The 72,089-nt window shown below is 33.9% G+C and overlaps 2 protein-coding genes across 2 annotated transcripts; both read left to right on the forward strand.

Moving 5' to 3' along the window:
• The first annotated feature begins 23,505 nt into the window (after positions 1 to 23,505).
• Positions 23,506 to 37,740, forward strand: LOC127722283 (zinc finger protein 233-like). The gene is made up of 4 exons (XM_052229175.1): positions 23,506 to 23,737; positions 28,164 to 28,217; positions 28,403 to 28,552; positions 37,733 to 37,740. Exons 1-4 carry the CDS (start codon positions 23,506 to 23,508, stop codon positions 37,738 to 37,740), a joined length of 444 nt encoding a protein of 147 aa, XP_052085135.1.
• A 2,807-nt stretch (positions 37,741 to 40,547) lies between these two features.
• LOC127721384 (zinc finger protein 239-like) lies at positions 40,548 to 45,747 on the forward strand. Its single transcript, XM_052228120.1, has 2 exons — positions 40,548 to 40,630; positions 44,597 to 45,747. The coding sequence occupies exon 2, from the start codon at positions 44,639 to 44,641 to the stop codon at positions 45,455 to 45,457; it is 819 nt and encodes a 272-aa protein (XP_052084080.1). The 5' UTR covers positions 40,548 to 40,630; positions 44,597 to 44,638; the 3' UTR covers positions 45,458 to 45,747.
• The last annotated feature ends 26,342 nt before the right edge of the window (positions 45,748 to 72,089 follow it).

The following is a 72,089-nucleotide window of genomic DNA, read 5'->3' on the forward strand; positions in this document are numbered from 1 at the left end:
TTTTGCCTATTTTTTTCTGTATTTTCTATTTTTAGTGTCCTTTATTCTGCACGTTTTGCCCATTATTCTCTGTTTTGAAAACACCATTCTAAGATATCTTAGAAGATGAAACCCATGTTATCTTATCGTGTCCACTATATCACGATTTCAGCAAACATTTATTTTTGAAACAAAACATTATAATTATAATGATGTTATGATTGTCTTTTGATTCTAAACAGAAATTTTGTGTTTTATTCACACATATAAGTATGATTTGTAGCTTTGGCAAAGCCTGTTATCTTATTTAAGATAGATCAAGATTTTGTATTGTTTTACATTGGTTTTATACTGTAAATAATGTACAAATAAATATGTTTGATGATACTAGTATACGAATTTTCTACTATCTATGTTTTAATATTTATAGTTTCTTATAATTATGTACAGAATGGCTCTCTGTTTTTATCAGTGGCGGATCCAGAAATTTTCATAAAGGGGAGGGGGGCATTGACTGCCTAAGAGGGGGCCCGCTCTCGTCATAATAATCAACCAATTTTTTTTTCCACAAAGGGAAATCCGCCTCTGTTTATATCTATAACACTTAATGTAATGTTGTATTCTATATTATTGAGAGATGTTTGACCCCTTTATAAAATAATAATTATCATTATGTGAAATAAAATATTGAATTAAATTGAGTAATTATCTTTTATAATAATTAATGTGAAAGCTGTCATGGCTTCAGGTTATGACTGAATGTCATTTTAATTGGAGTCTTGTGGCAAATTTCTCATTTTATCAGATTATTATTACAAATCTGTCATGTTATTGAGTATTGTCTGTTTGTGTATGTTTTATTGGTTGTGAATATAAAACATACTGACACATACAGATAGATATATACACAGTAGGCAGACCTGTAGGAGTCATAATTGTATCTGTAAAACGAATCTTCCTCCAGTGAAGGAGTACCTCATAATTAGAGTGTCATGTCATATTGAGTATTGTCTGTTTTTTTCTTCAATATACAGAACACAGAATATACAGACACATAGAGATAGATACGCAGTAGGCAGGTAGGAGTCATAATTATATCTGTGATACGAATCTTCCTCAAATGAAGGAGTACCTCATAATAAGCGTCATGTTATTGGGTAAGGCGGGTAGGAGTAATAATTGTATCTGTAAAACGAATCTTCCTCCAATGAAGGAGTACCTCATAATTAGAGTGTCATGTTATTGAGTATTGTCTGTTTTTCAATATACAGTACAAATATTGGTTAATTGTGAATATACAGACAAATAGAGATAGATACACAGTAGGCAGGTATGTGTCATAATTGTATCTGTAATACGAGTCTTCCTCCAATGAAGGAGTACATGTACCTCATAATTCAGAGAGTGTCATGTTATTTAGTATTGTCTGTTTTTCAGTATACAGTACAAATATTGGTTGTGAATACAGACAAATACAGATAGATATACAGTAGGCAGATGGGAGTCATAATTGTAACTGTAAAACAATACTACCAATGAGGAAGTGTCCCATAATATAATGCTGACATTGTCCATTGTCATTATTTCGCTGAAAATTTAATGACAAAACGTAAATGGGTTGGATCTTTTTTTCATTCTTCGTTGACTGCAACAACTAGTTCCTAGAAAAGAAATATGGTGTCTGTGGTTAGTCAAGGGTAGTGAAGCTCCGATGTTTTTGTGCTAGTTTGAAATTTTGTAGTTCTGTATATGATGTTTTCTTGGATTTTGCAAACTCTGGCAATAATGTGTGAGTCTTTCTGAATAATAATTTTGGTGAGTTTATCAAAGAAAGATTCTTTGATAGCCCCTTTGAAGTTGGGACAATAGAAAAAAACATTCTAAATATAGACATTGGTAGTGACTTATAGTTGAGTAAACAAAACTCACTGTAGAATAGTTCGAAAAATAGATCGTAATTTTTTTAAACAAAGCGAGATTTCTATATTTTATTAAATTTTTAAACATTGATATTTCACATAGTCCTAGAATGGCGCAATAACAGCAAATTACAAGCTTTGTATCGACAGCTAATGTTGGCAAACTCTCTGCTACACGGGAAAATGATAAATCTGTTTTTAGTTACTCAACACTTGCAAAACCAAAATCTGCAAAACGCCCGCATACATGTTTATCTAGCGATGGCGATCACGGTCTATGCATTGAAACCGAATTAAATGAGATAAGAAAATCCATGAAAAGCATATAAAAAAGAAGATGTTAAAATGATTGTCACTGAAACACTTAAAAATTTACTGCCCAAATGAAAAAAAAAAGAGATGAAAAAAGAAATGATGGTAGAAATCCAAACTTATCAAGAGAAGGTAGAACAACTGTGTTACACTTTAAATTAGAGATATCTGGGCTAAGTGCAAGAATAGATAGCGTAGAATTTGACAATGCGAATATTTTAGGAAAAAAAAGCAAATCGGCTTCATAAAGGAAACAGCTAGACTACTGAAAGAAGAGATTGAAAATATGGCTAGGCGTGCAACTGAAGCAATGCAATTGCCAAACTGGAATGAACAATAATTATTAATATTCAAGGAAAAAAATGTTAAAACATTTGACTTTCCAGAAAAAAAGGGGGAAAGATTGCCTCATAATTTTTTTAACGAGATAAGTCATGAAATTGGACGTAAAAATTGACCCATCAGATATTATAGCAGCACACAGGATACCTGGAAAACATGGCAGACCTAGGCCAATTCTTGTCAAATTTCTGCTCATGGAATCAAAAATTACTTTATATTGCATTATAGAACACTAATCAATGAGAAGTTAGAAGTTCGCATCTCTGACAATGTCACAAAATTGAACCAAGGGCTGATAACTGTAGGTTATACCTGCATGAGGATGTCACCAGTGCGTGGTATTTCAACGGACACACATATGGTACTGACAATGTTTGGGAACGACATCGTTTTGACATTTATGTTAACATTAGGCAGAAACTCAACTCATATTAAAGAATAAATTCGTTATGACCGTTTGACATTTGATGTACATTTATGATTTCAAGCTGTTTGTTGTTGTTTAATTTTTTGCTGTTATTCGTGTAGTATTTTCGTTCTTTTTGGTATTTTTTAACACCAAAGTTGAAATTATGAATATTGGTATTGTAGCCAGTATTATCTGGGCGTGACAAACCTTATTTATTTTTTACGGAATATAAGGTCTATTTCCGTTATAGCGTATACTTTTTCTGGGTTACACTAAAGACCTGAACATGGACCTGAAAAGACCAAAAAAGACTTGAAGATATACTATTCGATCTATTCAAATTACAATAACTTCTTTATTTTCCAATGGATTTTCTTCAAGCTATAATTTTATTAAAGGTAAATTTCCACATTTTATTAGATATAAAATGTTTCGAATAACAAACAAATTTTTGATTCCAAAACCTGGACCTGAACTAAGACATGAAAAGACCTGAACGGACCTGAAAATCTATGGTCGGACTTATTCAACTCCAATAACTTTTTAAATATTCAATGGATTTCCTTCAACTTTAGATTTTGTAAAATGAAAATTCAGCATTTTGTTAAAATGAAAAATTAGATAATGAAAAATATGTTTTGGGTGCCAAATCTCGGACCCGAACGGAGAATTAAAAACCTGAATTGACCTACAATTCCACTTATATATATTTTTTCAAACTTCATTTTCTTTTTTATCAAAGAATTTCTTTGAAATAAAGATTTTATTATAGTACAAATTGAATATTTTATCAAAACGAAAAAAAAAATTAATGACAAATATTATTTTGGTGACAAGACTCGGACCTGAACGGATAATTGAAAGACATGAATAAACCTGAAAATATATTCTTGAAGGCCGTACGGTGACCTATATTTGTTAACGTCTATGTCGTTTGGTCTCTTGTGAGAGTTGTCTCATTGGCAATCATACCACATCTTCTTTTTTATATTTATATTGTCTGTTTGTGACAAAACTCAGACCTGAAAGGAAAATTAAAAGACCTGAATGACCCTGGATATATATTTAAATTCAACATAGCTTATAAAACATTTGCATTTTCATTCAAGAAGAGCCAAAAGAAACTTGCGATAAAAATATTTAATTATAGTGAATTAGCTAAAAATGGGCAGTTGTAAAAGTTTATAGTAAAATGAGCAATGTTTAGGTCTAGCCTGGGATCCTGGCCAACTGCTTGACAGTAGAGCCAGGCGGAATACAACAACATGGTTCCGTCAATTGGATGTTAGAATGATGCATCTTTTATTTATATTGCCACAAATTTATTGAAGACTATTTTTATTTTCATATGCAATGTAAATTTCGAAAACTTTAACAAATACAATCCAAGCGTTGTTGATTAACATCGTGAATCAACAGTTAATTAACAATCCGATCGATATATTCCTTGATTACAAAAATGTATAAAATACGCACATGCGCAGTAATTCAGTCCTGTTCAGCGCTGATAGTTGGTCACGTGGATTGTATTACGCCTGGCCCTATCGACGAAGTATTAGATTGGGTCAGGATGCCAGACTATGTTTAGGTCGTGTAACAAGATCAAATGATAATCCAATTAAAAGTTTAAAATGAAAAGTTTATTTGGACAATGATCCAATTATCGCATAATACAAGGTGTGAATTACAGCCGGCACACGTTCATGTAATTAATACATTCCAATCGACGAACACACGTCTTTAGATTACATGGTTTATGTGCAAATGATACTTTTATTTTCAATATATAAATATAACAGTTTAAGACCTGTTTTTATAGAATTTTATATAAATACAATTTAAGAAAGTTAATTAGTTTGAAAAATTTTCCACGGACATTCCTGTTTTCCCTTCAGGTCCAGGTTTCAACTGAACATGAACATGGTTTTTATCATTTAAAAAAAATCCTGTATATCTATAAAATCAGTCTTTCTCTTTAATATAATTTAGTTTAGAATAAAATCAATTGAAAAATTAAAAAAAGTTCTGTCAGTTCAAATACATCTACCCGTATTTTTCAGGCCCATTCAGGTCTTTTTATTTCCCCGCTAAGGTCCTATTTTTGGAACTAAACAAATATTTTTTATAAAATTCTCTATCATTTCAATAAAATATCATACATTTCTATTACAAAATTCAAATTTCAAGGAGATTGATTGAAAACGAAACAGTTATAGAACTTGAATGAATCTGACCTGAGATTTTCAGGTAATCTAATTTCCCGTTCAGGTCCGAGTTTTGACACCTCAAAAATATTTTTCAAAATTTCATTATAAATATTATTAATATATTGAATTTTTCGTTTCACAAAATTTAAAATTGAAGGAAATCCATTGAAAAATAAAACCGTTATTGAAGTTTGAATTAGTCTGATCGCAGAATTTCAGGTCCGTTCAGATCTTTTCATTTCTCCGTTCAGGTCCGAGTTTTGGCATGAACATTTTTTTTATTTAAAACATTTTAATTTTAATATCATGTGGATCAGTACCTTTAATAAAATTCTAACTTGAAGAAAATCCTTTGAAAAATAAAAAAGTAATTGTAATTTGAATAAATCTAGAAGTATTTCTTCAGGTCTTTTCAGGTCCCATTCAGGTCCAAATTCATGACCTATCCGTTTCAAAACTTCCGGTATAGAATTTTAACAAAAACAACACATTTGAAATACACATTTTAAGATTATTGGTAAGAAGCAATCGGTTTTTACTCTGATCGTTAATTTAAAAGCTTATATGACACTACACTGATATGTAAAAATGAGCCAAACATTCCTTTCTCTTGAAAACATAAGTAAAATCTTATTTGTTCTACACGGCAAATAATTTATACTAATACATTTCTTCATACTGTTATTCTTACAACTTATTTATTCTTGTATTCTGCAATTTCATATTAATAGATTCAATGAATGAACATTCTGTCTTATGTTTCCTTTCATAGTACTATATAAGAAGCCATCGATTTTTACTCTGATCGTTAATTTAAAAGCTTATATGAAACTACACTGATATATAAAAATGCGCCCAACATTCCTTTCTCTTGAAAATATAAGTAAAATCTTATTTGTTCTACGCGGCAAATTATAGTCAAGCCCTCAAGGATTTGTATAGTGTATATATACAAATCCTTATTATAGTGAACCGTATAAAAATGTACTATTGCCATGGTACATACTTCAGAGTAATCCAATGCGCAACACCGTGAGATTAAATAAACAAATACATGTAAAACGAAGCATTTGATAAAACATTTCTTCATACTGTTATTCTTACAACTTATTTATTCTTGTATTCTGCAAGTTCATATTAATAGATTCAATGAATGAACATTCTGTCTTATGTTTCCTTTCATAGTACTATAGACATAAAATGGAATTATAATCCAGTTAGAGAGAGACCTTAAGTTTAAGCATACACATGCTCGCATGTATTTTACTTGAAATTGTCATGCGTTTTCCAATAGACTTTTTGAAATAATGAGCCAAACAAACCAGTATATAAACACGATTATTTTAATTGATTACAAAAAGAAGTAAAACAGTTCTGACTTAAATTATAAGTGTAAAGGCAAAGCATGTTTTTAACCTTATAATCAAAATTTGGACTATAAACATGATACATAGCTTTAACATTTACATGCTCACAGGTCACTGGTTTATATGGAATCCGGGTCCGTTCGCCCAAAATCACGTTCGCTCCCATTTTCATTCGCCCCCTTTCACGTTCGCACCCTTTTATAATGTTTTGTTGAATGAGTTTTTAATCCTGCTTTAGTTAGTGTATTGCTATAAAAATAAATAAAATAAGTGTTTTTTTATTGTTTTAAAATAAATTGACATTCTTAAATCATAAACAGGTTGTGAATTATTATAAATTTGACGAAATGAATAATGAATATTGTCATAAAGATCAAAGACTAAGTCATTCGTCTCTAAGACATGTAAAAGAGAAAAAGTTCAAAACGGCTATCAAACTCTAAACAAGCTGTAAAAATAATTAATTGGAGTGATCTTAGGTTCTCCGGAAGGGTAAGGAATCTTGATAGAAAGCCCTTTTGTAGGTTTTCAGCCGTTTGATTAACCGGTGTCTTAAATCGAACTTACATGGAATCTAGGCAGCATATTGTTTAAGCTGGATTTAAATGAAGTCCGTACACGTCAAATTTATGGCTGTGAAAGACGGATTTAACTGATATAGAACTGATTGACGAAATCTTCTTTCTTGTAACTTAAATTGAAGTGATTCATGTGGTTTTTTTTTGGGAACAGTTTCGTATTATCTGTCAAGAACTGAACAGTAATTAATATAATAAAACAAAACATATTTTGTAATTTTACGAAAATTAAGGTTTTTTGTGTTGTTTTTTTTATTGATCTCCAAATGTTTCTCGTGCATAAAGAAAACAATTTTTTTTATTCCAATTATAAGGCACATGATGGGCAAAGTAATTTATTACAATGATTTTTGTCTCGCCTTGACGGAGTCAAAAAGCGAGACATAGGTATGCTGTTTCCGGCGTCGGCGACGGCGTCAACAATGTATTAGTTTGTGATTAGGTCTAGTTCATGGTGATCCACTAGTGGTAGGTCAATGATATTTGGTATGCAGTTGTATTAGCATTGGCACATCTCATTACCATGGAGATTATTTGGCCCCGCCCCCTCAGTCAAGGTCTATTGACTTTGAAACTTTTCATAGTTTACATGTATTAGTTTGTGATTATGTCAATTTATGGGGAGCCACTAGTGGTAGGTCAATGATATTTGGTACGCATTTGTATAAGCATTGGCACATCTCATTTCCATGGAGATTATTTGGCTCCGCCCCCTTAGTCATGGTCTATAGACTTTGAAAATTTTGCTAAGTTAACATGTATTAGTGTGATTAGGTCAGTTCAAGGGGAACCATTAGTGGTAGGCCAATGTTAATTTGTGTTCAGTTGTATAAGCATTAGCACATCTCATTTCCATGGAGAATATTTGGCCCCGCCCCCTCAGTCATGGTCTATTGACTTTGAAACTTTTGCTTAGTTTACATGTATTAGTTTCTGATTAGATCAGTTTAAGATGAACTCCTAATGTTAAGTCAATGATATTTGGTATGCAAATGTATTGGCATTTGCAAATATCGTTTCCATGGAGATTATATAGCCCAACCCCTGATCATGATTCATTGACTTTCAACTTTTACATAGTTTACAAGTTAATGTTTGTGTTTAGGTTTGTTTAAAGGGAACAACTTATAATAAGTCAGTGGTATTTGGTATGGAGTTGTATTAGCATAGGCACATCTCATTCCATGGAGATTGTTTAGCCATGTACCTTCAGTCATGGTTCATCGACTTTGAATATTTGCATAACTTACATGATAAAGTATTGCTATTTTACTTTCAACATTTGCATTATCAAAATTACAAAAAGGCGAGACATATCTCTGTGATAACAGTTTATTATCATTGTGAGACACAAGTTATTTTGACAAACATATATAGATATGAATATAATCATTGACAACTTAAATGTATGATCTTAAGCCACGGCCTGACCAGTGCCATATCATATGTGTAAAACAGCAGTACTATAGTACAGATGATTTAAAATATAAACAGGCAGTTATTCTTAATGGGTTACATGTAAACATATCTGTACTATATTTATAGTCTTCCTTCTGCGTACAAAACATTTATTAACATAAGTTCCCATAAGTTTCAATACCTCTAGGTTTTCTTGTGCATATTTGGATCTTAGTAGTCTGAACGAAATTTTTCAATCATCTTCATCTTTTGAATTAATGACTAGATTTATGCTTTAGGTGTCAGACCACAAGGTCAACCACTTCAATTTAGAACATATGGCTCATATAACTCTCACCCTATACCTCTAGCCAATGTAGAATAAAGAAACACATAGCAATATGCACAGTTAAACTCGGTTTAAAAGAAGTCCGAGTCCGATGTTAGAAAATGTAACAGAAGAATCTAAGCAAAATGATAACGATACATAAATTAACAAAGGTCTACTAGCAGTTACTGACATGCCAGCTCCAGACCTCCATTAAAGTGATTGAAAGATTATGTCTTCATCATTTTCAAAGTCTACCAATCTTTGCTTTTGCTCCTGCACGCATTCAATACAGAAAGGTTGCCAAAGCAGCTACTTCAGTTAAGCTTAGTCTTTGATGGCATTATGCTTTTTTCTGCTCTTTAGTCGAGTTGTTGTCTCTCTGGCGCATTACCCTTTTCCATTCTTAATGTTATTTGATTTCATCCAACCGATGACAGAACGAGTTTTTTACTGTTCTATATTAAGAGATCCTTTTGCACCGTTTACATCTTTATATTTTTAAAGATTAAATAATTAATAATTAAATATTTTATATTATCGCACCTCGGATAAATTATGCCGTTATGATTGGTTTAATGCCGTCACGTGGTGACCCTATGGATTCATACTTTTATCAGTGTAACACATTGGAAAAAAGGACGAATTAAGTTAATGAGTTTTGTAAAATTGTGTTAAAAAATTATAACGTCAAATTTGTAGTTTGATTCCCTGGACAGCTTATGAGTTATTAAACATCGGGTGTTATATAATAAAATGTGTTAAAGTTGAAATTAAAATTTTAATGTAGATTCTTGCCACGAGCATATCATGAAAAGGAAGTTTATTATAAATCATAGAATTATAAAATATGTCTTGTTTGTTGCAGGCTATTTCATAAACAATTCCAAGTAATTTTCCCGTACTAAAGAACTTAATATAATAATTGATCATGTTATTTAAATTCATCTATCTGAAAACGTCCTTGGAAGACTTCGAGATCAATTTCAAAATTACAACAGCAGGAAGTGTATTCTGGGTAAAAATCATCGTAGGGAAAATATATCCGCTTTTTAGCATGACGTACGCTGTCGTTTCCTTCGGCATACTTAGGCAGATTATATATTCAATCTATTTTAGCATGACGCTGTCGTTTCATTTTTAACACCTTTGTAGATTATTCAATCTAATGTAGGGATTTGGAATCTGTCCCGGTTTGCCAATACACTACAGGTATTTCTATTTTATATTATATAATATATTTAGCTCGATTTTACTTCTTTTAGTTGCTCTGACTTGACCGATAACCAGAATGTCCTACCATAGAGAAGGTAACCTGTCGAAAAATTATATACTCCGGAGTCAATAGTCCGTTATACGAAAAAAAGTTTATTAGCTGTCGTCTAAATATTAGGAACGCAACTCAGTACAAATTAAGAGTTCGTTTATTTTTGCAACATACACATTATTGGAACAGACATATTCTAATACGCTATAGTTGAGGGTCTGAATGATGCTAACAGACTAGGGAATAATAGCCAAAAAAATAATGAATAGAGCAAAAAATGAGAAAAAAAATAAAGAATAACTGTGAAAAATAAAAGAATTAGGTAATAAAATACTTATTACAGAAATTAACCATGTACAGAATAAAGAAATCATGTATTACACAGGCAAATTTTGCTCACGTGAAATTCACGTAAAAAATTTCACGTGGGATTCACCTCAAACGAGCTTATACATGAAACTTACGCGGAAATTTTCATGTAAACTTCACGTAAATTTAGATTCACATGAATCTAATCTAAAGTAAACTGATTTTCTTGAGAGTTTTACAGAATAAGCATTATTTTTAAAGATGAAGAAAAATGCCCAAAAAAATAAAAGAATACAGAAATGAAGGACCCCCCCCCCCCCCCCCCCCCCCCCCCATCTAGACCCTCATAATTACCAACGATAAATTGTTTTGTTGTCATTTCTCTACATGGCGATTTATGGCAACTCTAACTTCCTTCTGTATGCAGATAAAATATCAAACAAAATGTCTGCTGTAGGATTTTTCTGTTGTCGTAAATATATTAGTGTAAGATGTAAGCCCCTCAGATATTAGAGGATTACATATGATTTGCATAGAAGTAATAAATAAATATTTTATCTTTCCTCTTATTCTATAAAGAGCAATTAGTTTTGATAACACAGGAAAAGTGTCATTATCTCAAATTTTCCAGATGCAGTAACACTTTAAGAAGATGTTTTGTAGTTATGGATTAGGAATGAAATCTTAACTGCGACTATTTTTCTGTCATCAAATTTATACCTTATCACTGCTTTTATATGGCAATATGAATCGCTGTACTATCTTGTCTTTTACTGGTTTAATTGTCAAAATCTGAACTTTTTGCTGATGTATGATAACACTTCTATGTAAATTCTCATACGTTATAGTTATCAACGATAAATAGTTGTTCTTGCAATTTATTATGGCAACTCTTACTTGAAATCTTCCTTCTGTATTCAAACAAATCTCTGCTGTAGGGTCTGTCTGTTTTCGTACATATAAACATCATTTTGGTTTACTTTTATAAATTTTGACTTGGATGGAGAGTTGTCTCATTGGCACGCATGCCACATATTCTTATATCTACATGTATATACATCAGGATTTCAGGACACTTTATATTTTATCATGAATAGAGCGTCTTTCAGGAGCGGATCCCGGGGCCTGATTTTGAAAAGGGGATCAGGAGGGGACCTGGCAAGCCATCGTTTGGAGTGAGTGATACCTGTAAAAATCTATACATTTATCATATACGAAGCTGCAAAAGGGAGGCCTTCCTAACTCCCCTAAATCCGCATCTGTCTTTCATTTTGTTTTGCATACATCCTGCAATCCTGGATTCTTATTTGTAATGATAATAGTCATCAAAAAGTTGTAACTTTTCTATTACATGAATAAGGTCAGAATATAAATATGATACAGGTCTTTTGACTTTTTATGCCCCCGCCGTAGCGGAGGGGGCATTAAGTTTTACCCTTGTCCGTCTGTACGTACGTACGAACTACATCCCAAAATTGGTTTCCGTTCTCTAACTTTAGTTTGCCTCAACCAAATGTTATGAAACTTATACACAATGCTTATTACCACAAAACACAGATCAGGTTTGAATTTTGGTGGTGTCACTTTTACCGTTCTAGAGTTATGCCCTATACAAATGGAAAAATTGCTGAATTTATCGTTTCCGTTCTCTATCTTTAGTTTGCCTCAACCAAATGTTATGAAACTTATACAAAATGCTTATTACCACAAAACACAGATCAAGTTTGTATTTTGGTGGTGTCACTTTTACCGTTCTAGAGTTATGCCCCTTTACAAATGGAAAAATTGCTGAATTTATCGTTTCCGTTCTCTAACTTTAGATTGCCTCAACCAAATATTGTGAAACTTATACAAAATGCTTATTACCACAAAACACAGATCCAGATTGAATTTTGGTGGCGTCACTTTTACCGTTCTAGAGTTATGCCCCTTTACAAATGGAAAAAATTGCTGAATTTATCGTTTCCGTTCTCTAACTTTAGTTTGCCTCAACCAAATATTTTGAAACTTATACACAATGCTTATTACCACAAAACACAGATCCAGATTGAATTTTGGTGGCGTCACTTTTACCGTTCTAGAGTTATGCCCTTTTACAAATGGAAAAATTGCTGAATTTTTTTCGTTTCCGTTCTCTAACTTTAGTTTGCCTCAACCAAATGTTATGAAACTTATACACAATGCTTATTTTCACTAAACACAGATCTAGTTTGAATTTTGTCGGCGTCACTTTTACAGTTCTAGAGTTATGCCCCTTTACAAATGGAAAAAAAATTTCGTTTCCGTTCTCTATCTTTAGTTTGCCTCAACCAAATGTTATGAAACTTATACACAATGCTTATTACCACAAAACACAGATCAAGATTGAATTTTGGTGGCGTCACTTTTACCTTTCTAGAGTTACAAATGGAAAAATTGCTGAATTTATCGTTTCCGTTCTCTTACTTTTAAATTGGGAGTTATCTTCCTTTGTCCATGATTATAGTTGAATCAACTACAATCAATGCTTTATACAATGCAATGTTTAATTTTGACTTCACTGATAAAACACAGATCAAGTTGAATTTGGGTAGTGTCACTTTAACCATTATTGAGTTATGCCCCTTTATAAATCGAAAGATTGCAAAATTTTTAGTTTCCATTCTCAAACTTAAGTTTGCCCCAACCAAACATTATGAAACCTATACACAATATTCATTACCACAAAACTTAAGATCAAGTGCAAATTTTTTGTTTCCGTTTTCTAACTTTAGTTTGCCTCAACCAAATGTTATGAAACTTGTACACAATGTGTATTACTACATAATACAGATTAAGTGCGATATTTGGTGGTGACACTTTTACCATTCTTGAGTTATGTCCCTTTATAAACATAAAAATTGCTGAATTTTTCGTTTCCGTTCTCTAACTTTTGTTCGTCTCAACCAAATGTTATAAAACTTATACACAACCGTTCTAGAGTTATGTATGTTTACAAATAGAAAAATTGCTGAATTTTTAGTTTCTGTTCTCTACTTAAGTTAGCCTCAACCAAATGTTATGAGACTTACACACAATGCTTATTACCACAAAACTCAGATCAAGTTCAAATTTGGGTAGCGTCACTTTTATCGTTCTTTTAAGTTCAAGTGACCCAAAAGTATTGCACGAACGAGAACAAGTTAAACTATTATAAATCAGATGAAGTGATATTGTAACAAATATATAGAAAATATCTTCGTTTTAATTGAATGCTTGCCACTGGACGTTAAGCATCCAACAATAAATCATTCACCGTTTTAATGATATTTGTGTTTATATTTAGAATTATCTATACATGTGGGAAGACCTGGGGTCAATAGCGTACATGCCAAAGTAATTGATTACATCTAAATACACATAATTTTAAATTACTTTTTAAATTTGTAAATTTATAATTAATTACAGTTAATTACTGTAACAATTAAATTTTAATTGCCCCCTTTCTTTCTGTGACATGATTTTAATGGAAAGCCAAATTCAAACATTTCAATTCTTAAATTGTAAGTAACTCAGACATTTTAGTATTTTGTACGAGGAATAGTGTTTCAATGTCCCGAGAGTCGCAAAACTTGACTGTGCATATATACGCGTATTGTTTAGCCCCAATATTTGGAGCTCGTTGCCAAAAATAATTTTGATTTTCTAAAGCATTTGGTATTTCTTAGGTATGCATAATTTAACGTAAGATCTTTTAGGGACTTTTTTTTAAACAAGTTGCAGTTACAACTAAAGAATTGCCAAGTTGGAATTTCAAAATACTAACAATTTTTAAGCATCGCAGTGTTGGAATTTTGACCGCTTTGGCTTTCCATAGACTTTCCTTACATACTTTGATTTCTGCAGAGAATTACGTTCAATGACCTTGTTCGAAAGTCATAAATCATTGCGGAAATGGTAAATCATCCTTTAGGAAGTCATAAAGATTTTGTTCCGAATGTCATAATTGTTCTGTCAACAACAGTCAATTGGAAACCTTTGCGTCTGATAATCACCCCAGTGTCGGATAACAACAGAAATTACGAAATCATAATATTATATCTGCTACTTTACTTCTTGATACGTACCATGAACGTTTTCGTCAACTTTTCCTTAGCTGTATTTTAATTGTAATCTAAAACAAAATAAATAATTGTACAGAATATAAATATTTAAACCTATCTAATATTTACCAAAACCATTATATGTGTCTGTATGTCAAATTTGGCTCTTGAGTAATTAGATAGTTTTAGGAGACCATTTAATTTTCGGGGGAAGGGGGGGGGGCGTGAAAATGAATACCTTAGCCTAGTCAGAACTGAAAATAAATGACTTTGCACTAACAGAATGAAAATGAATATTCTGCATCATAAAATGCTGGATAGTTGATGATACAAATTTGTACAAAGTGAAAATAAATTTCCATGCGTAGCAACAGATAAAAGTAAATTATCCTTCCGGAAAAATCATCATGTCCCCCCCCCCCCCCCCCCCCCATAATATTAAATTGTCGTCCCCTTAGTTACGTTTATAAACTCAATTTTCTATCAATTTTTTCAGCTAATTACTACGGGAGTGTCTAACAACCTTGACTGGCTGTACATAGAGCCCTTGCACGATCGGCTCGTTGCATTGAGGACATTTGGTGAGCTTAAATGTTTTAGATGTCGCTATCAGACAGGAGGCAGCCATTTTGGTTTTACTGTTGTTGTTTTGGTTTCTTTACTATTTCAATGTTGATGTTATCAGCTCTGCACTACACACCTGCTCTATTGGGGACCAGATAGGTCAGCTGGGCACCTTGATAACAACGTTGATGTAGAACTGGTCGATGAGTCGCAGACGTAGTGTTAATGATTAAAGTAAGTGTGATCAGGACCACTGTCGTGAGATTGTGAAATGACGGTCCATTACCCAACGTCGAATACAGGCCCCTCGGACGTCAGACGACAGAACACTCCCCCATTCCGTCATCCACAATGGGTTTTGGAGAGTATGCTGACTCTGACGTTTATACTGACTGTATATTTGATTATATGTTAAAGTATGAAGTTGTGGAATGATTACCAATGAGACAATGCTCTACCAGAGACAATGCTCTACCAGAGACAATGCTCTACCAGAGACAATGCTCTACCAGAGACAATGCTCTACCAGAGACAATGCTCTACCAGAGACAATGATAAAATTGAGAATGGAAATGGGGAATATGTCAAAGAGACAACAACCCAACCAGAGAGCACACAACAGCCGAAGGCCACCAATGGGTCTTCAACGCAGCGAGAGGTGGTCCTCAGCTGGCCCCTAAATGAAATTGTGTACTAGTTCAGTGAAAATGGACGTCACCATAAACTCCATAACTTATAAATGGACTAAAATTTAAAAACATACAAGACTAAAAAAGGCCAGAGGCTCCTGACTTGGGACAGGCGCAAAAATGCGGCGGGGTTAAACATGTTTTGTGAGATCTCAACCCTCCCCCTATACCTCCAGCCAATGTAGAATAAAGAAACACATAGCAATACGCACAGTAAAACTCAGTTTAAAAGAAGTCCGAGTCCGATGTCAGAATAGGTAACAAAAGAAACTAAGCAAAATGACAATGATGCATAAATGAACAGAAGACTAATAGCAGTACCTGACATGCCAGCTCCAGTCCTCAATTAAACTGATTGAAAGATAATAATTTCATCATATGAAAATCAAGTACAATCCCTCCCGATTGGGGTTTAGTATCATACCATTATAAAATATATGAGAAGAACATAACCCGTGTCATGCCAACAACTGGTTTTAGAATAAATGTATAAAATTGAGAATGGAAATCGGGAATGTGTCAAAGAGACAACAACCCGACCATAGAGCAGACAACATGCAGCCGAAGGCCACCAATGGGTCTTCAATGCAGCGAGAAACTCCCGCACCCAGAGGCGTCCTTCAGCTGGCCCCTAAACAAATATGTATACTAGTTCAGTGATAATGGACGTCATACTTACTTATTATTATTTAGTTTCTGTAATCAGCTGTTTTTTTACAGGGCAAGGTGATTAGCCTGACGCCAAACCCCCTACCAGGAGGGCTAGGGATTTATTAATCAAGGTTTCCTTCCTATAGATAAGTTGCTAGCCAAAGCTTATGACTCCCATCTAGCCATTGGTTTTGAATCAAGTTGTCCTTCTCTTAGATGAACTGCTTTAACGGAGCTATGATCTTCATCTGACCAACTATTTACCCATAGCTGGGGCAAGGTTGATGAGTGCTAGGGCATATCCACACACCGGTGGTCCTACACACTGCACTTCTAGGGCTCTTGCTGCTCCGATATCCCCTGCAATTATGCCTAGGATGCAAGACCCTATTTACCATGTGCTGTCGCGGGGAGGCATTGCAGAAGTCTTGAATAGTGCAGAGGCTATGTACTGGCAGAAAGACTTACTCACTCGGCTTTCTTTTCACCTGCAAGCAGGCTAGCCAGCGGTGATAAAAAGCCTATGGCTCCTACCACACTAGACGCATGCACAATCCTGCGGTACAACCACCAGCACACGGACGTCATACTAAACTCCAAATAATACACAAGAATCTAAATTTAAAAATGATACAAGACTAACAAAGGCCAGAGGCTCCTGACTTGGGACAGGCGCAAAAATGCGGCGGGGTTAAACATGTTTTGTGAGATCTCAACCCTCCCCCTATACCTCCAGCCAATGTAGAATAAAGAAACACATAGCAATACGCACAGTAAAACTCAGTTTAAGAGAAGTCTGAGTCCGATGTCAGAATAGGAAACAAAAGAAAATAAACAAAATGACAATAATACATAAATAACAACAGACTACTAGCAGTTACTGACATGTAGCTCCAGACCTCAATTAAACTGATTGAAAGATTATGTCTTCATCATATGAATATCAGGCACAATCCCTCCTGTTAGGGGTTTAGTATTATACCATCATAAAATATATGAGAAGAACATAACCCGTGTCATGCCAACAACTGGTTTTAGAATAAATATGTTTAATTCCGATGCAAAGACCCTATAAGTGAATCAATATTAAAGCCAAAATATGCAATCTTTAATGACCTGACAACAGTATCGTAACTATATCCCTTCTTAATAAGTCTGTTTAAAGGTTTGGTTAGCTTTTGAGGTGAATGCCGACATGTTTGTACTTTGTAAAGAATATTAACATAAAATATTGGATGTGAAATACCTGAACGTATAAGATGTTGGTTTCTGTAATCATAAGTAGTAAGTCGTTGAGCCATGTAATCAGCAGTTACACATTGTAGTTTGCGGATAATGAGGAGCTGATCAAGCACGTTTGTTTAGCTGTAATGACGGAGACGTGAATGCACGATGTCCAGCTAATTCAACTACGTCACCTGCATTGTTAAAGCCAGGGTTTCAGAATCTAATGTACTATGGGTTACTTAATTGGTTGTACCCAAAAATGAAAATAACGTCACGTCATTGGTTGAATTTCAAATGTATGTAAATTTTTAACTAATGGCGAAAATATTTCCTAGAATGGATTAGACTCTGAAATGGCGAATTGACTAGGCGGGTTTTCACGATTCAAGCTTCTCGGTCGATTTTCTAAATCATTTTGCAGGCGCTTCACTGTTAAGCTAGTAACAAATGATTGTAAATTCAATTTGTAATATATGGGTGAAATCTTACAATGAAAAAAGTGATTATAACAATTTGCTTCCTTTCAAAATATAATTCTGTCGGTAGAGGTGATTTTGTTTCCGGAATTTAGTCAGTCACAGAGCTGTTTCTACCATTGAGGAAACAGGAACCTCAATAAAAATTTTGTGCAGAATAGCCTTTATCAACATGCAACTTTTTAAAAGTTTAATGAGGCCTGGGTCTTGATTTTAGGATATAGTGTCTTCTTTTCTGTACTGTATTCTTTGGGACATTTTTCTCTATTCTTTGTTTAGTTTTCCAAATATTTTCTATTCTTTATATTTTAGCAGCCCATTATTTTCTATTCTTTATTTTAGTGTAAATTTTTCTCCGTTCTTAATTTTTTCACCTAATTTTTCTGTGGTCTTTGTGTTAAATATTCTCTAATCTTTTAACCCCATCAAGACCCTCATTATCGTGATTCCACAGTAAAACTTCATTATATCATATCTACTATACTTGTAGTCATATTAGATAAGACCCGAGGTTGATTTTTCTATTTTTAACGTTTTTATTCCGAATTTATGGACTTTTACCATTAACATGATTAATGTTTTATTGAATATTATAATCGTAAGATCTTATTAGAAGGCATAATTTCCTGAAGTAATATAACTATTTGCAGATTTTTAATCTTGATGCAAAATCTGCAATAGATTTCCTGATATTTGTCATCCGTTAAAAATAACAACGTCTAAATCTCGTAATTTTGTGAAGATGACGATATATGAAAACATTTTGGTCCGTAAGTTTACTTATTACTTTATGACCTTCATCTTGTACAATCTAAAACGAAACAAATGGAATAACAGACACAGTTTCATGTAGTATTCTGTTGAACTACTTGCTTTTTATGTGTAAAACGCGTCTTGGATTGGTGATTGTGACATGTTCTCCTCATCGAAAAGTTTTACAAAACAGTATGATGATTTATTTGTGCTTGCTCTACGTCCATATATATATGAAACGGATGAACACAAATTAACATTTAATATGAAGGTTCCGAAAGGTAGGTCGACGAGAATGAAGGACGGTATTTTGGACAGCCACAATAAAAGGAGTGCATGTTATTTGATAGGGAAATTAATTGTGACTGGAACAGGTCACATACGGATTGCAATGGTTCTTGCAGAAAGCGTGGTACCCATCCTAGACGATTCAACGTCCTCATTCCGAAAGGACGTGGCTGCGTATTTATACCTCCAACAAATTAGGTCAGTAAAACCCAAAATTTCCGAAAGGGAGAAGTCTATCGATGACGTTCGTACCCCAGTCATCTCTTGGAGATCCGTATCTAATATGACTTCACATTTGAAAAAACCAAAAAATTAAAAATACCAGGATAAGTATCATATCAGTAGGAAAGCGTAAAAAACGGGATGGAAACCACGAATCCTTTTGGGATGAAAACTTGCATATTCGCAGCCATTGCGAAGGAACATGACATAAAGATAAAAATAGCTTGCTATCTGTGATTGGTAATTATATCGTTTGCATATTTTTTCTCCTGGAAAGCATAATGAATAAAGTTTCATGCAAGCATGAATTTGTCCTTAAAAGTACATTATTGAGGACCGGAGATTTTTTTTATTTTAATCACAATTTTGGGAAATTTTCTTCGAAATCGCTTGATATGGCATAAAACCCCCCCAAAATCACCAAGAAAAGCCATGGGACCCTATATCTTTAAATGCGGTAAAATCACATATAGATATCGCGATCCTATTAATAGACAACAGCACTTTTGCCATAAATAGTTTATTTAAACCGCCATTTAAGAAAATTAATAATAGCATGGTTGGCAATGGGGCAATCATTTTGGTACTTTGCATTCTTGAATAACAAATGTTTTGTCCGATTTTATCTAATGACAGCTGTAAAAATTGTTAATGCTTTATCTGGCAAGATATTGTTCAACACTTATCATCACTTGACAACCATATACAAGGAAAATCTTGCAACAATCACTGTGTGAACATGTGTGAAAACTGCGAATCTATAAGAGTAGAATAGTATCTGTTTTTTCATAAAGGCGACAAAATAAATCCTTCGTTTAAGGAATATTAAAGTTAAGATATTTTGTGCAAAAATTGTTTCGAACAATTTAATTGATTGGGACCAATAAAGTGTTTCGAGGAGAATAACTAATTATTACAAGAGAAATATCAACTTTCTTATCATCTTCATCGGTTCTGTCTAGGCCTCCGAAATAGGTTTTGATTGTCGAGAACAAATCCGCGTTCGTTTTGTAAAACATATTGAATTATTGAATCTACTATGACATACAAAGTTATACTCTATATGCAAAGGACAAAAGTATCACTTAGAAGAAGAAATTCGATATTGGAAAATTAAAATTCCTTTGAATACAGTTGAAAGAAAATCCACTGGAGTTCATATAAAAGCATGCGTCGTTCTATGTAAATATTCTTTATAGCAATGTTTATGTTGTCTTTTTAAAGTTGTTGTGGTGCATCCTATTGTCGTTTCCATATATGAGGGTCTTGGTGGGGTTTACAGAATAGAGCATAATGGGCGAAAAGTGCAGACTAATGCTCTGGTCACAACGAACCCACGACACATCTATGCAGCGCCACGACATGAAATTTGGTCAAATCGCGGGTCATCTGTGATCGTCGTACGACAGTCGCACGACAGTCGCACGACAGTCGCACGATATTTTTAGCATCGTGGCGATGTCAATTGTCGTTGGACGAAAATTGGACATGCCCCTTTTTTGCTCTACGATTTTTTGTAGTGTCACTGTCTTGTGGCTGTCGTGAGAGTGTCTTACCACAGTCGTGCGATAAACACATTGTCATGGGTGCCAACATAAACCATTTTAATCAAACAATCGTACGACTGTCGTACGACAATCTCACAACTGTCGCAAGACACTCGTGATACAGTCGCACGATTGTCTCACGAATACCAAATTTCGTACGATGCTCGCACAACATTGATTGTCTGTCGTACGACAGTGGTACGTTCGTCGTGCAACATATTTTCGTTTTATTTAGAAGAATACAATTCGGCAGGAATGAATGTTTGGAAAAACATACCGTCTGCCGTTTAAAGAGGATGGCTATTCCACCATAACGATTACGCTTGGCCCTGCTGAATAGGCGCCTTGCCGGACTCCAACAAGAGCAAAATATGGTCCGCCCTGTTAGCGTTGATTCGAGCCCGTGAACAATATAGGAACCAGCGAAACGCCCAACGTTGGTGGGTTAGGCCTTGGATCGAACGGCGCCTGATGTTTGGGCAGTATAGTACACTGATGCAAGAGTTGGAGCGGAAATCTGCCGGTGATTTCGTTGGATTCATGCGGATGGAGCCTGGCACGTTTCAAGAGCTTTTGCTGGGAGTCGCCCCTCGCATCACCGGGGGTCTTGTTCCTCACATAGGGCTTCAGGAATGCCATTTGTTTCCAGATCCAAGCAGCCCTGTACTTCAAGACTGGAGGGGCATTGCCGCTCTTCTGAAACTCTCTCTTTATACGTCCGTAGGAGGACCGCATGCTTTTGTACCACTTGTCTATCCTGATCCCTGCAACAAAACGAAAACACATCAAAACGCATTTCACACACTGGAATAACATTTGATTTATTAAATGGTACTCACACTCGCCCAAAAATCTGCGACCATCCTGTCTTTCTTTGCCTTGTTTTTAAATTCTTTAGTTGTCTGGTTGTACAGCATCTCATTGTCCTCCACCCAGGCCGCGATCTTTTAACTCCTGTTCCTCAGAAATATCTTCTGGTAGGGCGATGTTGATAACAGTACCACCTTCGTTGTCAGGGGTCTTGTTCTTGGATTTCGCCTGGGTAACCACAGGTTTCTTCGCTCTTTTGGGGACAGCACCAATGTCATTGTCCGTAGACTCCTCCCCGTCCCCCGTCACAGTGACGAAATTATCAGCAGGGTCGTCTCCAGCAGTTTCCAAATCGTCATATGTTTCAGCTTGTGGTAGGGGGTCCTCCGTCTGGTCAACATCATCCACGTTTACTGCTACCACCTGTCTTTTGTTAATTTTTCTTTTCGGGGGCATTCTGGTTTAAATTCGCTGAACAATTACAATATAAACTAAAACGAAAAACGTCGTTTACTTGGACCGACCTAATAATGACACTGAACAATATTGAAAGCAAATGGCAAATGGCACGCAATAAATCGGGCCTTCTTTATATACTAGTAGATCAGAGTCAAACGCGCGAGTGACCCACGACTGGTGTGCGACAGTCGTACGACAGTGGCACGACAGTGACACGACAGTAACACGCGCATCCCATGACATGAAAACCTGAAAAATAGCCCCAAACAACTCACGACTGTCGCACGACTGTCGCACGACCGACTTGCGACAAACCCACGACAGTACAATTACAATTCTTTTTTTTCTGTCGTGTACCCATCGTGGAACCATCGTGGACATGTCGTAGCTGATGTGACCACTCGAAATATTTTTTTGACATTTTGCACGACAGTACCACGACAACTATTTTATAGATCTTCCATGACAAAAAAACGTACGATCTGTTGTGACCGGGGCTTAAACCTCATGTCTGTTATGTATGCGGTAAAGAATTTAGTCAGAGGTGTGGTTTACAGAACCACATGAGAATACATACAGGTGATAAACCCCATGACTGTGATATATGTGGTAAACGGTTTAGTCAGTGAGGTAATTTTCAGAGACATATGAGAACGCATACAGTTGATTCCGGTAAACCTCATGCCTGTGATGTATGCGGTAAAGAGTTTAGTCAGAGGCGTGGTTTACAGAACCACATGAGAATACATACAGGTGATAAACCCCATGGCTGTTATATATGTGGTAAACGGTTTAGTGAGGTAGGACATTTACATAGACATATGAGAACGCAAACAGGTGATAAACCCCATGACTGTGATGTATGTTGTAAACGGTTTAGTCGGATTGATCATTTACAAATTCATATGAGAACACATACAGGTGATAAACCTTATGTATGTGATGTATGTGGTAAAGGGTTTAGTCAGCTTAGTGCTTTACAAAGTCATATTAGAACACATAACGGTGATAGACATTATGTATGGGATGTATGCGGTAAAGATTTAGTCACCTTGGTAATTTATATATTCACATGAGAACACATACAGACGATTCTCCTAGTAAACCGCATGACTGTAATGTATGCGGTAAAGGAATTAGTCAGCGTCGTGACTTACAGGATCACATGAGAATACATACAGATGATACACCGCATAACTATGATGTATGTGGTAAAAAGTTTAGTCAGCGTGGTCATTTATATACGCACATGAGAACACATACAAGTGATAAACCTCATGACTGTGATGTATGTGGTAAAGCAGTTAGTCAGCGTAGTAGCTTAGTATATAATACAGAGACACATGAGAACACATACCGGCGATAAACCCCATGACTGTGATGTATGTGGTAAAGGGTTAAGTCACATTCATTCTTTACAGATACATATGAGAACACACACAGGAGATAAACCTAATGACTGTGATGTATGTGGCAAAGGGTTTAGTCAGCGTGGCCATTTACAAAATCACATGAGAACACATACAGGGGAGAAACCTCATAAATGCGATGGATGTGGTAAAGGGTTTATTCAGCGTCGTGATTTACAGAACCACACGAGAACACATACATGTATGTGTTAAACCTCATAAGGGTGATGTATATGGTGACGGGTTTAGTAAGCTCGGTCATTAATATACACACATGAGAAGAAGAAAAAACATTTAATAAATCCCATGACTGTGATTGAAGTTGTAAAATGATGATGGTAGTTTTTAACGACCTTGACTGGCTATACAGCCCTTGTACGGTCGGTTGTGGTATAAGATTTAGTCGGCGAATAAATATATATTTTAGTAATCTATATAACCCCAATGATAGTAATTCTTTCATGTTTGTCTGGAATGTGTTGATTTCTGATATTTTTTACTAGGATGGAATTGCATTCGAATAAGAAATGGTATTCATTACCTGTTTCATTTGAACACAAATTACATATTATCCTCTCTACTTTCGGAATATTGTACCATCTACCTAGCTCTACTGGAATTTTCACAGAACAGTCAGCATCTAATTAATTATTATTATAATAAATTTATTTACGTTCGATTGGTGATAATTGTACAAAATACTTTTCTAAACCAAACATTTCTGTTTTAAACAGACCGTAGAATTCTCCTCTGGAAGAATTGTCAATTTGCCTATGCCCTTTTTGAATGTATGCATCTTCAAGATTTTATCTCTGAACGTTTTTTAGTTTATTTACTTCCAATGACAATTGCTGAGTCTAAACATAGCATTGGCGAGAAGTTTATTAAAAAAAAAACCACTTACTTATATTAGTAACTATATCTATTGGCGTGATTTGTGTACGACCAAATTCTCCATATGTCATAAAATTTGGCGAAGAAAATCTCATTTTTAGCACATGTCGACAACACTGTAGTTGATTTTTTCCCAGCATGTAATTAATTTCGATTTTTGCCTATGTCACACCCATATGTCACAATTCGCCGTTTCAGAATCTAATGCATCCTGGGTAATATTTTCAAAAGTGTACACTAAAACGTCGCGATTGGTTAAAAATGTCATAGACAATGGAAATACAACCAATGACGTGGCGTTTTTTTTTTCATTTTGGGGTACGAACAATGAAATTACCCAGAGTCCTTTAGATTCTGAAACGGTCAATTGGAAGTATAAGTGCATCAAACAGTTAGTAATTGTAAGTCGACAGGTATTGAGAGCATGGGCGGATTCAGGCGGGGCGTGGCAGGCGTGTCCCGTCCCTAAATTTGCAAAACATGGGTTGTCCTCAGCTTAATAAAAAATATTTCGATGATTTTACCTTTCAAATAAAATTCGACTCGCTCTACTCTGCCAAAATTAAATTCTGCGCCCCTAACCTAATATCCTGGATACGCCCTTATTGGGAGGTTATTTATCGTTGTATAAAGGCTAAAGGGGGACATATTATCATGGGGAAAAGCAGTATTACATTTTCCCGGCTTCAGGTTGGTCTTTTGTGTAACCAAGGCAGGTGAAGGATGTCAACTGTGAATAGATGTAAGGGTACAATATATTTTTGAATAACTGCAGTGTTTATATAATATATTGAAATATTTTCTAGAGAATTATTCAAAAAGACTTCAAAAATTTCATAAATTTGGTGCAAAATGACGATGGACATGGATAACATAAACAAGGTTCGTTGGAAGTTGGTCATGATACTACATGTATATAACTGTTTTGTCCGGATTTTTTTTATTATAAAAAGTGGTAAAAGAAAATGTTAGTATACACCTTATCGCTATTCCCGGCTGACCCGAGAATCTGTCCCGCTTGAACTATTGACGTCATACAACAATCACTTTTCCATTGTCATGTGGTGTCAGATTATGACGTCAAAATTTTACGGGAACCAGTGTGATGTCCAGTAATGGCGGACAAATAGCGATAAGGTGTATTGTCGCCTATATGGCAGAATAAATGCTCTGTTTTCCCTATAATACAAACATAAGATACAACTTCTTCTACACATGTACATATTACGTAAAGTTTATGTAAGCAAATCCTCTTCTGAGTATTATGTACTCTATTTGTGTAAAATAACAAAACATATTGATAGTAACTCAGTTGGTAATCAAACGGCAATCTTCGGGTGAATCCGCTATTCTACCGAATAGGCCGAGTTGTGACAAATGAGTTGGTAATATCATTATGTCAATAATGTTTAGTAACGATATGAATCAGTGGCAATGCGATTTATAGTCGGAGAGAGCTCTATCTGGTAAACCTTCCAAACAAATTAAGAACATTTTATTTACTCAAGAACAGTTGTGTAACTAAAACATATTGTAAAAATCCGATGTCATACGTACACAAAGGAGATCTTTTTCCAAAATGCAAGAGGGTCTGAATGGGGTTCTTTTCATTCTGTATTCTTTAATGTTTTAATCTATTTTTCTCTATTTTTTATAAATTTTGCCCACAATTATCTATTCTTTATATCTAAGCACATGTCCGTTATCCTCTATTATTTTTTTAAGCCTATTTTTTTTCTTTCTTTTTTTAATTTTTAGTGTCCTTTAATCTGCACTTTTTGCCAACCATTCCCTGTTTTGTTAACTCGATGAGAGACCCTCTTTTAAGATGAGAGTGACACCATTAGGGAACGACCATTTTACTTCAAAATATTTTGAACCCAGATTTTCCCCCATACCTTATAGCGTTAAATTAGAAAAAAATAATTTGATTGATAGCGTTGAAAAACTAAATAAAGGTTTCTGACACAGAAAAGCATTAACTGCCCCCCCCCCCCTTTTTCCCTTTTTGAAATTAAATGGTTACTCCCATACGAATCAATACCGGGAGATTTTTAAATTTAATTTTACAAGATCAAGTCTGTGATTATCGTAAAGAAATCTCAGAAGATGAAACCCATGTATTTTTATCGTGTCCACTATATCACGATTTCAGCAAAAAATTATGTTATGAAACAAAAGATTCTAATTTTAGTGATGTTAAAAAATATGATTGTCTTTCGATTCTAAACAGAAATCTAGACTTAGTGTCTTTATTCACAGATATTATTATGATTTGTAGCTGTCACAGTGGCAAATAGATATAGGAAGATGTGGTATGAGTGCCAATGAGACAACTCTCCATCCAAGTTACAATTTATAAAAGTAAACCATTATAGGTCAAGGTACGGCCTTCAACACGGAGCATTGGCTCACACCGAACAGCAAGCTATAAAGGGCCCCAAAAAATTCAAAGTCTATTATTTTATTTAAAATAGACCAAGGATTTATATAATTTTACGTTTGTTTTGATATACTGTAAATAATGTACAAATACTTATGTTTTATGATACTAGTATACGAATTTTCTACTCTGTTTTAATATATATATATATATAGTTTCTTATTATTCTGTACATAATGGCTCTTTGTTGTATAATATCTATAATATAATATTATATTGTTCAGAGATCAGACTTAAATAGTGTGACACTTTGTAATAAGTTTATTGCAAATCAGCATATAAAATAATGCTATAGCATCAACAACATATGTAATATAAATGAAAACAGAAAGCAAAATAATAACAAAAAAACATATTAAACAAATACTTAAGTTTAATGAAATAATCATTTTGATCATTATCTTCAATAGATATTGAATTGAATTGTCAATGAGTGATTATCTTTTATAACAATTAATACGAAAGCTGTCATGGCTACAGGTAATGAACTGTCATTCTAATTGGCGTCTTGTCGCACATTTGTCATTTTAAACAGAGTATTGCTACATATTTGACATAGTATTGAGTATTGTCTGTTTCAATATACAGTACACATACTGGTTGTAAATATAAAACATCCAGACACATAGAGAAAGATTCACGGTAGGCAGGTAGGACTGAGTCAACATTGTAACTGTGAAACGAATCTTCCTCCAATGAAGGATTACCTCATAATTAGAGTGTCATGTTATTGAGTATTTATACAGTACAAATATTGGTTAATTGTGAATATAGAGACACGTTTAATAGATGGTCATAGATAGGTACACAGAAGGCAGATAGGAGTCATAATGCAACTATAAAACGAATCTTCCTCCAATGAAAGAGTACCCCATTATATATTATGCTGGCATTGTCTATTGTTATTCTATGCTTAAGATTAAATGACTAAACGTGAATAGGTTGCATTTACTTTTTTCTTCTTTTTTTGATGTCTTCAAGAAATAAATGTTTTTCCAACGATTTTACAAACAAAAGCACGACTACGTAAGGGAGCTACCATTTGATTTTTAGGGGGGGGGGGGGGGCAGGGCCAGAATGGAATTAGAAAAAAATAGGCAAGACAGGAGTTTTGAGTAAAAAAAGGCAGGATGAGCAATTTGGCAAAAAAAAAAAGGCAAGATGACAATTTATGTAAAAAAAATTACAAAAATAAGTAAAAGAATGAGAATACATACATGTGATCATACCGATGACTTTAACGTGTGTGCTATAGGTTGCTACCTTAAGAGACACATGAGAACACATAATGGAGATAAATCTTATAAATGTAATGTTTGCCTTAAAGCTTTTTTTGGCCTCATCATTTACAGAATCATATGAGAACACATACAGGTGATAAACCTCATGTCTGTATTGTATGTGGTAGAGGGTTTAGTCAGCTTAGCCATTTATATACACACATGAAAACACACACAGGCGATAAACCTAATGTATGTGATGTTTGTGGTATAGGGTTTAGTCAGAATGGTAGCTTACAGAGACACACGAGAACGCACACAGCCGATACCCCTTATGACTGTAATGTATGTTGTAAAGGGTTTAGCCGGCTTGATTATTTACAGATACATATGAGGACACATACAGGTGATACACCTAATGACTGTAATGTATGTGAGAGAGCGTTTAGTAAGCATAATAGCTTAAAGAGACACTTGATAACGCATTCCGTCGATAAACCTTATGACTGTGATGTATGTTGTAAAGGCTTTAATCGGCTTTATTCTTTAAAGAGACATATGAGAACACATACAGGTGAAACACCTTATGACTGTAATGTATGAGGTAAAGGGTTAAGTGAGCATGGTATTTTACAGAGTCATACGAGAACAAAAACAGGCGTCAACCCTCATGACTGCGATTTATGTGGTAAAAGAATGAGAATACATACATGTGATCATACCGATGACTTTAATGTGTGTGCTATAGGTTGAAGTCAGCTTTGTTATTACACAAAGACACACTTCATTCTTGTGAAATACTTTGCAAATTTGATGTATGTGGTATATGGTTCAGTCAGAGTTGTAATTTAGATAGACACATGAAAACACATGCTTTTGGAAAACCTTATAAACGGGATGTATGTGGGAAAAGGTTCAGTCAGAGTGGTAATTTAGATAGACACAGTAAAACAAATACCGGTTGAAAAACCTTATAAACGAGATGTATGTGGTGAAAAAGTTCAGTCAGAGTGGTATTTAACTTAGACACATGAAAACACATACTGTTGAAAAACTATGGAAAGCCTCAGCTGTCATATATTAGAGATTTACAAAACGTTATGCTGAAGCTTAAAATGTAAAGTTAAGACAGCGTGATGTTGAATTGAGTCACCAAAATGCTAACTCTAAATTACAATATGCTAAGTTGAATTTGCGCAATGTTGACTTGCAATGACAAGTGCTTTAGTCGTGATAGTATAATGATAAGTCACGATGTTGTGATGATATGCCAAACACGCGTAACGTTGGGTTTAAAGTACATGATGTAAAGTTGACGTTGCATGATGTTAGCTTGCAGATTCATACTGCTCAGTCATCCACATCGACAGCTATGATAACAAATAAAATGAATAGCTAAAATGTATGGTGCTGACTTGTAATTAATAAATGTTGAGCTGAGATAGTAAGATGTTATATCATTGTGATATTACGATTGGTCTATCATGCAATCTGTTGATTTAAAACACCATGATGCACAGTTGAAAGTACATGATGTTAAGTTAAGATAACACGATGCTACACCACTATATTGAAACGAAAGGTTTACCATACAATTTGTTGACTTAAAACAACACGATGCAACGTGTTAAGCTAAGATGCTCACTGGAAACTACAGGACGTACAGTTGAAATTTTGTAATGCTAAGCTACGATAGCACGATGTTATATCATTAAAATGTCACAATAGGCTTATTATACAATTTGCTCATTTAAAACTACACAACGTACAGTTGAAAGTACGTGATGTTAAGCTAAGATAGCACGTTGTTATATCATTAGAATGTCACGATAGGCTTACCACACGATATGCTCGTTTAAAACTACACGACGTACAGTTGAATGTACGTGATGTTGAGCTATGATAGCAATATCTTATATCATAATAATATCACGATAGGCTTGCCATACAATATGCTCATTCAAAACTACACGACGTACAGTTGAAAGTACGTGTTGTTCAGCTACGATAGCACGATGTTATATCATTATAATGTCACGATAGGCTTATTATACAATTTGCTCATCTAAAATTACACCACGTACAGCTGAAAGTACGTGGTGTTAAGCTAAGATAGCACTTTGTTATATCATTAGAATGTCACGATAGGCTTACCACACGATATGCTCATTTAAAACTACATGATTTTCAGTTGAAACTAGGTGATGTTATGCTAAGATAGCATGTTGTTATATCATTTGAATGTCACGATAGGCTTACCATACAATATGCTCATTTAAAACTACACAACGTACAGTTGAAAGTATGTGATGTTGAGCTATGATAGCACGATGTTATATCATAATAATATCACGATAGGCTTGCCATACAATATGCTCATTCAAAACTACACGACGTACAGTTGAAAGTACGTGTTGTTGAGCTAAGATAGCACGATGTTATATCATTATGACGTCACGAGAGGCTTATCATACAATGTGTTGACTTGAAACTACACGATGTAAATTTGAAGTAGTTTGGTCTTGACTTGAAACAGTAAAATGTTAAGTTATAAAAACAGAACGTAAAGTCAAAATAAAACAATGATATGATGACATATACTTGTGCAGAATTGAAGATTTTTGGTGTTGACTTCGAATATAGTACAAATATTAGATCGTTTTATGTTAAATTGAAAGACAATAATGATGCGTAAAACCAGAGACATATAATACATATAATAATTGTATTATATGTCTCTGGTAAAACATTACAGAATTATGTGAATTGAAACTGTAATTCTATGGAAAAGAATGAGGGACAAATCCCCAGGATTTTTTCTTCTTCATTTGCAAGTTTGGAGGCAAAATGATATACAAAGAAAGTTTTCCATAAATTCTTAAAGCAAAAGAATTATCCATCGCTATATATTACACTTGAATATAGTATTGCCGTATATTTTACATGTTTTGTTTGGATTTTTTTTTATGATTAAAAACCAGACTTTTTTTATGAACAATATTTAAGAAAATATTTATCAATGTTGTGTGTTAATATATACAACATAATATTGTGCTTATAAGACTCATGACTGTGAGGGTCAAATTTTACTCATATAAAATCACATCTATGTAAGAGTTAGCGGAGATTTTGTATTTACCACTCCCGTTTTCCACGAAATAAAACATAAGAATCTGGAGTCTTAATCTTAAAAAAACAAAGATCAACTGATATGACAAATAATACGATTATAGCGCAGGACTGAGAGGGTCAGAGCTATATCAGAATGTGACCCCCCGGTCTTGTTAGAGATATCTGAAAATTTGAATTTTCTTTTCCATGAAATAAAACAAAAGAATCTGGACTTAATCAATAGAATGTCAGAGACAGTTTGTCGACTAGTTCGTTGAAAATTCGGCTAGGCAAGTAAAGTATGTCTTGTAACAAAGCAGGGTTTATTCATATTCATATCACACTTACATGTTCTCGTCCTGATATGCATGTAATATTTGCCACTGTACGTAAAACGCACCCCTTTCTCCGAAATAAAACCAAAAAATCTGGACTTAATCAAAACCGATGCTATTTAGATTTCCATAGATTGTCAGAGTCGGTTTGTCAACTAGTTTGTTAAAAATTCGGCTAAGCAAGCAAAATATGTCTTGTACAGAGCCAAGATTTATTCATATTCATATTACACTTACATATTCTAGTCCTTATATGCATGTAATATTTGCCACTGTTCACTAAATACAAATACATTTTCATCAATTCTTTTTTATGAAAAGGAGCCTAACTTAAGCACGTTCATCGATTTGACATCCTGTAGTTCATGTTTATTTTGGGATTTCCTCGAAAATTATAACACATTCCTTCTTTATTTGCAAAATCGCCAAGTGACGGGTGGCACATATGAAACAGGATCTGCTTACCCTTCTGGAGCACCTGAGATCACCCCTTTTTTGAGGGTTTCGTGTTGCTCGGTTTTTGGTTTTCTATATGTTGCTCTTAATATACTGCTGTTTGGCTTTTGATCTTTTTTCTCTCGTTTATTTCGGCTCATGAGTTTTTGTCATGACATTGTCAGTTTGGTTAAGATTTTTACTATCCCTTTTGTATCTTTCGCCTTCTTTTATCCATTTTTGTGTATTTTTTTTTTTCGATTCTCCCCTCCCCTGAACAGTATAATAGATAGATAAATGAAAACAGAAACCCTTTTCAACAAAAGGAGATCTACAAGTAACTCGACGTGACCGAAATTGTAAATTTCTTCCTCATTAGACATATTGCCCTTAGGGTAGATCGAGTGTCTTCCGCCATCTTAGGGAGCTACCATGTAATTTTTATTGGGGGCTAGAATGAAATTTGAAAAAAGGCAGGACAGGAGTTTTGTTTAAAAAAAAAAGGCAGGATGAGCAACTTGGCAAAAAACAAGGCAGGATGACAATTTATGTAAAAACAAGAGGCTCTCAAGAGCCTGAATCCCTCACCTGTATTTTAGAGGAGAAGGTTTTTAAATGTTAGCAAACTTGATGAACAAATTGTGTAAAATTGTCTTTAAAGGGCAATAACTCCTTAAGGGGTCAATTGACAATTTTGGTCATATTTAACGTTTTTGTAGATCTTACTTTGCTGAACATTATTGCTGCTTACAGTTTATATATATCTATAATAATATTCAAAATAATAACAAAAAACTGCAAAATTTTGTTAAAACTACCAATTCGGTGGCAGCAACCCAACAATGGGTTGTTCGATTCGTCTGATAATTTCAGGGCCGATAGATCTTGACCAATTACACCAATTTTATCCCCTGTCACATTTGCTCTAAAAGCTTTAGTTTTAGAGATATAAGCCAAAAACTGCATTTGACCCCTATGTTCTATTTTTAGCCATGGCGGCCATGTTTGTCGATGGATCAAAACTTCGGATACAATATATAAACTAGATACCCTAAGGAACATTTAGTTAAAGTTTAAAGGTATTTAACCCAGTAGTTTCAGAGGAGAAGATTTTTGAAATAGTTTACGAGTACCGACGACCGACGACGACAGCTAGACGACGACAGACGACGGACGACGACGGACGCCAAGTGATGGCATAAGCTCACATGGGGCCCTTCGGGCCCCAGTGAGCTAAAAACTCAGAATAAACTAATAAAAAAAAAGCAGGACCGAATAGAGTGAAAAATAAAAAGGCAGGACAGTGATTACAACTAAAAAAAAAGGCAGGACAAAATTTTTCGTCCTAGCACCCCCCCCCCCCCCCCCCCCCACCCACTCCCATCCCCCTCCATAAAAATCACGTGGTAGCTCCCTTAGATTCTCATATAGCTCAACACAATCGGTCTAGATCTAAAAAAATATACACATTTTGAGAGAGGAATGTTATTCATATGTAGTACTTTTCATCTTGATGAAGAAAATTATGAGATTTATCTGATTAAAACGACTATTTGTTTTTGAATAAAAGAACGTTTTTTGCATATGTTTTTCAACTTTTCGATATAGGGGAGATAACTCGGATAACATTATTTTTTGTCGTCTTTTATTTTTTTTACCATGGCATTGTGAGTCTGTTTTCGACTTATGAGTTTGAAATCCCTTTGGCATATTTCGTCTCTAATGATGGAATGTGTAGGGACTTTATCTGTTTTGTTTTGTAGACAGAAAACGAGACTCGTGATCCCAATTTTTATTTTTATTTTCTAACATTGAGTTTTCCATGTATAGTTTATACAAAATCTGACAATACTGCATAACCTGTAGCGTGCAAAATGCTCTGTGGCCCAAACTGTTGATACCAAAATAATACATGGACTTTAACAATTTTTACAGTTTTTGATTTTTTCCTTTTTCTTTGAAAACACATATAGATAGAGAGAAGCTGCAAAGAATCAAGAAAATCACTATGGACAAGAAAATAAGTGACGGAAATCATTAATTGGCTTCTTATTATAAGTTATAGGGGTCATTATCCATTAATGACTTTACCAATTTAAAAAAATAAAATATTCTCCGAGTGGATATATACATAAACCTGGGTACTATCTTACTTGGTGCTGGAAAAATGGTTGGCACTGCTGTAAATGATGTATTTTTTTTTGAAAGTTGACGATTTAGACTGGAGGCTCTAGGTCAAATTTCATATAGACTTCATGTAAGAGCGAAAAGTATACCACAGAATCTACCATACTTTATGTTTGGGTTGGCCCCATGCAGTAGGATTCTATCAACTATCAATTCTTTTTTTTTTTATTTCGTGGAAAAGAAAATTCAAATTTTCAGATACCTCTAAACAAGGCCGGAAGGGGGGGGGGGGGGGGGGTCACGTTCTCATATAGCTCTGACCCTCTCAGTCCTACGCTTTACCGTATTATTTGTCATATCAGTTGATCTTTGTTTTTTAAGATTAAGACTCCAGATTCTTATGTTTTATTTCGTGGTAAACGGGAGTGGTAAATACAAAATCTCCGCTAACTCTTACATAGATGTGATTTTATATGAGTAAAATTTGACCCTCACAGTCATGAGTCTTATAAGCACAATATTATGTTGTATATATTAACACACAACATAGATAAATATTTTCTTAAATATTGTTCATAAAAAAAGTCTGGTTTTTAATCATAAAAAAAAATCCAAACAAAACATGTAAAATATACGGCAAAACTATATTCAAGTGTAATATATAGCGATGGGTAATTCTTTTGCTTTATGAATTTATGGAAAACTTTCTTTGTATATCATTTTGCCTCCAAACTTGCAAATGAAGAAGAAAAAATCCTGGGGATTTGTCCCTCATTCTTTTCCATAGAATTGCAGTTTCAATTCACATAATTCTGTAATGTTTTACCAGAGACATATAATACAATTATTATATGTATTATATGTCTCTGGTTTTACGCATCATTATTGTCTTTCAATTTAACATAAAACGATCTAATATTTGTACTTTATTCGAAGTCAACACCAAAAATCTTCAATTCTGCAGAAGTATATGTCATCATATCATTGTTTTATTTTGACTTTACGTTCTGTTTTTATAACTTAACATTTTACTGTTTCAAGTCAAGACCAAACTACTTCAAATTTAAATCGTGTAGTTTCAAGTCAACACATTGTATGATAAGCCTCTCGTGACGTCATAATGATATAACATCGTGCTATCTTAGCTCAACAACACGTACTTTCAACTGTACGTCGTGTAGTTTTGAATGAGCATATTGTATGGCAAGCCTATCGTGATATTATTATGATATAACATCGTGCTATCATAGCTCAACATCACATACTTTCAACTGTACGTTGTGTAGTTTTAAATGAGCATATTGTATGGTATGCCTATCGTGACATTCAAATGATATAACAACATGCTATCTTAGCATAACATCACCTAGTTTCAACTGAAAATCATGTAGTTTTAAATGAGCATATCGTGTGGTAAGCCTATCGTGACATTCTAATGATATAACAAAGTGCTATCTTAGCTTAACACCACGTACTTTCAGCTGTACATGGTGTAATTTTAGATGAGCAAATTGTATAATAAGCCTATCGTGACATTATAATGATATAACATCGTGCTATCGTAGCTGAACAACACGTACTTTCAACTGTACGTCGTGTAGTTTTGAATGAGCATATTGTATGGCAAGCCTATCGTGATATTATTATGATATAAGATATTGCTATCATAGCTCAACATCACGTACATTCAACTGTACGTCGTGTAGTTTTAAACGAGCATATCGTGTGGTAAGCCTATCGTGACATTCTAATGATATAACAACGTGCTATCTTAGCTTAACATCACGTACTTTCAACTGTACGTTGTGTAGTTTTAAATGAGCAAATTGTATAATAAGCCTATTGTGACATTTTAATGATATAACATCGTGCTATCGTAGCTTAGCACTACAAAATTTCAACTGTACGTCCTGTAGTTTCCAGTGAGCATCTTAGCTTAACACGTTGCATCGTGTTGTTTTAAGTCAACAAATTGTATGGTAAACCTTTCGTTTCAATATAGTGGTGTAGCATCGTGTTATCTTAACTTAACATCATGTACTTTCAACTGTGCATCATGGTGTTTTAAATCAACAGATTGCATGATAGACCAATCGTAATATCACAATGATATAACATCGTACTATCTCAGCTCAACATTTATTAATTACAAGTCAGCACCATACATTTTAGCTATTCATTTTATTTGTTATCATAGCTGTCGATGTGGATGACTGAGCAGTATGAATCTGCAAGCTAACATCATGCAACGTCAACTTTACATCATGTACTTTAAACCCAACGTTACGCGTGTTTGGCATATCATCACAACATCGTGACTTATCATTATACTAGCACGACTAAAGCACTTGTCATTGCAAGTCAACATTGCGCAAATTCAACTTAGCATATTGTAATTTAGAGTTAGCATTTTGGTGACTCAATTCAACATCACGCTGTCTTAACTTTACATTTTAAGCTTCAGCATAACGTTTTGTAAATCTCTAATATATGACAGCTGAGGCTTTCCATAAAAAACCTTATAAACGAGATATATGTGGTAAAAGGTTCAGTCAGAGTGGTAATTTAGATAGACACATGAAAACACATACTGGTCGAAAACCTTATAAACGAGATGTATGAGGTATAGGGTTCAGTGAGAGTGGTTATTTAGATAAACACATGAGAACACATATATTTGTTTTAGTAATAAATGTCATAAACTTAAAGTTTGTGCTAAATAGATTAATTTTGTTGGCAGACTTCGAGAACGCATACATATTAATTACCCTTTTGGTCGGTCATTTTCACTTGGTTCATACTTAGTGAGCTACTATTTGATTTTCAAGTATGTGTTTCGGGGGGTGGGGACTAAAAGTCAGGATCAGTGGCGGATCCAGAAATTTTCATAAGTGGGGGCCCACTGACTGCCTAAGAGGGGGCCAGCTCCAGTCATGCTTCAGTGATTCCCTAAATAATCAACCAAATTTTTCCCCAAAAAGGGGGGCCCGGGCCCCCTGGGCCCCCCTAAATCCGCCTCTGAGGATAAACTACTAATAATGAAAAAATGGCAGGACCGAATAGAGTAAAAAATAAAATGGCAGGACAGAGATTTCAACTAAAAAAAGTGCTGGACAATTTTTTTTCATCCTAGTCCCCCCCCCCCCCCCCCCCCATAAAAATCAAATAGTAGCTCCCTTATGGTGTGTATATTTCGTAACGCATTCGCTATGACAGTGTCTGTAGTCGCGTTTTGGATTTCAGTGAAGTAAACATATTTTTTGTATAACTGATAAATTGTCAAGGATGTTGTTATGACAAAGTAATTAAAACCTTTACAAAATTAGTTCATAGGTACAAAGATTTGGTAAGGAAGTTAGGCTGTACCTGTTATTGTTCAAAACGGGATATCGCATCTTAATTTTTACGGCGATGTTGTTTATAAAGCCCGAAAAATAAATGCAACCCATGTTAACTTGTTGATCCTTTGAATTAACTTCTTTTTAAAGGTTATAACCTTAACACAGTAATAAAATCTTTATGTATTTTTTCTGTTGTTATTAGATCTCTATATCATCAGTTTTTTATTTTATTTTTTGAAATCTTTGATTTTTCAGTTCATTGATATGTAACTCGCTGACATTATCATTATTTTTTTATTATGTAACTTTTTATTTATTTGTGTATAATTTAATGTTGGATGTAACGCGTCTTCTGATTGACTGACGTTGTTTTGTTTATCAGCTCATAGACATAATTTTGTCATGTGACCGTGACGTCATCAACGTTTTTTCATGGTTTACTCCGGTTTAAAATGGAATTTAGAATTAAATTATAAGAAATGACAGTAATATTTTTTCTGTCTATTCGAAATAACATAAAAAATAAGGTGCACACTTTAAAATAACCCGCTTCGCGGGTTATTCAGAGTGCACCACATTTTTGATGTTATTTCTTCATAGACAGAAAAAGTATTACAGTCATTCCTTAAATAATGTATTTAAACTAACAAGGAGACAGATTAACATAAGCACTTGTTGCTTGTTTCTGAATCCTTTTTACGAATGTGTATATAAAATGTATTTTTATATTTCATAATAAAATATTGTTTACACTAAACATGAGAACTTATGATCCGTCAACCTGTGGATACTGTTAACTTATAGTTTGGCATTGCACAATAGTATGTGTTTCTCAGACTGTTTATGACGTCTTCACACTAAATCCGTTGGATTTGTAATGATTGAACTTTAGACTAAGACAATTCCTGACTCAGTGAGTCCACTTTTACTTCTTCCGACTGTTCTCCCTCTACTACTACTTTCATCTTCCAATGTATCAGAAGCATTTTTAGTCGGTTGTTTAGTTGTCTTCAAGTTCCGTTTTCTCCCATTTTTGATAATAATTTGTTATGCGGTACAGTGTCAAAAGTTTTGGAAAAATCCAGGATTGCGACAACAGTTTAAATTTGTAGCCCGGTACCGATGGTAATGAGACTGGTCTATAGTTTTCTGCAGCGTGTTTGTCTTCCTTTTTGGAAACACACGAAATGTTTGCGTTGAGCCAGTCTCCGGGTACTATTGATTCACTATTCCAGTGCCTATTGATGTTTGGAAGATGGCAGTTAGTCCTGGTGCTATTTCTGTTGCACATTCTTTTAGTATTTTGTTTGGGATACCATCTGGTCCAGATGCTTTCGATGGGTTTACATCTTTGAGAAGTTTTTCAAGTTTAGTGGTTATAAGTAGTTCTGGTATGGTTTCTATGATTTATGATTTGTCAATTGTGAATACGGGTCTTAGTTGTTGAATTAAAATTTCAGCCTTCCCTTTGCTGTCACTGACCAGCTTCCCTTTGTTTTTTATAGGTGATACTCCAATGTTATCTGTTTTGTTATGTATGTGTTTGAGAAGACATGGCTAAAAGAAAGACATCGATATCGATAATTAGAACATACACTGGAAATAATTATAAAACTTATGTAAGTGATGCATTTATAAGAGGGTTTGATAATAAAGGACCTTTGTATAAAGCACATAAGAACATATATACTGTTGATCAGCCAAATAACTATGAGGATGTTATAGCTCTTTTTAAAGCTCAGATGACTTCCATGAGAGGGTCAAAGTCCGACCGCATTCACAATTATATATGGCCTGAGAGATTTGACCTATTTGGTTTCTATATTTATTTAGCTTGTTGTAGCCTAATCTCAATCCTGATAATAAGGGGACGAAGTCCCCTATAACAGTAGAAAAATCAATAAAAAAAAAAAAAATCGGGAAAATTTCCCGAAATTTTCATTGTACTAATGAACTCAAAATCGTTAATTTTTTTGTAACTTTTTTTAATTCCCGCATTTGCGCAGAATTCTACTTCCTTCTTCCGGTCTCGTTTGTCATGAGACTTTGAGTGAAATATATAGTTATCAGTCCAGTAAAATATAGGAAGGAACACAATAACAATTTCATTTCTAATTATTCTTTGATATGAAAAAAACGTTAGCGTTTCTTTGTTTACATTGAATATGACGTCATAACTAAAATAACGTCACAACTAAAATCCCTAACAACAGAACCAAAATCGGAAACGTTACGATATTTCCGTTTCTTTTTTAACAGATTTAGAACTTAAAATATGTTTGAATTAAAAAAAAAATAATGTATATAGACTTCGTCCCCTTTCACAGGTAATGCCTGCCTCATATTAAGGGGACAAAGTCCCCTATTACAGTAGAAAAATCAATAAAAAAAAAAAAAAAAATCGGGAAAACTTCCCGAAATTTTCATTGTACTTATGAACTTAGGTTGGTTCCCTCCGTAAAATATCCAGTATGACTTCGGAATATACAAATATTGTCAAGAATTTCAATAACGGCCGGGTACCAGTCTATAATGAACTCAAAATCGTTAACTTTTTTTTTGTAACTTTTTTTAATTCCCGCATTTGCGCAGAAATCTACTTCCTTCTTCCGGTCTCGTTTGTCATGAGACTTCGAGTGAAATATATATTTATCAGTCCAGTAAAGTATAGGAAGGAACACAATAACAATTTCATTTGATATGAAAAAACGTTACCTGATGATAGCGTTTCTTTGTTTACATTGAATATGACGTCATAACTAAAATAACGTCACAACTAAAATCCCTAACAACAGAACCAAAATCGGAAACGTTACGGTATTTCCGTTTCTTTTTTAACAGATTTAGAACTTTATGGTTGAATTAAAAAAAAATAATTTATATAGACTTCGTCCCCTTTCACAGGTAATGCCTGCCTCATATTATTCTTTGCATTGGGGGTTAGGTATGTCTCGTTGTACTACTCTCCGGGTCCCAACAATAGCCAGTATTATCTGGGCGTGACATACCTAGTTTATTTTTACGGAATCTAAGGTCTATTTCCGTATTTGCGTATACTTTTTTATCTGTTTCAAAACTTCCGGTATAGAATTTAACAAAAACAACACAAGTCATAATTTTGAAATACCTGAATACACATTTTAAAGATTATTGGTAAGAAGCAATCGGTTTTTATTCTGATCATTAATTTAGAGCCAATATGACGCTACACTGATTTGTAAAAATGCGCCCAACATTCCTTTCTCTTGAAAACAAAAGTAAAATCTTATTTCAAATATTTGTTCTATATGTACACTGTACACAGCAAATTATAGTCAAGCCCTCAAGGATTTGTATAGTGTTTATACAAATCCTTGTTATAGTGAACCGTATAAAAATGTACTATTGCCCTTGTAAATTCTTCAGAGTCATTCAATGATTATGTGCAACACCGTGAGATTAAATAAACAAAGCATTGACATTCCCACCACTGGCACCAGTAAAACACCGCAACATTAAACCTCATTCTTTGTGTCACAATAATTTACTGGAACCACCTAAAAGACACAATTGTGCATTCAACATTGCAAGTATTCAGAGCTGTAAATGTCAATAAATTGATGGTGCCTTCACCCCTGTTGTATCATGAACAGCCAGTATATACATGTACATGAATAAGTAAATTATTAGTAACTACGACATACCCATGCAGATTTGATAATTATACTTTTCTTCATACTGACAACTTATTCTTGTATTCTGCAAGTTAGTATTAATAGACAGTGATAGATGGAATGAATGAACATTCTGTCTAATGTTTCTTTTCATGGTACTACAAATGTACATGTATATATACACATAAAATGGAATTATAGTCCAGTTCGAGAGAGACCTTAAATTTAAGCATAAACATGATAAATATACTCGCGTATTTTACTTAAAATTGTCATGCATTTTCCAACAGACTTTTTGAAATAATAAGCCAAACAAACAAGTATTTTTATTGATTACAAATAGAAGTAAAACAGTTCTGACTTGAAGCATAAAAATTGTGGAGATTCACAGAACTTTTTGATATATATTTTCTTTAGTACAACAATTATTTCCTCATTTAACATGTTTAATTTTTTATCATTTATAATGTTTATCACGACAAAAGTTTTTTGGGGGTAACTTAAAGTAAAAAATTGAAACATTGCGAAACAACTTTTATATATAGATGCACATGTGTATGTTTTGTAAATGCTGCTTGGATATAATTGGGCTTGTAGATATTTATATTATTTATGCTACTCTTGTTAAACCACTTTATTATATTATGTAGACTATACCTATTGGAAGTGTAAACTGCAGGGGTTTATCACAAACATTAAAAAGAATTGATATATTTACAAAATATAAGGACTTATACATGTTGTAGGATATAACTATATAGGCCAAAATAAAAATATTGTATGTTTGCCCACACGCGACCGACCCAAAAAAAAACCCGCCGACTCAAATTCTTTTTTTGCCGTTTTTTTGAAGATTTTTATTTTTTCGGACCTTTTTCGTGTCCGCTCCGTCATCGTATAAAACTTAATGTTCGTCGTCTTTGCGTTTGAAAGTAACTGTGAATAAGATTAAAAGAAAGCGTGTAAGAGACGCAGTTAATCGATATTCGATGTTCTCGGTTTTTATCTTCGGATTTAAAGAACGGTTACTTCTGCTTTGGCACCGGCTACTGCAAAATTGTCAAAAATATTATTTTCACAAAGTTTTCATTTTTTACCAAGTCGATGAAACATTGATAATTAAAGAAATTCAGACATAAACGATTCATTTTCTGAAGAACAGAGATTTAAGCATTTACTTTACAGTGTGAAGCAGATTATTTAATAAAAAACAACTTTTTATCACTTCATTCACTTCCGGTACTTGTTACACGAGATCGTACATCAATCTAACTTTCGGCGACAAAATAAGTTTGTTACTTCATTTGAACGTGATAAAAATTGCCTCCAGTTAATGTTTAATCCATTTATTGCATTAAAAACGTTATATTCCTTTCCAAATAGCTTGTCAAACATCGTTTATTTTTGTAAATTTTCTTCGTCCGCCATTAACTGTTTTCTAACTACGGATCGGAAACGGACCAGCTATGACCGAAATCCGTATTTTTACAATAATAACTACGGACGCATGAATGGAACAGCTGACAAGGAAATTGGTCCCAAATGGAAAAATTGCGCATTCCACACGCATTAACAGACTATTTATTAGATTTACTTGATTAATGTATATAATTCCATATATATGGATTGTTTCAAAATATTGATTAAACTTGCTTAATTAACTCTGGGACTATAATACTAATATCAATATATATAGCCCAGCTTAACTTTGTATATCTTTTAATGAGAAACACTGAATTTCATAAACATGATAAACAAGATAGTTTTTTAATTGAATTGTGATTTATATATTATAATTTCTTTATCTTTTTGTCATAAAAAAAAATCTTTTTAGTGCTAGATATTTAGTTGGTAGTTTCTCACAAGAACCTAAACTTAAACAACTTTGAATTTGAACTTTTACTTTAATTGTATACTCATATATGAATTGAACAATATAAAAAGAACATTATTTACATATGACCCTTTGTACTATAGGTAGTAAAAACCAAACATTGTAGCACAGTGTGCAAAGGAGCACTTCTCCCTATCAGTTTCAAAAAGAGAAGTCACTTCTGCCTATGATTCTGAAGTAGTGTGAGCCCTGCATGATTATGCATTTAAGGATGTACTTAGGTCAGGTTTTGGAATTTCTGTCAGATGTTTGGACTCTGGTTTTTTCCTACGATACAGGGTAAAATATTTTGCCCCATGACCCCCATTTTTTTCCCATATATAATACTTCAATTAATAACTCATAAAAGGTCATATACCAAAATTTAAGCAGATTGTAGATTTCTTCTCTTTCCATTAGTTTGCTTCTTAACTTAAATGCTCTTGAAGTCTTCTGACTTATAGTATCAATTTTAAATTCTACATTTTTCTAATTTCACCAAAGTACATCCTTAAAGAGTTCACCTTTTTGCCTGCAACAGTCCAATTCATCATTTGATTTATTGTAATAAGTATGTGAAATTATTAATACTGAGAAATAAAAAAAAATGTCTATGGGTTCGAATTGTTTGAATAATTGCATGTCTACAGTTAAACTAAAAATATTTTCAACTAATAAGATCAAATTTGAATCTTTTCCTGAATGATCACCATGTCTTACAGAGTCATCCTTCATCATTTTCCTCAAACAACTTCAACTACTTGTTAGCTGAAAGTCTTGTTATAGTGACAATAATATTTATGTGATCAACTTTACAGAAAATATGTGACCATCTTGCTGCTCATTTACCTTATCATCATTAAAAAAAATGGTGTTTGATTAGGACTAAATTAGAGTTCAGGAGCCCCCAAAATGCAGGATTTTTGCACCATTTTAGAAAAAAAAACCTCGCCGTGATGGGCGACGAGCTTGCCTGCTACTTTAATTATTAATCCTGCTACTTCAAAACCTAGTGACATCCCTGTAGAGAAGTAAAACATGTGAAAATGGCAGACAGTTTTTCATGGCTTTTGATTGTCTCTACAAAGGTTTGACGGAAAAAAAAGATATACTGTTTTAATATTTTCATGCAAATTCTGATCAAAAAAAAAAGAATTTGCCTACCTACCTACCCACACCCAGTCATCATGGGTCGGGTTTGGGCAAACTGAAATATTTTTAATTGTGGCCTTATAGTAGGCATCCATAGCAGATCTGATTAAGAAAAACAAGAGCTTCATGTCAGAATGGGGATATATGGGGGAAATTAAGTGAAATAATTGAAAAATGATCAACCAGTCTTTTTTGAGAGCATACAAAACAAAATATCCCACTATCATGACTATGGCAATTCGTTAATTGCAATGGTAGGAGTTTGGAGTGTTGTTAAAGATTATGACATAGACACATTATATTATATTAAAACTTTAAGAGCTTTTATTTTTACAACAAAACAGTTTGTACAAACAAGTAGTATACATACAATGTACATGTAATTAATAGGGAGGTATCAAACCATTTGACCTTAACCTTGGTTTTTTGTGAATCTTACAGAGTTGTGGAAGACACATACTGAAGATAACCTTTATTGATAGGATGAATGTGTTTGAGGATTTAATGATTAATGGAAATGCAGGGAGACACACTACAAAACAGGCTCATGATAATCTGCTTCATCGAGGAGTTGACTTAAAGAGACACACGAGAACACATACTGTTGTTAAATGTCATAAATGTGAAGTTTGTGCTAGAGAATTTACTCGAGGTTATGATTTAAAGAGACACATGAGAATACATACTGGTGAAAAATGTCACAAATGTGATATTTGTGGTAATATATTTACTCGACGTAGTGACTTACAGAGACACACAAGAATACATACTGTTGTTAAATGTCATAAATGTGATGTTTGTGCTAAAGAATTTACTCAAAATGTTAACCTAAAGAGTCACATGAGAACACATACTGTTGAAAAATGTCACAAATGTGATGTTTGTGCAAGAGAATTTACTCAAAATAAATACCTCAAGCGTCACATGAGAACACATACTGAAGATAAATCTTATAAATGTAATGTTTGCACTAAAGGTTTTTTTTGGCTTTATCATTTACAACGTCACATGAGAACACATACAGATGATAAACCTAATGTCTGTGGTGTATGTGATAAAGGGTTTAGTCAGCTTGGCCATTTATATATGCACATGAGAACACATACAGGCGATAATCCGTATGACTGTGATGTATGTGGTAGAGAGTTTAGTCAGCATAGTAGCTTAAAGAGACACATCAGAACACATTCCGTCAATAAACATGACTGTAATGTATGTTGTAAAGGATTTAGTCGGCCTGATTCTTTAAAGAGACATATGAGAACACATACAGGTGATACACCTAATGACTGTAATTTTTAAGTTAAAGGGTTGTGTCAACATGGTATGTAACAGAGTCACACGAGAACACATACAGGTGATATCATAACCTTCATGACTGTGAATAACGAAAGGTGCTTGTCAATGCTTGTACTTGAAAATAATTGAATAAATAATTATTAACTGTATTTACCTGGATTTACCTGTCAAATATTATAAATGCTTGCAAATGTAATGGTAATGCGCTTAAACGTAATACACCGAGGTGGCTGCAAACATAGAACATATCATTTGCTTAAGAACAGTTTTGTAGCTGGCTTTTATTGTATGAGTCCGATGTCACTTCAGAATTTGAAAGTAAGTCTTTTTTCCAAATGTAGAGAGTCTGTATTCTTTTAACTGTTAATCTGTTTTTAGTCCCCTACTTCGTCGGTAGGGAACTTTAGGTTTGCGCTCCGTCCGTCTGTCCGTCTGTCCATCCATCAGTCCAGCAAATCAGCTTTCCACACTTTTTTTCTTCGTTCTTGAAGATATTGATTTGATATTTTGTATATAGTTTTATCATGACAAATTATAGATCAAGTTTGAATTTTGTTCTGGTCTGATGATTTAGTCCAGAGTTATGGACCATAACTCTGGACCATATCTTATTAACGTTAGAGTACTATGTTGAACCATATTTCTGTACAAAGGGAGATAACTCATTTTTTAAAAGGCATTCTTTGTTAAATTATTTGAAGAATTTTTTGGCAGGTTTGTTTGTTATTTAGTATAAACTAATTTTCTGAATGCTATAGAAAAAAAAAAAAATAATGATAATAATCTATTTTTATTAATGTATATATTTCAATACATTACATTGTGTAGATAAAAGTTGTTGACATTTTATAGATAAGTTACAAATCTATATTAGTTTGTGACAAATGAAAGAAAAAATATTTGGAACTATTAATTATATTTGATTATAATTTGAAAATAGATATACACTGTATTACATCATATCTAATTTTAGAGAACTATTAATCATATCTAATGTTTTTTTCACTCATATAATCAGTTTTCCACACTGTTTTTAGTCATGCTTGAAGATATTGACATGATATTTACTTTTTGTTTACACCATGACAAGTTATAGAACAAGTTAGCATTTTGTTCCAGTAAAATGAATTTTTACCCAGTAGGGGACTATGTATTGTCATGCAATACTCTCAGAATGCTTGTTCTCCATTCTTTTTTAATTTGATCATTGTAGTCTATTCTTTATTTGTAATCTCTATTCTTTATATTTAAGCAGACCATAATTCTCTTCTTTTTTTTTTTAGCTCACCTGACCCGAAGGGCCAAGTGAACTTTTCTCATCACTTGGCGTCAGTCGTCATCGTTAACTCTCCTCCGCTTAAATTACAGGCCAACTTTAACCAAACTTAGCCACAATTATGATGATGAAGCTTGTTTAAAAGTGTGTCCGATGATTCCGCCTGCCAAATAAGATGGCCGACATGGCTAAAAATAGAAAATAGGGGAAAAATGCAAGTTTTGTCTATAATTTTGAAAACAGATATAAATAGAAAAAATCTGACAGATAAAAAATGTTCAGAATGTTGAGCTCTACCAATTGTCTGGACATGTCAAAACTGTCAGAAGCCTTTGAATGACAAATCTTACCCTTTTTTTATTTTTGTCTTTTTTTCTTGAAAACTATAAAAAAAAAAAAAATGAGAGAAACTTGAAATTGCAGTTCTACAAGCCATGATCGATATTGTCAGTCGACTCGTTATAAGAGTTATTGCCCTTTGATGACGATTTTTACCATTTTTTTGTGTTTTTGACTTATATCTTAAAATCGTAATAGATATTAGATAGAAACTTAAATAAGCAAAAATGATCAGCAAGACAGGATCTACAATTAGGGCAATATCATAGAGGAAATCGTTCTACGACTCCTTATTGGAGTTATTGTTAACCGACGGACTCTATGGGAAATAAATACAAATGTTTTCTTTTAGAGTAAAACCAACCATGGCATGAATGTTCATAATGAGGTGCTGACAAAGTATTACTACTTCATTGTACTATGTTGCCAATCAAAGATGGCTGCCAGCGGGGAACTTAGTTTTACTAAGGGAGCTACCATTTGATTTTTAGGGGGGTGGGGGGGGGGGGGGGGGGCGCTAGGATGAAATTTGAAAAAAAAAAGGCAGGACAGGAGTTTTGAGTAAAAAAAAAGGCAGGATGAGATTATTTGCAAAAAAAAAAGGCAGGATGACAATTTATGTAAAAAAAAAAGTCAGGATAAACTAAAAAAATAAGGCAGGACCGAATAGAGTGAAAAATAAAAAGGCAGGACCGAATAGAGGGAAAAATAAAATCAAACGTGGCATGAATGTTTCTAATGTGGTGCTAACCAAGTGTTGTTAATTTGAAGCTGGTTAGTCATCCAAGATGGCTGCAAGCAGGGAGAGTAGGTTTAACATATGACCCTGTGGGAAATACATACAAATGTTTTCTTCTACAGAACCGCTGAATAGAATGAAATAAAATGTGGCATGAATGTTTCTTATGAGGTGCTGACCAAGTTGTGTTACTTTGAAGCCGAAACATCATCCAAGATGGCCGCCAACAGGGGACTTAGTTTTACATAAGACCCTATTGGAAATACATACAGTAGCGGATCCAGAACTTTTCATAAAGGGGGGGGGCGCCCACTCCAGTCATGCTTCAGTGATTCCCTATATAATCAACCAAATTTTTCCCACGAAAGAAGGGGGGGGGGGGGGGGGCGTGGATCCGCCTATGACATACAAATGCTTCTTCTAGAGGAGCACTGAATGGAATGAAATCAAACATGGCATAACTGTTCCTTATGAGGTGCTTATGAAGTGTTGCTAATTTGTTGTCGATTTACTGTTCAAGATGGCCATATTGCATGAATGCCCTACATGTGCGGACCCCTGCCTTAATTTTTATTGAAGATCATTGAAGGGTGTTCCAATAAATATGTTAAGATATACAGCATAGTACAGGCCCTGGGTGGAACTAATTTTGCAATTATTTCTCATTTTAAGAAAATTACCTTAATACTTGTATATTTATCGATTGAGATATACTGTAAGCTGCAAAAATATCAAGAAAAGAAGATCTACACATAAGTCAACATGAGCAAAATTGTCAATTAACATCTTGTTGGAGATATTGTAATGAATTTATCGGTAATTTCTGTAAATTTTACAAAAGTCTTCTGCTTTTGATTAAATAACGGGGCCAATATAAGACCAACTTTGGCCTCAATCATTATAAGGGTATCTGTTATGATTTTAATCTACATTTACATGATTTCTAAAACCAAAGTAGAATCAGATGAGCGAAACCGGTAGCTATTGAGAGCCTTAAATTAGTTTGCCTAAATTTCTATTTTCTTTCCCTCTCTATTCTGCACCTTTTTCCACTATTTTTTTTTCTGTAAACCACATCCAGATCTTCATTTCCACGAGGAGTGTAGTGGCGGATGAAGAAACTTTCATAAATGGGACACTACATGACTGACTAGGAGGGATCGACTCTTTTCATTCATGTCGTAGTCATTCCGTTTATAATCACCCCAATTGTATCCCACAAAATGGGGTCGGGCACCCTGTCCCCCTAAATCCGCCTCTAGTTTGGCACCATTCAGAATCAAAACTTGAAAATTGAATTTTTCAAGGTTTAGTCTGTGATAATTATAAGATGAAGCAAAACATTCAATAGTAATTATGTATATTGATGGTAAACAGTAATTAGTGTTTTATTCACAGATATTCCATACATAATAATCGCCTCTGTGGTATGTATTTTTGTAAGTTCTGTATATTCCTCCTTTAGTACAAATGTAGGAGCACCACCATGGGTTATGGTGTAAAGGAGAACATTTAACACACAGAATAATGCAGGCCGAGTAAGGTGACATGTCTTCCTTGCGAACTAGCACGTTTAAAATCCAAAGTATGCTAACTAATCATTTGGTGTAAAACTGGTTTAAACTGTAAATTAAGTTATTTTCTTATAAATATGTTATATAATAGACACCTTTTCTATGAAGTTTCAATGTTATACCTATAGTTTCTTTAAATATTTTACATATAATGTCTCTCTGTTATATATTTAAAACACGTAATGTAATGTTTTATTAACCGAAGGAAATATCGGTTATTAAAATGGTTATATACGGCGGGCGGCTGGGCGGCTCTGGCGGCTGCCAAACAGCATCCGCACAATAACATGAAAACGCTTTAACAAATTTTTTTCAAATTTAAATATGTTGTTTCCTGGGACTTAATGAAGGTCTCTATTAATTTTCAAGATATTAGTATATCATCTTTGTGAGTTATCTTCATTTTTAATATCCAAAAGTAGAATTTTTAAATATTTTACTGTTGTTATCTTTTTATGATTTGTCTCATCTCAGAATAAAAATTGGAGTGACAGATTTATTTGAAAATTACCTATTTCCTAAGTGGTAATGATTATAAGCTATAACATTAGACATTTTGAAGATTTTACATTATTAATAATGTTAGAGTATTATGTTAAACAACCATAGTTCTGTTCAATTAGATATAATAAATATTTCAGCATATGATAATGATTTCTTTTCATTATTAATTAGATCTTTGAAATATTTTAGCATATGATAATCATTGGAGTGACAGATTTATTTGAAAATTTACTGTTTTCTGATTGAAATATAGGGGAAGTCCATTGGGGTAACCCCTACCCCTTTTTTTTGATAACTTGTAAACGGTCAAGATTCCCACCCAGAAACCATATATATTCTTGTATGGGACAATATATCAAATCAAATGAAATATAGGGGAAGTCCACGGGGGTAAACCCTACCCCCTTCTTTTTGAAAACTTGTAAACGGTTGAGATCCCCACCCCTAAACCATATATGTATTTGTATGGGACAATAAAATAAAGCAAATTAAATTTAGGGGAAGTCCCCTGGGGTAATCCCTACTCTCCTTTTTTTTGAAAACTTGTAAATGGTCAAGATCCCCACCGCGAAACCATATATATTCTTGTATGTTACAATAAAACAAATGAAATGAAATAAAAGGTGAGTTCCTTGGGGTCATTCCCACCTTCTTCCTGTTTAAGAACTTGTAAATGGTTGAGATCCCCGCCCCTAAACCATATATATCCTTGTATGGGACAAAAAAACAAATCAAATGAAATAAAGGGCAGGTCCCCTGGGAAAATTAATCAGTTTGTGTGTGTTATATTTGAACATAAATTAAATATATATAGGGTTCTTTAAGTGCTGAATCTAAACTTGTTTTTAATTAGATAATAATCTATTTTTATTATGAGATAAAGTTTTTGACATTGATAAGTTGCAGATCTGTATTATTTTTTGACACATGAAAGAAACAATATTAGCAACTATTAATTAAATTTGATTATAATATGGAAATAGATATAACATGATATCTGATTTTAGAGAAGTATTTTGCTGGTTTTTTATTGGTTTATGTAAATAAGTTTGAGTTATTTGTTTTGAAAAGTGATGTGTTTAATTGATAGATATAAAATCATATCTAATTTTAGAGATTTATGAGTGGTTAAGTCATATCTAATTTTAGAGAATTATTTTGGTGTTTTGTTACTGGTGGTAACCCCCACCCCTTCTTTTTGATAACTTGTAAACGGTCGAGATCCCCACCCCTGAATCATACATATTCTTGAATGGGGCATTAAAAAAAATCAAATGAAATTGAGGGGAAGTCCCCTGGGGTAACCCCCACCCTACCCCTTCTTTTTGAAAACTTGTAAATGGTCAAGATCCCCACCCTGAAACCATATATACTTTTGTATGGGACAATAAAACTAATCAAATGAAGTAAAAGGCGAGTCCCCTGGGGTCACCCCAACCCCCTCCTGTTTGAGTACTTGTCAACAGTCGAGATCCCCACCCCTAAACCATATATATTCTTGTATGGGACAATAACACAAATCAAATGAAAATATAGGGGAAGTCCATGGGGGTCACCCCACCCCCTTCTTTTTGAGAACTTGTAAACGGTCAAGATCCCCACCCCGAAACCATATATATTCTTGTATGGGACAATAAATCAAATCAAATGAAATATAGAAGAAGTCCATGAGGGTAACCCCCCTTCTTTTTGATAACTTGTAAACAGTCGAGATCCCCACCCCTAAACCATATATATTCTTGAATGGGACAATAAAACAAATTAAATGAAATTGAGGGGAAGTCCCCTGGGGAAACCCCCATCCCCCTTTTTTTTGGAAACTTGTTAACGATCAAGATCCCTACCCCGAAACCATATATTTTGTTGTATGGAACAATAAAACAAATCAAAGAAATATAAGGAAAGTCCCCTTGGGTCACCCCCTCCCCCCTCCTGTTTGAGAACTTGTAAACGGTCGAGATCCTTACCCCTAAATCATATATATTCTTGTATGGGACAATAAAACAAATCAAATGAAATATAGGGGAAGTCTAGGGGGTCACCTCCACCCCCCTATTTTTGAAAACTTTTAAACAGTCAAGATCCCCACCCCGAAACCATATATATTCTTGTATGGGACAATAAAACAAATCAAATGAAATAAAAGGCGAGTCCCCTGGGGTCACCCCACCCCCTCCTGTTTGAGAACTTGTAAACGGTCGAGATCCCCACCCCTAATCCATATATATTCTTGTATGGGACAATAAAACAAATCAAATGAAATATAGGGAAAGTCCATGGGGATAACCCCCACCCCCCTTCTTTTTGATAACTTGTAAACAGTCGAGATCCCCACCCCTAAACCATATATATTCTTGAATGGGACAATAAAACAAATCAAATGAAATTGAGGGAAAGTCCCCTGGGGTAACCCCCACCCCCTCCTTCTTTTTGAAAACTTGTAAATGGTCAAGATCCCCAACCCGATACCATATATATTCTTGTATGGGACAATAAAACAAATCAAATGAAATATAAGGTGGGTCACCCCCACCCCCTCCTGTTTAAGAACTTGTAAACGGTCGAGCTTTTCATTATTAATAAGATAATACCACATTGAGGTCCAAAGTGTCCTAAATTAAACTTTTGTTTAATTTCCTCAAAAATTGAATTCTTTGGTTCTTTGATATGCTGATTCTAACAATGTTTGAGTGTTAAATCATATCTAATTTTAGAGAACTTAGTCATCACTGGTTTTTGTTATTATATAATTGATTATAATTTGAAAAATTGCATCATATCTTATTTTAGAGAACTATATATCCAGTTTGAGTTATTTCCATTTGCACAGAAAATATTATGGATAAAATTAACCTGTGTTTCATTTCAACATACATTGTAAATTAAATATATAATTATATAGGGTTCTTTCAAATGCTGAATCTAAACTCTATTTAAATATTAGATTTTTAGGCCCAGTTTTCAAGTTGGTCCAAATCAGGGTCCAAAATTAAACTTTGAATTTATGGGGTTCTTTGAAATGCTGAATCTAACCATGTATTGAGAGATTTTGGATTGTAGGCTCCTTTATCAAATTGGTCCACATTGAGGTCCAAAGGGTCCTAGATTAAACTTTTTTTTTCATCAAAAATTGAATTCTTGGGGTTCTTTGATATGCTGATTCTAATATGTACTTAGATTTTGGATATTGGACCATAATAGGTATTTAAATGTCCAATTTCAAATATATCAGTTCTTTGACTACATTCATTTTGTGTCACAAACCTATGATTTGTCAAATATTCAATCACAATCCAAATTCAGAGCGGTTTTAAGTTTAAATGTAGTGTCCATACTTGCTCAACTGTTCAGGGTTCGACCTCTGCAGGAAAATCCGGTTTGCTGTCTCTCTGACAGCCTCTTGTTATATATTAATGACAGATGAGACTTAAATAAATTATTGAATTTAATTGCTTAATTATTTTTTAATAATTTTATAATAATTAATGTGAAAGCTGCCATGGCTACAAGCAATGAAATGTCATAATTAGAGTATTGCTAGAAATGAGTATTGAATAGTATACATATTGAACTGAATCGAACTTAGTAATTATTTTTTATATGAATTAAAGTGAAGGCCGTTATGGCTCTAGGTTATACAATTAATTTCATTTTAATCAGAGTATTAATGCAAATTTGACATGTTATTGAGTATTGTCTTTTTTCCAATATAGTGTATAACTATTGGTTGTGAATATAGAATATGAAGACACGAGCAGATGGATACTTAAGCAGATAGGAGTCAAAATATTGTAACTGTAAATCGAATCTTCCTCCAATGAAGGAGAATTTAACGAGATAGATACAGACATACTGAGACAATAGGCAGGTAGAAGTCATAATATTGTAACTGTATAACGAATCTTTCTCCAAATGAAGGACAACCTCAAAATAATTTGTTGGCATTAATTCTTTGGCTTAAAATTAAGTGACAAAACGTGAATGCGTTGGTTCCTTTTCTCGATAGTTTGTTGCTGAATTTTTTTGAACAATTTCAAAAGTTTTGGTACATATCAATCGATTCCGTTGGATTTTTTCGTTGGACTTTCTCTGATTTAGCTTTTTATATATACGAATAATAAGCATGTTCCAGGAAGGTATAAAGTCAGAAGTAAACATTAATTGAAGTTGGTACTCCAGGAATTTATTCGCATAGCAACATTTTTAACCAATTTTACATCAAGTTTCAAAACCTGATGTTCTCGTCGACTCGTTTGCTGCTTAAGGATGGAATTGAAAATATTGAATGGAAGTTTTGTTTTTATTTCAATATTTTTACTATATATATATCAGAATGTTTTCCCCGTGAAACCATAATTGAAATGCGAAAGAAAACACCCCCTCCCCCTCATAAAAATCAAATGGTAGCTCCCTTAGAAAAGGACGATCCAAATTATTAAATACAATTTTAATGATGAACAGAGAAATTTGTTGACATTTGGTTCAGACTTCTAGTATAGCTTTTGATAGAGTAAATAACTTTACGAGCCTGTTTTTTACACAAAAACCGTGTGTACAAACTATTTGTATAGGACTGGTACCTGGTTTTGGCCTTAACCTTGTTTCCTCTTGTTCCATGTACAGTCGTAGAATACATTGGTTCAGACTACTAGTAAAGCTTTTGATAGAGTAAATACCTTTACGAGCCTGTTTTTTACACAAAAACAGTGTGTACAAACTATTTGTTTAGGACTGGTATCTGGTTTTGGCCTTAACCTTGTTTCCTCTTGTTCCTTGTAGAGTCGTAGAATACATTGGTTCAGACTACTAGTAAAGCTTTTGATAGAGTAAATACCTTTAAGAGCCTGTTTTTTTACACAAAAAAGTGTGTACAAACTATTTGTATAGGACTGGTACCTGGTTTTGGCCTTAACCTTGTTTCCTCTTGTTCCTTATAGAGTCGTAGAAGACACATCCTGAAGATAACCTTTATTAATACGATGAATGTGGTGGAAAATTTATTGACTAATGGTTCCATAAAGAGAACTACTAGACAACAGGCTGATGACCATCTACTTCATAAATGTGATGTTTGTGCTAGAGAATTTACTCGAGGTGATCTAAAGAGACACATGAAAATACATACTGTAACAGTTTTTGAATGTCATAAATGTGATGTTTATGCTAAAGAATGTATTCGAAGTATTTACTTAAAGAGACACATGAGAACACATGCTGGAAAAAAATCTCATAAATGTGATGTTTGTGCTAGAGAATTTACTCAAAGGGGTAACTTAAAGAGACACACGAGAACACATACTGTTGTTCAATATCATAAATGTGATGTTTGTGCTAGCGAGTTTACTGGAAAAAAATACCTAAAGAGACACATGAGAACACATACTGGTGAACAATGTCATAAATGTGATGTTTGTGCTAAAGAATTTACTCGAAGGAATTACTTAAAGAGACACATGGGAACACATACTGGTGATAAATCTTATAAATGTGATGTTTGTGCAAGAGAATTTAGTCAAAGTCTTTACTTAAAGAGACACATGAGAACACATACTGGTGATAAATCTTATACATGTGATGTTTGTATGAAAGGATTTTCTTGGCCTCAACATTTACAGTTTCACATGCGAACACATACAGGTGAAAAACCTTATGCCTGTGATGTATGTGGTAAAGGATTTAGTCTGCGTCGTAATTTGCAAATTCATATGCTAACACACACAGGTGATAAACCCCATGTCTGCAATGTATGTAGTAAAGGGTTTGGTCAGCTTGGACATTTAAAGAGACATATAAAAACACATACAGGTGTCAAACCTCATGTCTGCAATGTATGCTGTAGAGGGTTTAGTCAGCAAGAAAATTTACAGAGACATATGAGAACTCATACAGGTGATAAACCTTATGATTGTGATGTATGTGGTAAAGGGTTTAGTCGTCATAGTTCTTTACAAATTCACATGAGAATACACACAGGTGAAAAACCTTATGTTTGTGATGTATGTAGTAAAGGGTTCAGTCGACTTGGTGATTTACAGAGACACATGAGAACACATAAAGGTAATTAACCCTGTGACTGTGGTGTATATGATATAGCATTTAGTCGGCCTTGTAGTTTACATTCACACAAGAACACATACAGATGACTATTCTAGTAAAACTCAAAACTGGGACGCATAAGAAAAAGGGTTTAGTCCCATGTTAATGAACAGATTCCCATGAAAACACTTGAAGGCTGATGTGTGATGTTCATGTAAGGAGAAAACTGTTTACGACCCTAAGAAAAGTAGATTATTACAAAGAGAAAATCGTAGATAATTTATCTCAAGAAGAAGAAAAGTAGAAAATCTTAACACAAAGAGAAGAACACAAAACATCTTATTACGATAAGAACACAATAGAAAACTTATCAAGATGAGAACACAAAAGAAAACTTGTCACGGGGAGAACACAATAGAAAACGTATCACGGGGAGAAGAATGGATGAAAACTTATCACGGGAAGGGGAATGGATGAAAACTTATTACGGGGAGAACACGATCGATAAAAACATATGGGGAGAACACAATAGAAAACCTATCATGGGGAGACCACAATAGAAAACTTATCACGGGGAGAACACAATAGAAAAGTTATCATGGAGAGACATAATAGAAAACTTATCATAGAGAGAACACAATAGTAAACTTATCACAGGAAGAACACAATAGAAAACTTATCACGAGGAGAAAACAATAGAAAACTTATAACAGGGAGAACACAACAGAAAACCTATCACGATGAGAACACAATAGAAATTTTATCACGATGAGAAAACAATAGAAAATTTATCACAGGGAGAAGAATTGATGAAAACTTATCACGGGGAGAAGAATGATTGAAAACTTATCACGAGGAGAAGAGTGGATGAAAACTTATCTCGGAAAAAGAGTGGATGTAAACTTATCACGGGAAGAAGAAGAATATTTATTACAAGGAGAAGAGTAGTTACTGCATGTTTATTAAAACCTTTTACGAGAAGAACAGTAGAATCGTATCACGAGGAGAAAATGGTAGAAAATTATCTCGAGAAGACGCATGATTGAAACTTATCCCGGGAGAAGAACAACAGTAGAACATTGTCAAAAGGAATAGACGATTTTGAATTTTATTACGAGGATAATCACACAGACAGAATAAATCTTATCACGGAAAACAACATTTTATAACTTTAAAATCACGATTTCAAAAGGATAATCCCATTAGTTTAAACTAATCTTCCTGAGAGTCCTCAAAATAGTAATAACATATTTATAAAGTACATACAATATTGTAATGATATAAATAAATTTGGTGTATTTACTGTCTTCTGATTGGTTAAAAGTATTACCTTTATATTCAATGTTGTCAATTTTATGGCGACACGCCCACTCTGACGTTGTGTATTCATACGCCAACATGTGTGTACGTTGTAATTGTTAATATAAATAATATAAAAAGCTCTTTGAGCCTTATTTTTAATAGAAATTTATTTATAATGAATGGCTATCATTTATTTTGAATTTATTGAACCATAAAATTAATTTTTGACTCTTCACAAATAAATAATAGCCATTCATTAAATATACACAATATACAATTGTATTATTATAGATATTAATGAAAAAGCATATTAATTTAATAATATTTTAGATATTACCACGTTGAGATGAACAACTGAAAACTTATCATAAAAAGCTTTTAAAAAATCACGATGAGAACAGACGAATCTTAATTAATCGCGGGTAGAAGAACAGGATTAAACATTATTATAACAACAATTATAATAAGAGTAGAACAAAGACAACTTATGACGAGGTAAACAGACAGAAGAACTGGAAAAATTTATCACGAGAAGAACAGTATGACAGAAAAAAACTGAACACGAGCAGAAAACAGTAGAACAGGAGAAAAACTTATCACAAGGTGAAGACCAAGAGACAGGAAAATCAATATCGAAGGGAAAAACAGTATAACTTAAAAACTTACGAGGAGAAAACAGTAGAACAGGAGAAATTTATCGCCGGCGCCTTAAAGTCGAGAGGAAAAAAAGAGAAAGTCATCACGAGAAAAAAACAGTAGAACAGAAGAAACTTATCACGAGGAGATCACAGTAGAACAGAAGAAAAACTGTTACAGTTGACATTATTTCATCTTTTTACTGTTTGTAATGTAAAATAGCTTATTACGTGTTTTCTAAATAAAGTTTGAATCAATAACTTTGATGTATAACCATAGGGTGGTGTTTACAGAATAGAAGACAATGGTTAAAATCTACAGTAAATGGACCATAGATAATGAATACAGAAAAATAGGGCTAAAATGTAAAGAATTTATATGAAGTAGAGAAAAACAGTTTAAAAATTAAAGAATTACCAAAAAAAAAAATGAAAACAACAAGTTATTTATTTCTTGCGTCCCGAACTCTATCTGTATGTATCTTCACCAGGAACGCTCAAAACCGAATATTTGAAAGCCAAGAATATATAAGAACCGAAACAGTTGAAAAACGATATGACCAAAAAGTACAGTCACGTAGTGTAACTGCTCTAATTAAAATTTACTTTGACTATCTTCTTGTCAAGGTCAAAATGTAAGATTTTCAATAGTTTTATCGGCTACCTGGTTACCTGTTCCGCTCACTGCTATCATTATGCCTCTAATACTTAATTGATGTTTTACTTCCAGCTGCAAATATTGCATGCTTATTCCCAACAATAATATTTTAGACGGATATGAATACACTGTATTAATTGATACATGTACGTCATATGTGTCCTGTTGCTGCGTCAAACTTTACTGACATCAAATATTTCAAACTTTTTGTACACTTCAGAACATAATAAATTTGACAAAAAGAAGTATTTCAGTTGAAAAGTGTGCGTGTTATGTATATTATTGAAGAAATCACATATGTCTGTTGCCATGGACGAAATATATATCGCCTGTACCTTTGAAAGTAATAAATGACCTTACGAATAGCCAATGGAAATGTCGTTATATCGTCTCATGATGCTGGATAAGCCCATCAAATTAACGCAGTTTTTGTATCTCTTTTTCGTCTCACACTCGTAATACGAGAAATACCGCTTCATTCAAGAAATACTAGATAACAGGCCACCACCATAAGATAATTATTGCTTATTCATTAACATCATTAGAAAATTGAAGAAATACATAATACAAAAATGTATTACCATACATAATTATTTATGTAACACATTGGAAAAAAGGCATGCATTAAGTTAATGAGAGGGGCCTCGGTGGCCGTGTGGTCTAAGTAGTCGAACTACTGTTTCACTAGCCAGTCTACACTGAGGTTGTGAGTTCGAATCCCGCAAGGGGCCGAGGTGCATTCGACTTCAATCTTAATTGACGAGGATTGTTAGTTATCCTACCGAAGGTCGGTGGTTTTCTCCGGGCACTCCGGCTTCCTCCACCAATAAAAACTGACCGCCACGAAATAGCACAATCAATCAATCAATAAGTTAATGAGTTGTGTAATAGCTTGTACACAAATTATAACGTCAAATCTGTATAGTTTCTTTCCCCGAAGCTGCTCAGAGTTATTATACACCAGGTGTAATATAATAAAATTTGTTGAAATATAAAAAGAAATGCAGTTTCTTAATGTAGTTTCCTGCCACGAGCATATCATGTACAGGAAGTCTATTATAAATCACAGAATGATATTTTTTTTTACTTTATTTGATTGTTACAGGCTATTTCATAAACCATTTGTAAACAATGCAGAGAAATTATCGCGTACTAAAGAACATCTTATTATTTAAATTCAAATATCTGCACATGAAAGCGTCCTTGAAAGACTTCGAGATCAATTTCAAAATTTGAAAAAAAACAGGAAGTGCATGCTGGGAAAAAAATCATCGTTGGAAAAAAACATCCGCTTCTAGAATGACGCTGTCATTCCCTTCGGAACATATAGCCAGATTATACAATGTAATGTGGGATCTCGAAATCTGTCGCGGTTTGCCAATCTACTATTTATATATCATATTCCATTGCAAGTTTGATTTTACTTCTCTTAGTAGCTATTACCTGACCGAGTACCAAACTGTCCTAGCACAGAGTATGTAACATGTGAGAAATGATACACCCCGGTGTCAAAAGTTCGTAATATGAAAAAAGTCAATTGGCTGTCGTCTAAATATTAGGAACGCAACTTCAAATAATGAATAGATTGTCAGTTTTCCTATAGAAGGTCGGTGGTTTTCTCCGGGCACTCCGGCGTCCTCCACTAATAAAAACTGACCGCCACGAAATAGCCCAAAAGCGGCGCTTAAGGTGACTGGGGCGTCTTAATTAAAACTGATATAATTTTTTAATAATTTGTTAAAGAAGTTTTTATCATGCTTTTTTCAAAAATAATAAGAAGTATGGGTCATCGGACTTTTTTTCACATTACAGGTTGTGCACAATTGTCAGATTTTGTATAGATTATGCATGGAAAATCAAATTGTGTTTGATAAAAAGAAAACAACATGATAGAATTTTAAGATAAAATGTGAGAAGATAGCTCTTATAACATGCTTTCAGATAAGAAAAAGAAAAAAAGGGGTCACCGAACTTGTTTTCTTGCTACAGATTAAAATAGTTAAATTCACAACACTTTCTATTATAAAAATCACTTTATCTGAGTTATCTCCCCTTAGTTGGCAAAGTTGAAAAAAAATTAATCAAGCAAAAATAAGGTGGTTTTTTTTTAGAAATTACAGCCGTAAGTATGATAAAACCCACAATTTTCTATATTTACATCAAAAGTCTTACACATAAATTACATACTACTCTCAAAATTTGCACATTTCATCAAAGATCTACCCCAACGTTATCTGCTATTTCAAAATCCAAAATGGAGGAAGACTCCCGAGCCACCTTAAGAGTGGCATAAAAACACCAAAAATCAAAAAGAAAAATAAAGAAATCAAATAATGAATGCGTTTTTTTTTTTATTTTGCGATTTAAAGATTCATTAAACAGACATATTCTCATACGCTATTGTGGGGGCCTCGGTGACCGAGTTTTTTAAGTAGTAGAACTACTGCATCACTAGCCTGTCAACAATAAGGTTGTGAGTTCGAATCCCGCACTTAGCAGGTGCACTCTACTCAAATCATATTTGTTTAGGATTGTCAGTTTTCTTACTGAAGGTCGGTGGTTCTCACCGGGCACTCCGGGTTCCTCCACCAATAAAAACTGACGGCCACGAAATAGAACAATTATGCTGAAAGTATCGTTAAACACAAACCAATCAATTAGTATACGCTAATAGTTACCAACGATAAATTGTTTCTTTTGTCATTTCTCTACATTGGCGGTTATGTCCGGCAACTCTTACTTCCGTTGTATGATCTGTTTGTCGTCGTACATATAAACATCATCAGAAATTCAAGACACTTTACATTTTATTACGAATAGAGCGTCTTGCATTTTGTTTCGCATACGATAAGTTATATGGCTTGCTACTGACCCATTACGGATGCATAGAGGGTTAGTAAAATCCATATGGGGTGAGGTTGAAGGATTTTACCCTGTATGGATGGGACAGCCCCGATATTCCAATACCCCATTGGTCCGTAGGAGGTCCGTAAGAGGTCAGTAGTAAACCGTATAACGAATTTACCGCACACGGAACATTTCCAGCTTTGGAACCCAATATGAAATCTACTGACCTCATACGGATCCATTTCGGGTCACCATGTGACGGCGTTAATCCAATCAACGTCATAATTTATCCGAGGTCAAATACAATTTAGTTTTGGATTCTTCTTTGTCATAATAGTTATAAAAAAACTTTGCTAATATTGGATAAGGACTGAATGTAAATATTTTGACCTGTTTAGTAAAATCGAGTAGAATTATTACAAGTCTTGAAATTCAGGATTGGTTGTATTACATAGCAAGAAGGCAATATAAGTGTTCATTTACATGCATTTTTATAAAGGACACATGTCTTTTATAGAAGAGTTCAAGACCATATGTTAACCTCTCCGAGTACTTGTTCGTTTTGTTTTGAAAGGTTGTTTGGTTGCCGTCTAATTTCAGTATACGGTACCGTAAATTTCGTAATGTGTCGGTGTTAAACGTGTTTGAAGGCGTCAACCCTCCCCTAACCCGGGACAGTTACAGACTCCTGATTTGGGACAGACACGTACAGAATGTGTCGGTGTTAAACGTGTTTGAAGGCGTCAACCCTCCCCTAACCCGGGGCCGTTACAGATTCCTGACAGACACGTACAGAATGTGTCGGTGTTAAACTTGTTTGAAGGCATCAACCCTCCCCTAACCCGGGACAGTTACAGACCCCTGACTAGTAATGACACGTACAGAATGTGTCGGTGTTAGACGTGATTGAAGGCGCCAACCCTCCCCTAACACGGGACAGTGGTGTTACAGTACAACTAAAGAACAAACTATGAAAAGGGCTTAACTCATCAGGTCGATACAAAGCAGAAAACATCTAACAAAATCACAGACCGCACGTGGCAGGGTATTTATACATCTTTCACAACATAAAGGACACAAAGTACGGATCAGAGAGTACCCGCAGTTGCTGACAGCTACTGTAAATTCAGAAATTATTGCGAGGTTTTTATTAATGCGAATAATGCGACTCGGTGAGTATCGCAATAATAAGAACTCGCATTTTGATAAATAAAACGTTGATCTAAACGTAGATTGTTCTGAAATCGCATTAATTAAACTCGCATTCTTGCCCATTTTTGAAAAATCGCAATAATAAATGCCCGCAATAATTTCTGAATTTACAGTAGTTCAAAGCCAATAACAACTTATAAAAAAAATCATGCATCTAAGCTCTTGTGTTGTATTGTTACATTAAGTTCCTAGGTTTAACATATGAGGGTTTGGCGCCGGCAAACATGTTTAACCCCGTCACATTTTGTATGTGCCTATCCCAAGTCAGGAGCCTTTAATTTAGTGGTATCAAATTTTTCTTTATTGTTTTGTACATAAATCAAGCCGTTAGTTTAAACTGTTTTACATTTGTCATTTCGGGTGGGGGGCTTTTATGGTTTATTATGCGGTATGGGTTTTGCTCATTGTTGAAGGCCATACAACATTCATGAGGTTTATCTCCAGTATGTGTTATCATGTGTATATGTTAAATATCACTCTTAGTAAACACTCAATTACATACATCACATTCATGAGGTTTATCTCGAGTATGTGTTATCATGTGTATATGTTGATTATCACTCTTAGTGAAAACTCTATCACATTCATCACATTCAAGAGGTTTATCTCCAGTATGTGTTATCATGTGTATATGTTAAATATCACTCTTAGTAAACATTCAATTACATACATCACATTCAAGAGGTTTATCGCCAGTATGTGTTCTCGTGTGTATTATATAAATAACACATAGCTGAGAGGGTGATAGAGCAGATTGTTACCCCGAGAAAACATTGTGAACCGCGGCGGAGCCAAGGTTGACAATGTTTTTTCGAGGGGTACCAATTTTCTATGACGTCACGTACATAACTACGTTACGGGTATTAGAAAAACCAACAAAAATGAGGCAAGATGTTTTATTTTTTTATTTTGACAGTCAACTAATAAAATCTGAGCCAAAACGTAGAACTTAAGCATTGTACTTAATTACTTGATGTAAATTCAATTCATTGTCCTTTAAGTTATCGATTTTGATTGGTCTGGACGAGAGGATGACATTCAAAAAAATATCACCCGCTCAGCCATGTCATAGAGTAAATTAACACCCTCGTATTAGCCAATCAAAATATGGCACTTTAACGTGAAGTATAATAAATGTTAAATATCACTCTCAGTGAACCCTTAGCCACATACATCACATAAACAAGGTTCATCTCCAGTATGTGTTCTCGTTTATATATGTTAATATCACTCCCAATTACATACATCACCTCAATAAGGTTCATCTCGTATATTATAGGATTAAATGCCTTTTTAAAGGAATTTATTGGTGTATAAACTCGACCAGTTCACTCACAAACAAATAAAAGTCCGAATGACTTTTATGATATGCATGTGAGTGACTTGGTCCAGTTTATACACCAATAAATTCCTTTAAAAAGGCGTTTAATCCTTATAATTCTTTTTAAAAATTGGAGATAGGGAATATATTTTTCCACACCCGTAACCTCTATCACACGTAAGTTGTATATCTGTGTCATTGAATAGGCCTGGCGCATGAATATATTTGTTGGTTAACGCAAAAAATATGTACTCCATGAAATTTGCTATCTGATAAAAGATAAACAAAAACTCTTTTTATCATTCCAACGAATGTTGTTCAACGTCATAAATCAATCCGGAAATGTTAAATCATCCTTTAGGAACATTCGTCACAACTCGGTCGATTCCGTACTGTCATATAAGGAGAGTAGCGGATTCACCCGAGGATTGTCGATTGCCTTTGTCATAAAGATCTTGTTCCGAATGTCATAATTGATCTGTCAAAAACTGTCAAATGGAAACCTTTGTGGCTAATAATCACCCCAGTGTCGGATAACAACAGAAATTACGAAATCATAATTTCATATCTTTTACGTGTGAATGCCACTTTATCGGATGCGAACCATGATTTTTTTTCAGAAAACTTTGTCCAAAAAATGTAATTATCACAGCAATCTAAAACAAATAAAAAAATTGTACTATTGTATGCGTCTGTATGTCAAATTTGCCTATCCAGAAATTTAGAAATTTGAAGGCCATTTGATTTTTTGCGGGGTGAGGGATGGCAGAAGGATTTTCAAAATACATAAACACAGGATGGTAGAGGATACCAATGTGCACATAAGTGAAAATAAATTTTCCATGCGGAAAAATCCTCATGCACCCCCTCCTCCCGCAGAATATCAGATGTCGTCTCTAATTTGTGTTAACAAACTCATTGTTCTATCAATATTTTCAGCTTATTACTACTTGAGTGTTTAACGACCTTGACTGGCTATAAAGCCATCGCACGACCGACACGTTGCTTTGTGGACACTGGTGAGCTTTAATGTGTTAGATGGTGCTATTAAAGTTGGTCAGACAGAGGGCGGCCATTTTGGCTTTACTGTACTGTTGTTGTTTTCTTTACTATTTTCATGTGATTAACATCACTGCACTACACAACGGAAATTTATAGGACAAGGTAGATCAACTGGGAAGCTTGCTAACCACATTGCTGTAGTGCTGGTCGGTGATTTGCAGACATAGTGTTACATATTAAATAAGTGTGATCATGTCCGCTGTTTTGAGACGGTGATATGACGGTCCATTACACAACACCAAAATGCAGGACTATTGTCAGACGGCAAAGCACTCCTCCGTCGTAATGGATTTTGGATTGTATGCTGACCCGGACATTCATATAGACTGAATACAGCGTTGAGTTGGTTTCTGTAATCATAAGTAGTAATTCGTTGAGTCATGCAGCCAGCAGTTAATTAATTGTAGTTTGCGGATGATGAGCAGCTGACCAGGCACGTCCGTTCAGCTGTAACGACTGAGCCGTGATGCACGATGTCCATCTAATTCACCAACGTCACCTGGTAAAAATTCACCGTTTTAGAATCTAACGGATTATTGATAACTTTATTAACGTACCCCGAAATGAAAAGAAACGTCACGCCATTGGTTGATTTTCAATTTTAAGAAAGGTTTTAACGAATGGCTATGTTTTGGTGTATGCCTTTGAAAATATTTCCCAGAATGCATTATAGACTCTGAAATTTCGAATAGACTAGGCCACACGTTTCCTTGACCCAAGCTTCTCGGTCGATTTTCAAAACCATTTTGCAGGTGCCTTTACTGTCAAGCTAGTTTGAATTGATTGAAAATTCAATTTGTAATATAGGAGTGAAATTTAAAAACAAAAGAAGTTAAAACAATTTGCTTTTCAAAAATATTTTATTATATTCTTTATTTATTTTTCCATCTATTCTCTATTCTTTATATTTAAGCAGGCCATCATTTTCTATTCTTTTGTTTTTTGTTTTGGTAAAATTTTCGCCATTCTTAAGTTATTAGCTTATTTTTCAGTGATCTTTATAAAACATTCTATAATCTTTTAACCCTATCCAGCTCCTCAGTTATCGTGATTCCGCAGTAAAACTTTACTTGTAGTCCTATCAGATAAGACCCGTGGTTTATTTTTCGATTTTTTACGTTTTTATTCCAAATTTATAGACTTTTATCATTAGTATTTTATTGCATAAATTTATCGTGAGATCTTACAATGTATTGGATGGCATCATTTCCTGTATAGCACTATAACTATTTGCAGATTTTAAAATATTAATGCAAAATCTGCAATTGTAGATTTCCTGATATTTTAATTTCATCAGTTAAAATATCAAGGTCTAAATCTCGTCATTTTGTTAAGATTATGAGATATGAAAACATTTTGGTCCGTAAGTTTACTTTTAACTTTATGACCTTCAACTTATACAATCTAAAGCGAAAACAATGCACAAACAGACACAGTTGTAGTTTTCTGTTGAACAAGTTACTTTTTTTGTGTAAAACGCGGTTGGCATTGGTGATTGTGACATTTCCTCCTCGGCGAAAAGTTATACAAAAACAGTTTGATTAATTTGTTGTGCTGGCTCTACGTCCAGTTGCAAATATTGCATACACGAAAAGGAAGAACACAAATCTAATTCAGAACAGCCACTAGAAAATAAGGGTATGTTTTGATAGGGAAATAAATTTGTTTGGAACAGATCACACATGGACTCATCCTCGGAGAGTTGTTGCAATGGTTCTTGCAGAAGCGTGGTACCCATCCTAGACGATTCAACGTCCTCAATCCCAGAAAGGACATGGCTGCGTTTTTATACATCCAACAAAATCAGCAAAACCCCTATTACAACAAAGGAGAAGCTCAAGGATGTCTGTACTTCGATACCCCGGTCAATTATTGGGGTATAAAAAAAGAGTAGGCATATATGATATGACTTCACATTTTATAAATCCAAAAAATTGAAATTACCAACATGAGTATCATACCAGGAATAAGTATAATTTCTCACGTTTCGCTAGTATAGGGAGAAATTATTATATGTACGGTACTAGCGTATAGTTTTATAAGTTTACGTCACTAGGTATAAGACACGTGACTAATTTTATTGCGGGAAATTTTTTCCCTGAGACTATCACTTTCTAGCCCGCCGCAGACAGGGCAACATTCAAGTTTCATTCATATTATGAATATATTATGATACATGTATTTATATGTTTTCAAAACAATACATGTCCGAGTATGTCTCGTGAGACGATTTGTCGCATTGGGTCGCACCCAGGTTTCCAGTTTATCCCATTATTGGGTTTGTTTGGGTGTTCCTGGCCGGCGAGGTCGTTCATGATCGAGTTATTCATTTATTCAGTTATTCAGTTTACATTCATGTCAATCATATAATAGCTCTTGTTCGTATAAGGTTTACATTATTCTAGCTAAGTTGTACCTAATAGTGTATATCATGGTTTCGTTATTCGGAGTAATTGTGGTTATTATTTTTTCATATGTCTATATATATATATTAAGATACATGTATGTAAATGATTAATAAATTCCTTCCGTTGTCCACTATGCTTGCTGGGCTATCGGCAACACTATATATTGTATTAATTCATGCCTTCATAATAGAATAATAGATATCAGCGTATAAGGTATACGTTATAATATCATTGTTTGATCAGATTTTATCTAAATAATGACAGCTGTAAAAATTGTTATTGCTTTATCTAGCAAATTATTGTTCGACACTTATCATCATTTCGTCTTGACAAACATATACAATGTGAAGTGTGAAAACTGATTAAGCAGGCAAGTATCTGTTTTATGACAAAGGCAACAAAATCAATCATTCGTTAAAGGAGTTAAAGTTAAGATATTTTGTGCAAACATTGGTTCAAATATATTAATTGAATGGGCCACTACAGTATTTCGAGGAGAATAACTAATTATTACAACAGAAATATTAACCGTCTGACATCTTCATCGGTTCTGTCTAGACTTCCGAACAGACTTAAAGCTTCCGAAGTATGTTTTGGTTGACAAAATGATAAGGCCAAATAAAATAATATGTGTGTTTCCTATTACATTTCAAAAAATAGGGTAGGTAGGTAGGGAATTTTTTGTATTTTACCATTTTTTTTTTACATTGAGTCTATGGGAGAGAAATTCTGACTTTAACAGTGCTTATTGAAAAATGATCAAAAAAACTTTAAGGTAGGCTATTTCTAAGCTTAAAATAAAGGGTAGGTAGGGAAAAAGGAAACACACATATTTTTTTATTTGGCCTAATGCAATGTTGCACGAATTATTCGGCAAATTAAATTTTTATAATTGATATTCAGCACTGCTATCATTTGGGAATTGTGATCAAGTACTTACAGAACAAATATTATTTCTAGTTTATCCTGCATAATGACTATCACAAAGACGCTTGATGAACTTTAATAGAGCAGGGATACAGGCGATCCACTCTTTCTGGTAAATGATGTCACAAAGGCGCTCAAAATTGACGAACTTTTCCGGTGAAGGATATAACTCGAAAGTGGTCTATTAGATATTGGTAAATTACATTCCATTGAAAACAGTTGAAAGAAAATCTACTGGAGTTTTTATAAGTGCATGCGTCGTGCTATGTCGATATTCTTTACGACAATGTTTATTTTACATTTGTAAACATATAATGGTGCATCCTATTGTTGTTTCCATAAATGAGGGTCTTGATAAGGTTTACAGAATAGAATTGATAGGCAAAAAGTGAAGAATATTAAAGGGACAAAAAACAAAGAATAGAGAATAATGGGAGGTTGCAATATAAAAAATAGAGAATAATGGGAGACTAAAATATAAAGAATAGAGAATAATGGGAGACTCAAAGAGAATAATGGGAGACTCAAAGAAAATAATGGGAGACTCAAATATAAAGAATAGAGAATAATGGGAGAATCAAATATAAAGAATAGAGAATAATGGGAGACTCAAATATAAAAAATAGAGAATAATGGGAGACTAAAATATAAAGAATAGAGAATAATGGGAGACTGAAATATAAAGAATAGAGAATAATGGGAGACTCAAATATAAAGAATAGAGAATAATGGGAGACTCAAATATAAAGAATAGAGAATAATGGGAGACTCAAATATAAAGAATAGAGAATAATGGGAGGCTAAAATATAAAGAATAGAGAATAATGGGAGGCTAAAATATAAAGAATTGAGAATAAAGGGAGACTAAAATATAAAGATTAGAGAATAATGGGAGGCTAAAATATAAAGAATAGAGAATAATTGGGTGCTAATTTATAAAGAATAGAGAATAATTGGGTGCTAATTTATAAAGAATAGAGAATAATGGGTGGTCAAAATATAAAGAATAGAGAATAATTGGGTGCTAAAATATAAAGAATGGAGAATAATTGGGTGCTAAAATATAAAGAATAGAGAATAATGGGAGGCTCAAATATAAAGAATAGAGAATAATGGGAGGATAGAATCTAAAGAATAGAGAATAATGGGAGACTAAAATATAAAGAATAGAGAATAATTGACAAAATATATAATGAATGTAGAAAAGTTGTCTTAAAATCAAGGAATATAGAAATGAACGACCCTCCATCCAGATTATCATAAGAGAAATGCATATATGTTTCGTCTTACATCTGGTTCTGTCTAAGATACCAAAAATAGGTTCTGATTGTCGTAATGTTTTGTAAAACCCACTGAATTTTTGAATTAGCCTTGAAATATAAAGGAAAACTCGATATGCAGAAACGCAAAAACAGAAATTCGACATTGGATGATTGAATTTCATTGAATACAGTTAAAAGAGAATCAATTAATTTTTATCTAAATGCATGCGTCGTGCTATTTCAATAATCTTTACTACAATGGATATGTTGTCTTTGTAAAGTTGTTTTGATGCATCCTATTGACGTTTTCATATACACTCAACATCAAAATATATGCACCATCTCCTTAAATTTATATGCAGATAAAAATTCTTAATTTTCTTGATTTTAATGTTTAGCATCTCAAATCATATTTTACCGAAAAAAAGTTGTCTAATTTGTGAAAGCTAAAGTCATGTGTATCTGTTCACCTGAAAACATCGAAAATAACTCTAATTTTCAGTTTCCTAATCAAATTCTTGTCTATTGACCAGTTTGTAATTTACTTATCTCAGAATTTAGATTTTTGACTTTTGTGGTCGAAATCTCCATTGTCGCCACTAAATGAAAATTTCTCTGTGGACTTTACATTAATTTGAAGGTTATGCTTTATACAAAGTTTTAGCAAAAACACGAAATCGCGAAACTTCAATATATGGTACGATGTGGTGCATTATTTGTGTTGTTAAGAATATAACCATTGATTGCACTTAAGAACCTATAACCAACAGATTGTCACTTCAATGAACAAATTAAATGGTTGCATGATTTAGAAATTGTAAGACAAAAGCTGAATTTTATTCTATTTTGACGACTACTTCCTGTTGCTAGGTTTTTGATGTTGTGAGGTGAAAAACACACTCAGTACGAATTTCGAAAATAATTTTGATAGAAAGAAGAATTAGGAATTTAAAAACAAAGAAAAAGAAGAGACATGCTGCCTTAATTACAACCTTTTATGATACATACACAAAAAACGATAACTATTTTAATCATTATATACATGAGGGTCTGGAGTAGGATCCTTCGATTCCGTATACTTTATTTTTCTATATATTTTTTGATTGCGCAATGTCATATTTGTCACCGAATTCCAAGCAAGGACCGAAGCTCATAAACTCGGCAATCAAACAGTATTAAACGCAGGACTTCGGGAAAGTTCGGAGAGCTTACAACCTTGCTTCGGAAGTTGATTTATCATATGTGTTTTATCCAATAAAATATTTGATTTTTATTTGATAGATATAATGTCATTTTCTCTATTCTTCAAATGTTTTGCCTATTATTCTCAGTTCTTTATATTTTTTTAATTCTAGCACCCCATTCTGTAAATCCTATCCAGACCCTTATATATTCCATAAATTAATTTGTCTTTTATAGAGTCTTTGTTATATAACTTCATCTTGTCTGGGCCCTAAAGGCAGATGGAGATTGCATTGATTTAAGGTAATCTGTCCGATAAATGTGCCGGAAAATAACAATTACGGTAATAACTAGAAATTGGTTAACTCAAAACTTCTTAAGGTGGTACATAACACTAGTACAGGGAGATAGCTCTGTAAAAATCAGTTGAACACTTTAATCACGATATATTATTAAGAAAATAGTAAGCTTCTCAATGATCAAAATTAGTGTTTGTCAATCTGCTATATATCCAATGAAATTTTTCCCATAAAGTGTGTTGTTCAAGTTTATGGAATTTTTGTATTTTTGTCAAAATTTTATGAAAATTAAACGAGCCAAATTAATTTTAGTCCAGCTGTTTAGAACCACCTTAAACACGACACTAATATGATATAAGATTTTATAAGTTTGAGATCTAAAATTATAAAACAAAACTAGTTTAACCTCAGGCAGGGTCACGTGACTATCCCAAGTCGGGAAATCCCACATCAGTTGTCTTTTTCTAAATCTTAATGCTTTTGTTATCTCGAGAACTTTGTATGGAACGATTTTAAACGGGATTATCATATGGACACTGGTGTGTTGAAATCCGATGCCTTGTATAGAAAGACAGTCGACAATCCTCGGGTGAACCCGCTGCTTTTCTTGATTAAAGGACGGAATCGGCCGAGTTGTGACGAATGGTAGAGAGAGCGCCACGCTCTGTGCGCGTTAAGAACCCTTGCAACAACTTTTTGAGGGGTCCGTAGGTTGCCTGTTGCAAGGCCAAATTTCTGTCCCTATCCAATATACCCTCATTTTCCAGTGGCAATCTAAATTTCCCAACCTTATCCCGGACGACCTCAATTACAAGACCTACATGTACCTATTGTATTCTTTGTTAATTTTTTCTCGTCCGGAACATGCATGAAATATTTGCCACTGGACGTTAAGCAACCAACAATCAATCAATCTGGTTTGTTGACTTGTTGAAGGCTGTATGTAGACGTCTATTAAGAATTGAATGCTTCTTTTTGTCAATTTATTGGATTGTAAAAGCATTGACCGAAATACATTTTGTATGAAGCGCGGAAGCGCTTCTTTCTAAAAA

Source organism: Mytilus californianus, unplaced genomic scaffold (genome assembly GCF_021869535.1).
Source record: "Mytilus californianus isolate M0D057914Y unplaced genomic scaffold, xbMytCali1.0.p SCAF_12, whole genome shotgun sequence".
In the NCBI taxonomy this organism is placed as follows: Eukaryota; Metazoa; Mollusca; class Bivalvia; order Mytilida; family Mytilidae; genus Mytilus; species Mytilus californianus.

Coding starts and splice junctions, on each gene's coding strand:
- LOC127722283 (XM_052229175.1), top strand. CDS start 23,506: ATGAGAACACATACCGGCGATAAACCCCATGACTGTGATGTATGTGGT. Junction 23,738..28,163: donor TGGTAAAGGGTTTATTCAGC/GTCGTGATTTAC, acceptor TGTGTGCTATAG/GTTGCTACCTTAAGAGACAC. Junction 28,218..28,402: donor TGGAGATAAATCTTATAAAT/GTAATGTTTGCC, acceptor TTTGTGGTATAG/GGTTTAGTCAGAATGGTAGC.
- LOC127721384 (XM_052228120.1), top strand. CDS start 44,639: ATGAATGTGTTTGAGGATTTAATGATTAATGGAAATGCAGGGAGACAC.